The sequence below is a fragment of the Xiphophorus couchianus genome, chromosome 6 (genome assembly GCF_001444195.1).
Source record: "Xiphophorus couchianus chromosome 6, X_couchianus-1.0, whole genome shotgun sequence".
Classification (NCBI taxonomy): domain Eukaryota; kingdom Metazoa; phylum Chordata; class Actinopteri; order Cyprinodontiformes; family Poeciliidae; genus Xiphophorus; species Xiphophorus couchianus.
In genome coordinates, this window is record NC_040233.1 from 12,150,348 (window position 1) to 12,203,860 (window position 53,513).

Genomic DNA, 53,513 nt, shown 5'->3' on the forward strand with positions numbered 1-53,513 from the left:
TTAAATTTCACATTACCCTTATGTCTCTATGCATGTCACTCTCTGATGGAGAGATGATGGCTTGTCTCAAAGTGGAGAAAGTATGCAAAGCATGAAAGGTCTTTTCCCTAAATTTAGATGAGACGTCCATCATATCCTTACCTCCAGATGTAGATATGCAATTAATTCTTTAATAGTGAGGCTCATTTTTAAACAGCCTTTGCAGCTCTTTAAAATGAAATTATACTTCACAACACTCTGTGCCAAGAAACTTATTGCATATCTGAAGCCATGAATGGACAATTGTCATTTTGAGTTTAATTTACCAAATTACAAGTTTAAAGAGTTCCAAGGAATTATTATGACAGCAAATATGTTGAGCAAATTTTCCTACATGTGTATTGCTGAAGGGTATCCACAGCATGACTCTGCCACTACTATGTTTTACCATGGACCTGGTGTCTTATAGTGATTCGAGGTGTCATGTTTCTGGTAGATACATACAGGCCAGGAAGTTCAATTTTGGTTTCACAACTAATTCTTTTCCATTCAGTAGATTCTCACACATAAACTATAGATTTCAGCTGTTCTCTATGAACATCTTGCCTCATTCCCAGATTAAATATCTGCCTGTGAGATTATACAAATGGTTCTGTGTTGGTATGTTTGCAGTCATGCCATGTTCTTTTAGGTTTTAAATGACATCCAAATCTTGAGATGTAATTTTGTAATTCTACCCTTCTTTACATTAAAAACACAAAAAAAAAACAAAAAAAAAAAAAAACACGTTGGCATCTGTGGTGATTAAATGTAAAAAATGTCAAGGCATGAAAAGGCTTTTTTGCAAGACACTATGCTTGATTAGATATTAAAAGTGTATTTTTTTTACATACAAGGTTTTTTTCCTTTGAAAATTTCCAGGATATCAAAAGCATGCGATCTCTCAAAACTGAGATATTTGGGAAAAGATGCCAGCAGAGGCCATAAAAAGAGGTGGAATGTGAAGGAGAGGGTGAGTGCAGAGTAAAAAGTGTGTGTGGGGGTGTGCTTGCGTGGGTGTGTGTGTGGGCGTGTGCACGTGTCTGTGGGCGTGTGGGTGTGTGGGCGTGTTCGTATGTGTGTGTGTGTGTGTGTGCGCGTGTGTACTGTTTGACGTCAGAGCTGCATCTGTCTGAGCAGGACATCCTGTGGAACTGTTCTCACCGAGGCTCGAAGCATTTAAAGCAGCTGCTTTTGCCACCTCAGAGAAAAGCCTGGATGAGATTGGGGGAGAGGCGGAGGAAACTCTCCATCAAAATATCACAAGACCGTTGAGGTCATAACAGAAAAAAAAAAAAAAAGAGGGACCAGAGAGGGAATCTTTCATAAGTTCAGCAAATATTTAAATGACATTTAGGAATTAGATGAGATCTTCTGATGAGATGATTTCAAACCTATGCTGCTACTAGCACTTAATTGATCTTTGAAGGCAACATGAAATCTGAAGAATCAAACCCAACCCGTCTGCCCTGAACAAACATGTAAGGTAAGATATGGGAGGGTGGTGACGCAGGCGAGAAAGCCGGAGTGTTGCTGCTGCAGCTATTTTTGGCTGCGAGGAACCATAAATCAGCTCCATTTCTCTGCCCTCACTCACTTCCTACGTCACGTTTTACTCCAAGCTCTTCTCTCTGCTCTGCATCATATGACCTCACTGCTGAAAATGTGAGAGACTGCAGAATACTAAGTGCTTTCTGTGTACATCTCCTGCCAACGACTGAGCCATGAAACTGGGCAAGACTCAGATATGCAGCTAAAATCTGCACTATGCTTTTCTGTGCACAATACCAGCCGGACAATGTATGCAAATCTGGAATTTTCATGGCAATTGATAAATTAAAAGGGTAACTTCTCAATGTACCCCCACAATATGACAGTTTTTTTTTGTTATGGCTTTATTGCAAAGTTTCACTTTACCAAAATAATACACAAAGTGGTACACTTGTTAAAAAGAAAAACCTTCACAAAAGAGTGGTACAGTTGCTAAACATGATGAAAGCCGTAGTTACAGCTCCATATCTAAACTTCTCAATGTTGCAGTGAAATGGAAGAACCTCATTCCCTTAACTCTTTCTCTCATTAAATTCCTGATAGAGTCAAAAGAAAACAAAAAAAGAACAAAAACTGCTTTACACGAGCAAAAGAGCATTTACTGAGAGCTTCCAAAAGACCTAAAATAACTTTTCACATAAAAGTAATAAGTAATGGACTTAACTTCAGTGGTCCCTATACACACACTCTCTGCACAAGACTCCACTGCTGAAGAAAAAGTATGTTGAAGCCTGTTTAAAGTTTGCAACAGAACATCTAGATAAACCAGCAAAATACTACGGGAATATAATCTACCATATTTAGATTCTATTTAGAGTCTATTTAGATTAGGCCAGTGCTGAGCTATTTTGATTTCACCATTTTTGGAGGACAAATTGTTCCACACATCCCTGAAAACTCCCGGCAAAAAGTGAAATTTGTAGACGGGAGCATTATGGTTTGGGTTACCTTCATATGGTTCTGGCAGGTTCATCTAACTAAAGGAATGATGAAGAAACACACCAACTTTTTGTCACATTTAAAACACAAAGTTCGGGACATATTATTAGGATTTTTGTAAGTCTTTGGAGGTAAGCCTCTACTTTTCCAGGACTTCTCTGGGTTCTCATTCATCTTCCCTTCAACTTCAGCTTCTCTGGTCCTGTTGAAGAACAGCAATCCCATGGCATGAGGCTGCCACCACCATGTTTCAAAATGGGACGTACTGTTCCCACCAAATAAAACCTTTTGTGAGTATACAGGCCACAACAAATTCAATTTATGTCTCATCTGATACAAGCATCCTCCTCGAGGTTTTTGTGTCTCACTACATTGCTGCAATCTTTAAGTTGAACTTCTTGTGGCTTACTTTCATCCGTATTCTGGCTATTCTTCCATAAAGTCCAGATTTGTGAAATGCCTGGGTAATTGTTGTATTTTTCAGAAGATTCTCCTACCTAAGCTGTGCATCTCTGCAGCTCCTCTAGAGTTGGCACGGACCTCTTGACTGCATCTCTGTTTAAAATGCTGCCCTATCCAGCCAGTTTGTTTAGATTTTGCAGTTGTATCATACATCAGCATTTTCTGATGATAGATTGAAAACGAACATTGGCCCATGAGATGTTGAAAGCTTGGGATATTATTTTAGAGCCTATCTCAGCTTTTTTAACTTTTTAAAGACTATATCCATGACCTGCCTTGTGTGTCCTTTGGTCTATTTCTTGGTCTATAACAAACCTCTGAGATCTCCACAAACATTTATGACATTTGATTACACACACCTGGCGGTTACAGGCAGACTTTGTTTACCAATTCGGTGGTCTATGAAGGCAGTTGATCGCACCAGATTTTATTTAGGGGTATCAGAGCAAAGGAAACATAAACACAAGTACACAATGCTTTTCTTAAATTTTGAAAATTTAAAACGTTTTCTGCCATAAAAAAAAACATTGAGGTTTATCGTCGTATATTGTGACAAAAGTTCAACAAGTATGGTGTGCCACAAAATAAATTTTTTAGTTGTTCAACAGGTACAAGCGGAAAGATGTGCAGTGTCAGCGAGAGACTTTACTCATTATATACAAAACAACAACAAACTCAAACGTACAAATTGTAAACTGTGGAGGTGATCTAGCTAACTGCGGAGGTTATTAGTAATTTCTGTTTTATAAAAATAATAACTATTTCAATTTTTTCCTTGTGAACTGCAGACAATCCCTAGATATTTAAAGTATGTTTTATGAGAAAAACGGACATTTCCACATAGTGACATCCTGTACGAACCTGATTATGTTGCATCATTTATGAATGGTGAGGAAAGAACAAACATGGGTGGAGCAGTGTGGACACAACGGTATCGGATTGGACAAACTGCTTCCTCAGTAGTGTTGCAGCGCTCACTGATTGGATGCTGGTTCCAGTGGGCGGGGCTTATTCCTAACAAGGATACGTTTTACTCTTAGCTTAAATCGGCTCTGTCACACTCAGAAAAAGCAGCTGTCACACCGTGTGCTGCAGTTAAATCGCTTGTTTTTGGAGTTTTAGAACATGTCTAACCACGGATGAAGTAGTCTGGCGATTCAAATCGATTGCAGCTGCTTGTTTTCACCAGGGTTTAATTTTTAAAGACCGACTAAAGCAGTGACTCTGCATGGAGCAGCCGAAGACGCAGCGTCGGGGCTTCCCTACTCCACAGCCTGCAGGCGGGGAGCCACCGATGCGTTTGACCATCACTTCAACAACCGGCTGCCCGGTGGAGCTCAGTGTCCAGCGGGGAGAGACTGCGGAGGGGCTGAGGAAGCTCATCTCCCAGAAACTGGGGCTGCAGACAGACAGAATCATAGTGGTGCATAAAGACAGGTAGGTTAGCTCTGACTGTGTGTCTATGTGTGAAACCAGTGGGATGCTGGCTTGAGACACTTTACCCGCTTCCACTGCTGCTGGTGGTCGTGAATGGGTGAATGAATGTAGTGTGAAGTATATATGTACAGGTCACTTACCATAAACTTGTACCCTTTTTGTGTTATAAAGCCACCTGACTGCAGGGACACTGATGGAGCAGGGTGTGACAGATGGCAGCAGACTGACTCTGGTCCCAGTTATTGAAACTGGTTCAGTAGTAAGTTTGTCTCCCACGTTCTCTTTTTACAAACGTAGCAAAATTATATGCAGCCATGAACAAAAACTGAGCTATTTGGGGGATTGCGGTTATTTATTGCAGAGTTCAACTAGAGAGAAGACGGTGATGGACACGTTGGAGAGTTTGACAGAATCCCAGGTGAGAACCTGCATTAGGCGCTAAGTGGACGTTGTTTTATATATAATGAAAAAAATTATTTTCTTGTAAAATATTCTATCATTTTTATTTATAACTGAAACCTGAGCTGAACTGCATGCAGGTGATCTTAATTTGTAATTTAATCTTCGTCTTGCACCAAAATTAGCACCACAAGGCTCAGTGTTTGGTACAGTCCAGTTTACTGAATATGCCCATGCTTCGGTTGAGAAAATTTATATGATCCATAAATTATAAATCTATAATCATTTAATCAGATTAAAAGCTGGTTCTACAAACTTGTTGACCTAATGCAGAAAATATATATATATATGTCTTTGGGCTACAAATTCCTAAGAACAAACTACTTTTTCACTTTGTTATTAAATAAATGAATGTCTGGATGGCATTCATTTGGCTTCAAGTACTAAAATAAAGAAACTTATTATCTCTGACTATATTTTTGACTGGTGTAATATTGTCTGGTCAAATACTTTGGCATTTTAATTGATTTAAAGTCTGTGACTTCAATCATTTGGGCTTACTTTTTAGCATTTAACTGAGTTGTTTCATAACAGATTTGTTGATTTATACGAGTTTTAATCAGAATGTTTATATGATTGGATTGTGTTGAATTTATACAAATTCAATGGATTTGAATATATAAACTTTACACAAAAAGTGACGAACTGTGTGGTATTTTTTTTTATCTCTCTTAAATTGTACTGCATTTGTAAGGAAAACACAGAAGTGTTGTACCCAAGAAAACTTGACAAACATCTTTGCCAATGCCAAACAGTTTATGGTGGCGGCACTATGATGGTGTGGCACAATACTAATAATGAATGCCATCTGTGTCACCGGAAAAAACAATGATCGTCATCACTGGAGGTAGTCTAGGTTCAGGGGAATGTCAAGATTATAATAATTTGAATTATTATGCCCTTTATGTCTTGGGGCAAAAGGCAAAAACAAAACTAGCAATTCCAATGGATAAAAAATAATTAAGTAAATGAATAAATAAGAGATTAAAACCAATATCTAAGGAAATAAACCAAAAATGTTGCTAAAAATAAATGTCTTGATGCCTTTTTTAAACAGTCAGTGGATTGTGAAGATTCACAGAGTGTCACGCGTGTCATAGACGGCAGTAGAGAAGGCCCTATCTCAGTTTGGTTTTGGGTATAAGGAGTGGAGGGAGCGTGTTGTTGTGTTAAGCAGTTCTTTGACCAAGGTGGGGCCCTTTCCATAGATGCATTGGTGTGTGAGGAGAGAAATCTTGAATTCAATCCTGGTGGAAATGGGAAGCCGTGAGATTCTTTTTGACATCGGGACCATTATAAACGAAATAAACAGGGTTTCTAACACAACGCAAATTTTCTTTATCTTGTAAATTGCAGCTATAATAATTGATTTATTATGTTTACTATTGTCATCAAGACAAACTCATGTTTGCTATTTATTATTTCTTTAAACAGAGTTTTGTCCTTCTTTGTCCTCAGATTTTCTCTGAGCAGTTCTTAACTCACTTTCATTGTCAACAAAACAATGGTTTTCTTATCAGCAACTTTTCTATCAAATTCGGGATGAAAATCTTGAAGATTTCTTTTTCCCTGATTATTTTGCAGATAGAGGACTTCCTTTTGGGGCGCCTGCCTCTGACCCTCAGCCTTGGAGCCGGGGCCCACACGATGTATGTGCAGCTCCAGCTGTCGCAGGAGGTCAGGGAGCTCCAGGGGAACATGGACTCAGTGGTTCAGACCAGATGCAAACCTCAAATTGCACAGGCGAACAATGGGGATCTCCTGGAGGCATCCTCTGCAGGGTCCTCCTTAGGATTCACCAGCTCACAGACTTCCTCTCCGCCCTTGCCCTCGGCTCGCTCAGCATCCTCCCTCCAATGTAGCACTCAGAAACCCAGAACTTCCTTTATCTCGTCCACAAGCGTAGCACGTGAACACTGCATCGATCCTCCATTAGTGCGGCACTCGCAGTCTGACTGCAAACCTGCTTTGCCTTTGGACTCTACACATCCTCCAAATCTACCTCCTGCAGCTACACCAGTCTGTTCATCCAGACCCACCAGTTCTGAACCAGGCCCAGCTTCAGCCTTCATAGAGGTCTGTGATGATACCTGTTTTCCTCTCCCAATGACTGTAGTTAACAGAAAACATCCAAAATTCACTTTTAGTTTTTTATAGACATTATTGACTTATTTTTTTTAACAGGGAGATGTTCCTGCACATAAGCCACAGCCTCCAGGGGCGGTCATTGACAGCGTCGTGAATCACTCTCCAGGCGTCTTCTCTGGAACGTTTTCTGGTAGGTCTTTGTAGAAACAGCAGTCTGTAAATACATACAGTAGATCCTTCCAAAAGTTATTTTCACATTTCAGGTTAGAAAAGCAAACTTTAACTAAATGTGTTGGGGGGGTTTTATGTGATACACCAACATAAAGTAACATATGTGAAGGGGAAATAGTTTTTTTTACTAACTTAAATCTGAAAAATATGGCACAGTTATGGATTCTGTTCCGTTTATTCTAATACTTAATAAAATTTGACACAACACCTCTGGAAGTCATTTACTTAATAAACAGAATCCTGTGTGTGTAGTTTAATCATGATACAGATCCATGATTCATGCTGTGGAGCTGTTCAGTAAAGGCTTCAGAGTTCATTAGTGAACAAACATGAAGACCAAAGAGTGCAGCAAGCAGATCAGGGAGAAAGCCTAGGAGAAATCTGAACCAAGTTTGTGTTTAGAACATCTTAAAGAACACTATCCAGTCTATCTACTGAAATTACTGTAGAGTAGAGAGATTTTGGCATTTTAATTGCCAAAACAAACCCACCAAGACATGGCTGTCACGTAAACTAGGAGAGGAAAGGAGAGCACATAGCGAGGCCACCAAGAGGCCCAAGAGGCCCATCCTCTAGAGGAGCTGCAGAAACCCACAGCTCAGGAGTCAGAATCTGTCATCAGGAGACCTATTGTTCATGCACTTTATGATCCTTGCCTTTAGGAATGAGCAGCAAGAAGAAATCCAGATTCAACATGCAATGCAAAAGATTATATCTGGCAGGAAACTAGAACTGCATATCACCCTGAAAACGCTGCGTAATGTGGTGGCAGCATCATGCTGTGGAGATGATTTTCCTCAGTGAAAACAGGAAAGATCGTCAGGATGATGAAGCACATTTTTCAGACTTTATTATTAAAAATGTTGATCATTTTCCATCCTCTGTGTTGCAATATGATGTATCACATAAAATCACAATAAATGACATTGATTTGTGTGGTTATAATATGATATAAACACGTAAACTTCAATGGGCACTTTAAAAATGTGCCAGACGTTTTTCTTTTTAATGTAATCAAAATGAATAAATAAACATTGTAACAAGTTTACCAAGAAGGTGAAAGTTTACACAAACTGTTACCAAAGACCTAGCTCCACAGCTTTTACTATTTTATCTGTATATCGATCATTAATATTTCTAATAATTTCCAATCCTATCAGGGACTCTGGCCCCGTGCGGTCATGGAGGCATCACTCATCCTCGTCGCGGCATCGCCATCATTCTCCAAATCCTCAACGACTTGCTCAGAGCTGCCTGTCACCACCAGGGGGCGCTGCTGCCTCCTTTATGTAACGAGTGCACTGCCTCAAACCTTCCAGGCAGCCATCTCACCGCAGAGGATCCCTGCATGGGAAGAAACAGACAAACACCAACCCAAAGCACAGCGCGCAGCGGTAAACTAATATTTGATGCACAATTCAGTATGCTGATCCACTGTTTTATTGTTGTCAAATTATAACAAATGTCATCTGAAAGCATTTTATTTTAGACAAACTGGTCCAGTTTAGACTCAATGTCAATTTGTATTAATTAATTTTATTCCAAAACTATCCAATCATCTACGTAATTGCATGTTTAAATACATTATTTCGAATATTATTATAAGATTTTCAGCTAAAGTGTTCAATTAGTCCATTTTCCAACAGAAATGTGTAAACAAATTCAAAATTTTGAATGCTATATATAGATATATAGATATATATATATAAACGTGCAATTTCACTCTTTGCAAATTAATTCTATAAAACCTATTTGTTTTCACACACATGCATTGAGTATAACACAGTTTTTTTCTTCTCTCTCCAGGAGGGGATGCGAGTCAGACGCTTCACTCTTCTGAAGAGAATAAGACGATGCACTGCAAGATGGAGCGCCTGCAGCTTCTGATGCATCAGAGGCGTCGCCATAGGCGGATTCGTAGGTGTTCTCTCCTCCATGGATTCGCTCAACCAAACCAGCACCGGCTCCACCGTTCCTAGTGTACGCAAACAGCTCACTGTGATTTCTTCTTGTAGCTATTTGAACAGAAGGAAACATGTTCATAATATGCAGTACATAAAACCAGAGCAGGTTTTTTCTGTTTATAGTGACGTATATTAGACATACAAAAATGTATAAGGTTTATACAGCTCTTTTCCTGCGTCCGTTTACTGAGCATGATGGGGGATAGCTCTTTATGTAGTATAACATTACAGAAAGTTCTTTTTTGTTTGTTTGTTTCTCTGTTCTACATTTTTTAGAGTTTAGTTACTGTGAGCAGAATACATAAGTACTTCTGATAAAGAGGGTTTCTGTCAGCTCTGTGGGCCTTGGGAGCTTGTTATTCTCTGAACACAAAACAAATAGCAAATCAACCTTGAAAATGATGCAGGACTATGTCGTTTTTAACTCATGCGTTGTGCCTTACAACAACATGCAGTATTTACAGATGGTCCTTCTAGTTTTCCTCCTTCACCAGTAATACTATCCTTAGCTCATGAAATATACATTATGTTTTCCTCCTCATCCTTAAAGGGATATTTTAGGATTTTTAAATTTAGGGTCTTTTAAGGTTTTACTATCTCAACTGAAGTTAATAACCCTTCTTATTTAGTAGAATCTTTGCAAACATGTTTTCAAATAACGCCAGGATTATGTGTGCAGGTTAGAATTTAAAACAATTAGTGTTCTAGAGCCTTACTGAAATCCCTCAAAAAAAGGGATTAATCAACAAAATTGATTAATATTAAAATATTCTTATATTCCTAACAAGCCTCAATGGTCATTGTTACTGTAGGACATGATATTTTCACAATCAAAAATGACGACAGAAAATATTCTGCCTTGAAACAAAACATTCAACTTGTTTAATTTCTAAATCTTTGGTGGAAATAACCTTGAAAATGATCATTGGGGATGTGTTTGTGGCTAAAATAAGCTGATTTTTAGTTTCTAGCTCATTGAAAATACATTATTTTTTTTAAAAGTCGTTTATGTTCTGTAATCAGAACATGCTTCAGGAGGATCATTGGTGGCGCACCGCCTCCAGCCTACGCTGCTCGTGTACATCAGCTTCTTTGTAAATAACCACTTGATGGCTTGACAATTCATATGAGCATTTGCATAAACTTCTACCACGTTTATGAGACTTGAGTACTTTTAAGCTAGAAGTGTACTTATGTCGTGGCTCCTCTCGGGCCAGCATTAGGTTCAGCCTCCAGGTCTGTCTAATCTGATTATTGAACGGATACTAGAAGGGTTGTATTATATATTTATAATATATTAGCAGCTCAAAATCTTTGACGGCAACTTTAGTTTTAAAATCTTGAATTATCCCTTAAAATATGCATTGATATGTCTGTGTTGGTTTCTGGTTTACCTCCACGCTGTAATTCCTGTAATGTGAACGACACAGTCCAAACACTGTGACTTGTCTTCTTTGACATACTGTTCTGTAAATTTTATGTAAATATTCTACTTGGTGATGTAGTCTGAGTTCATTTTAACTTCAAAAAGTTGAGATTTATCTGTGACTAGATGAGATCAATGTATTTGATCAGGTGACTTACCTCTTTCATGTTTATTAAAGAGTGTGCCTCTTACAACTGACCACAACTCTAAGCAATATATTGCCTTATCGTGAATGTTAAGAGTCTGTGTCATCTTTGGAGAATATTCCCTTTAAAAATGAAGAAGAGCATATACACAATAATGAAAGCAGAGACTTAATAAAACCTTGAAAAGACTTTATTAGTTCATTCGACTGTTCTATGTGGAGTTCACCCTTTCATGTTGAGACATTTATTGGAAGAATCAACTGGTTTTTGTGATATTTGTTGACTGAAGGAGTGTCCTCTACGTGTTATTCTGTCTTTTTCCTCTACCTCTTTTATCTGCTTACACGCACATTATTCCACGCTTACATAACCATAATATAAGACTGGCGTCAGTCACACATAGCATTAGATAAAACTGATAAGGATTGTCAACACTTTTTGGCGAGGGTGGGGAACAAGGAATAGATCAAATCAAAACTGGCTCTTCATCCTTTATGTCATTCAGTGTCATCTTAAAGGTGTGCTGAGTGGTGGACTGTGACTGTATCGCTGTTCCAAAATGAGTTTGTGTTATACACTGCATCATTTGACATTAAATCTTTTTATATATAGTTAGCAAGATCCTCATTTCTTTACGTTGAAAGACAAATCTCTGGTCTGGAAAAAGATCTCCAGGTGAAAATTCTTTTTAAAAGTATTTAAAGGAATATTCAACTGAATGAATATTCTTACCATAAAAGCAAAGAATGCATATTTGTATATTCTCTGTCTCACTGACAGTGTGTTTATTGCTTTGCTTCCTGTGTGTTCACGCATGTGAAACGCACAGGAGATTTTTCTGCTGGGTTTTAGTGTGTTGGAAAGAAAGACATCCATTTTCTCCTACACTCTCCTTCATACTCCTCCTCCTTTTAACACTGCAGAGAGAAGCTCCCCTCCCCCACACCTTTTGTCACAATCCCTGCCCTGTGGTGAAAAGACAAATCTCATTTGTAGTGTGACATGCAAATACCAAGTCTGAGCCAGACTATTCTTCATTAGCATTCAAAGTGTGGATTTTGTTCTTTTTCGAGGAGAACCTCCCAGATCTCCTTCAGTCCCAGGATATATTTTTAGCTCTCGGCAGTGTGGCTATTAGGCTAACGCTAGCAACATACATACTTTGCTTAAATAAAGAGAAACACAGGTTTGTCTAAATCCTGCCATTCATAGCTGTTCATAAAACTCTCCTGTTTCACTACTGGGGTGGATCAAAAGTGATGAACACCAAGCGTTCAGAACAGCATCGAGAATACAGGTGGCGTCGTAGGTGGAGCTCTGCTTATAGAGACAAATCAGTTGCACTGAGAGGAGCTGCAGCAGCCGGGGGTGTGCTGATAACTGATAAAACACATGAGCATGAATGAAAATACTGTCTGGGCTTTGTACCCAGTGTTAGAGTGGCGACATTATGCTCTGTAAAATGAAGACTATGTGTCACAGAGACCCTAAAAACAAGAAATGCATTGGGTAAATCCAAAGCAGGGCTGGTTTCAGGTTAAAGGACCGTCGCTCAGAGGACTACAGCTTTTGGAGAGGAGAGAGGCTGATTTCTGTGCAAACCTGAACAGCCAGTTTTCAACCAGCGGCTCTGTTTGAATGTTGAGAGACCTGAAAGGCCTTTTCAAATGCAACTACACCTCTGCAGGATAGCAACAACTGGCTGATGACCCTCTGGTTTATTGTTAGGCTTCTCACCCCCACGTCCTGTCTTTTTTTTTTTTTTACAGAGACAGCTGCAGAGAGACAGAGCTGAAACTCCTGGGGGTGGTTTTACATACTGAAGCACTGAGAAAGAGCAGTGAGACTGTAACCAAAATTAGTCAAAACAAGGTAAAATGGGATGCTTGTGACAAGGTCATCTGATATGCAACACATTTGATTCCCCAATCTACACTGTCTTGAAAAAGTATAAATGTACATTTTTATTTTGTCAAACTTCTGCATCACTCTACTCCCAAGTATTTTATTTATTTTGATAGACAACATTCTGAAAATTGTTTAGGGCTAAGAAAATGATTCATGCTTTACATTGATTTTTAAACAAAAATAAAGAACAACTTGTAATTCACCCTGGTTAGACACAACTAAATAAAACCAGAACCTCTCCTGCTTGGTGAATAGAGTTCACATATGTCCTAACTAATCCATAGTTAGCTGTTGTTTCCTCCTGCTGCTTGGGAGACATACTGTCTCTCCAGTGTTTAATACTTTTTGCCCTTGGTATAAAACTGTTATGTGGTCTGCCTGCTGATGGAGATTTAATCTGACCTGTTCACTGGTTTCTGATCTTGTGGCTCTCATATCATGTGCATGGTATAAAATAAACAGTGCTTGGCAATATTTTTTGTATTTTAAGTAGTAACCACAGTTTTTCAATTTTACACTAAATGCCAAAACAACCTGCTCCAAATCTCAATTGCCATTTTAGTTCCTAATATTTGGTGGCCATTGTAGCTTTTTAATGTTATGGATGCTTTTAGAGATTCGTTTACTTCACACACTGCCACGTTGGTTATTGGTCTTCATGAAAATTTACAAATTGATCAGGTCTTGCTGCTTGAGTTCACATAATCTAACCAAAAGAAAAGGAAACAAACAGACAAACAAAAAAAATAACAATTCTAAGAGGGGAACCCTTAAATTCGTATTTTTAGTTAATGTAGGGAAATGCCAGTTTGTGTAGCATACACATAATATCTAAGAGATTTGTTTTCTTTTTCATATTAAATATGACACAGATGAAGATAACAGTGAAGTTTCCAATCCTCATTTCACAGGCAAGTGGATTATAACAAAGTTCATGACTGACACCACCCAAGAGAAAGAAGGAAAAACACGTACAAATGCTGTATATTATTATCAAATAGACTATATGTAAGAGAGAGAAGAAACACGAGATATCTCAACATGTTTTATATATACTGTATATATATATACATAAAAGACACTGCGTAAAATAGGCAGACAATGGAAAACAAAATGCTAACACTTTCATACACAAACACATTTGTCGCGGTGACAAAATGACAAATGGGTATTCCAAAATGGGACTTTTGTGTTTTTTGGACAATAAAGAAGTTGGATCAATGAGGTTTGCAAAATGGAGGGAACATGAGGGCGAGAAGCCACGAAAAAAAAACCCACCGCCCCTATAATTACCACCCAGAGATTCGAAATGATAAATGTAATTATGCTATAATATGGTTTGCACACAACAAATATGGTGGACACTATGAAGAACAGTTGAGGTTTGAGTGCGAAAAGTGGAAAGACTTCTCGTTCCGTAATCGAAACGAAGTGTTTTCAGCATGCCGACAAGTTGTTTTTCAGCCTGGATTAGTAGTTGTTCAATGCGCTGAACGGGAGATGGCAGTAGAGTTACCATACTGTTCGACAGCAGAAGAAGTGTTCTGCACCCAAGCTATAAAAGGGGGCGCCTCCCCTTTCCCGGTCTCACTCGTCTCTTATCGGCACCACTTTACGTTCTCCTGTTCTCCACATAAGGACAAAAGGTATTCGCGCCGTTCGCATTTACTGTAATTCTGATATTTACGTAGGGGGAGGTCGACCGTTCTTCATTTATCATTGTATTTTGATGTAAGGTATTAGTGTGTTTGAAAGATGTTATATTTTTAGTAAACGTTAAAGATTAAAATTCTAAAATTCGTTGTATTCTTCGTACAGAACATATGAGAAAACTAGACCAGGCAATTCTTAGCCGGATTTGGTTGTTTTGAATACTTGTGTAACCCTAAAAGTAGGGCAGCGTGCTGCACTTGAGTAGGTCACTAAGACAAAGACCAGCCCGGTTACACAAAATGGCGACGAGGAAAAACCCGGCTAATGGCTAAGTCAAACAAAGGCATCCCTTATTATGAAATCGAAACGATGTTGGGTTTTAATGAGGATAATTAGGTTTACACCGTTTATTTCCCACATTTTATTAGCTAAAAAGGCATTTGTATTACTTCGAAAAAACGCGGTGAGCGTCTGACCAAAAAGTGCGCAACTGCCAGGCGCCATTTTGTAACTGACCTACTTTCTGCTAAAGCTGCGTCATGGTGCCTGCTGTTTACTCGACGAGGCTGGAATGCGACTTGTGGGATTTTCTTTAACACTCTTAATATTTTTTTTAAACCTCTTTCAGTTACTTTGTGAAAATGTCGGATGAGGGTAAGCTGTTCATCGGAGGGCTGAGCTTCGAGACCAACGAAGATTCTTTGGCTGCAGCTTTCGGCAAATATGGAACCATCGAAAAAGGTAGCCTATTTAGATTGATTTATGTAACCGTATTCTATTCTGGAGAAGGGTTTCATTATATATTAAATGTAAGTTTAAAACTTAAAAAAAAATTTTTATTTTTTTTTTAGTTGATGTAATCAGAGACAAAGAGACCGGAAGATCTCGTGGCTTTGGCTTTGTGAAATACGACAATGTTGAGGATGCTAAAGATGCTCTGGATGCCATGAACGGAAAGGTAATTTTTATGCCTTCATATACCACCCTAGCCGTCTGCAAATGAATATTTTAAGACATAAAAGCTTATTTTCGTATCATTTAATGCCCTCCAGACACTTGATGGACGGGCAATTCGAGTTGATGAGGCAGGAAAGGGTGGCCGCTCCAGAGGAGGCTTTAGCTCTGGCCCACGTGGAGGCAGGTTCAACTCTGGTGGCCGTGGGGGGAGGGGACGTGGCTTCTCCAGTCGCGGTGAGTATTACAACCAAACTAATTCACTTTTTTTTTCTCTCTCCTTTGTATGTAATATTTGCTCTGTGCATTTAGGTGGCAGCTACGGTGACAGAAGCTACGGTGACAGAAGCTATGGCGACAGAAGCTTTGGTGGTGGAGACAGAAGCTTTGGTGGCGGTGGATACAGAAGTGGAGGATATTCCTCAGGTGGTTACAGGGACAACAGGTAAGTCTGCTAACCAGCCTTTAAATGGCAATGTCTACAAATGATAAAGAGTAAAACATACTTTGTCATCTTTTAGGGGACAGGGTGGATATGGAGACCGCTCTGGATCCTATCGTGACAGCTATGACAGCTATGGTAAGCATCTTTTATGATACTTAAATGTAGCTATTTTTGTGGGCTGTCAAACCTTAAGTGATACCATATGTTGTAGTGCTGTACTAAAGATGTTGACAACTTGCCATAGCACAAATTTGGAGGATTTTAAAAAAAAGTTCTATCAAACTGCCATATTTAAGTAGTATTAAGGATACCTTTTGTAGCCCTAATATTTAAGACTCATGTGTGCCCCTCAGTTCTGTACCTGAGCCCAAGATCAAGCCTCATTGCATACAGTTGCCTGTCTTTGCTGTCCCGTTCCACACTGAAAGAGGCTGGCGGAGACATTTAAGCTCTAAGGCAGATGACAATGCCACCTTCAAAAGTCGCTCACTTCTCAACTGATGGAGCCCTTTGAGCAAAAAAAGAAAAAAAAAAAAAAGGGAGGGTTGTAGCACTAGCTCTAGTGGGTTGAATGGATATTGTGAAACACCAGTGTCAACATTCAGTGTCTTTACCTGTGCCCACTTCTTATCCTCCAGCGACACACGAGTAAACCTCCCTGATTCAAGATTCATCACTTGGCTGGCCGTATTTGAAAGCTGTGCTCCTCAAGGAAAAAAAACATGTCCACGTGTATTATGTAGTTCTGTTGTAGAAGCTTGGCATCTGACTTAAATGTAGCCATGAGTTTTGGTTATTTCTCAACCATGTTACAAATTATAATTTACTAGTCTTGCTCAATTGACCACTCCCATCGTTCAAAACATCTGTATGATCTCACTACTGTACGGTCCCCTTCTTTTATTACGTGGGGATAAAGCAGCTATCCACATTGCTTTCTGTCGATCAGTTAATCAGCTAATTTCTTTTGTCCAGCACTTTAAAGTGTTTTGTTTTTTTATAAGATCTTAATGGGGCTTTTTTGTTATCCTTGTTGATAAACTGACCTACCTCCTACCAAATCTTTAAACTGAGGAAAGAACTAGCATACTCAGATTAACCTTTGGGGGATTTTATTGTTAAATTTCTTAAACTATTGAGAACCTTAGCTTACCCAAGGCTCATTTTGTGTTCAATCTCCCAAAAGAGTGAATTCCTGGTGAACTACACATCCGAAGTGGCCGGCTGTTCATGAAGTTGCAAAATGCAGCATGCTACAGTCTGCCCAAGGTATCTTCTGTGCTCTGCTCAACATCTGCATCTTAACTGTGCTGTAAATGGACTCTTGTTTAAAGTGATCAGAAAATGTAACTTCGTTACCAGAGTAAACTGAACGGGAACAGTTTTTTTGTACTTTATGTTCTTTGTATGATCCAAGATTTTTTTTTTCTTTGTCAGTTTGGCTTCATGGAGCCTATTAAAACAATGTGAAATGATCCTGATTCCGTTGCCTCTTCAAAATGATCACATGGGAAATGTTAAGGTGGTGGCTAACTCGTTGCTGCGTGGGAACACTGTTTTATTCCCAACATCACTTAAAATGGATGTTGTGGAAGGGCACTAAAATTTGGCTTTCTTCCATCAAAGATTAACTTGTGCAGCTGCTTAATTTCTATCATGTAAGGTTAGGCAAATTTTCTTTTGATCAAGTGCCTCTTGTACATTTGTTAAGGGAATTTGATTTAAATTCTATCAAGTGAGTTCAAACTTCCAGTGAAATTACAATTGAAAGTGACACGAGTTTTCAAGCCATCAGCTGGTGTCCTGTCAATGCTTCAGTATGTTCCAAGACCTCAGCTCCTTCAAAAACCTACAAGTCCTTGGAGAGAAGTGTTGCGCCTGCCAACAAGTGCTCAAAGATGAAAAGCTGCTCTTGCCTATATCATAAATGAAGAAAGTAGGCCAGTGCACGTGAGGTAAAAATCTCCTTTTGCTTTGCTCACATCCTTGAAACGCAGTTCTCATTGTTTCCATGAATACCTACAATTGTGTAAAGTCCTGTGCTTCAGATGTCTCCTGCAACCATGCCATGGCCTCTTCCCCGAATCAGATAATGCCATAATGAGGGAATGTTTTAAGGAAGCTTCCGGATTGTAGCGCTCTAAAAGTCCGCAAACATTTGCCTCTAAATCACGGATAGAATTGTGCTCGGTCAAGTTCTGTTCACCCCCCCATTGCTCCTCAAAATTTCCTCCAGTAATAACTTTCCAAGTCACCCATATTACTGCAACCACACTACTGAAATGTCTGTTCTCCTATGGCAAGTTTAAGTGTTGCATGCAGAATCTCGTGCTGCCTGTGTGTTTTTAGGCCTAATTGATGTCTTTCTCTAGGTTGAACTGACCAGCTGAGACTTGACTGGATCTCATCACAGCGTGGTCTGATGGCTACAGCTGGCACAGTGCCTAATGCAGACTCACCTTAGCAGGTAAAACAAAAAACACCACATATAGACCTGTGCAGGTGAAACTACTTAACATTTTGAGTAAACTTGGCATGTTGATGTGTTGCAGGTCGCTATGAAGGAGTGGGTTTGGTGCAGTCGGCACCGAAAAGTACTGAAGGTCCTTTTGGATGGCTTGTCAGAAACGAATGTGTAAAATCTAAGCAACTGTGAAATGTTTGACATCAAAGACGATTGAGACATTCTGCAGCTAATGCTCCCTTTTATTTTTGTAAAATAAAGCTAAGACTAAATCACTTGGTCTTGTTTTCACTTTAAGTATTTATTTTTGTGATACTTGGGGGTTGGAAAAATTAAAAGCCCAAATATGTTTAAGTTTGATGGCCTTCTCATTTGGGAAAACTATTTCCCTTTGATGGGTACCTGGCAAATTAACGGATGTTACTATAGTCCAAGAGCATCCCCTCATTGGTTGCTAAGGCAATTGTCCATAGCAACAGATGACTCGATGCTTTGACGTAATCTGTTACTAAGGGTGTTGACCAATAGGTGGAATGTTTGCACAAGTGCAATAATAGGTGGAGGATTTACAACTTTGCAAGTGAGCATCTCATTAGTCTGCAGTGTTTATACCAGATGGGCAGTTTATTTGTAAGACGGGCAGAAGCCAGTTGACAGGCTGGGTGCTTTCAAAATCTCAATTTATCCTGTTGCACTCGACTGGATTTAGTGGCATCACCATCAAGTTTTGTAATTCTAAGCACTTGAATCTTTACAGATTTGTAAAATTTTGACACCTGTCATGCTTTTCAAAAAGCTCAAGTCTACTGCATTGAAAAGTGTTTTCCTTTTTTAATCAGCTGTTCTGGAGCAGAAAACATGCAGGATGGTGATCCTCGAGCACCAGATTTGAAAAACTGATCCAACATCCATCCCACAAACTGACAGCTGCTATATTTAAAGCTGCCCCAGTGCAAATATCTGCCAAAAATGACTATTTTACAATGAAGAAATTAAGAACTCCAGAATAATTTCTTTGAGAAGTGTACTAAATTAAAATAATTTTTTTTACACCTAAATCAAAGTTAAAAAAAAAAACAACAGATAAGGGTAAAGAAAGAAACTTTATTGAACATTTACAAGCTGAAGTGAGCGAGGGCTCAGGTCCACATGGGCGCTGATGGAGTCTGGGATGATCTTCATCACAGCTGGAATCACACATACCACAGGAAGCCAAAGCGCTTGTGCAAGTACTGCTCACGTGGCCGGAGGCTGAACATCTCGTCTGACAGAGGGGGAACCCAGCGATCAGTGTGGAAGACCCTCTCACCCACCTGCAGGAAACATTACAGCGGCAGATTTTACTGGGACTTGAATTTGAAGTCAGATAAGATTGGAAAACATTGGAGTCCGAATTTTGATGAGATTTTACTGAAAAGGACATATAATGGTCGTCTGGTCAATTTGATCTCTTTTCACTCATTTTCTGATGAATTTATGGCGTTCATGAAAGTATTATCATTTTTCCAACCAGAATATTCATGGGTTTAATTCTACCTGGCAAACAATTTACTAAGTGCTGCAGTGGAGTAGAAAATTAATATACTTATTGATCACCATGTTTACTCAGCTCAATTCTGTGTGATTGAGTCTTCAATTTAAAACGTTTTCAAAATATTGTGGCGTTCAAGTAGGTCATTTATTACAAGAGTAAATAATAAAGATAGTAAAGTACGAATATTAATGTTCCCTCTACCTCACTTCCTGTAGTTTGATCTTAGATATTGGAATAGAAGGTGCAGCATTGTAAACTTGTGTATGAAAATAAAAGCTAATGCAAGAATTTAGAAGTTTATGCATGAAAAGTGCATGTGATGCCTCAGAATATTATATATGAAAAACATGATATATATTATAAGTATAATTTTGTGGATATGTATTCTCTACCTTCCAGCCTGGCACATCTTTCATGATGATTGACTCCTCTTCCAAGTTTTCCCTCAGCATCCTTAAAGTTCTGTGGGAACGAGAAACACATTTTGTTACACGATGATCAGATCCCACTTCTGAACGTCGCCACGCGAGTCCTTGTCCTCACCTTCGGTCGTGCTCTGCCTGAATAAGCGGCATCAGTGCTATCCTCGCCTCCAGCTCCTCGATCAGCAGGCGCCTGTGACACAAGCATCACAACCCCGCTGTGGCCATCGCAGACAATCTGACAGAGGATCCAACACGAGAGCCGTGCCTTACCTCCTCTCTCTGTTCCAGCTAAACATCCGCCAGTAGCCGAACGCCATGATGCCGATCCCGATTCCAAACATACTATACCCTTGTAATTAGAAAAATAAGTCACGCGTTTACCTCTTGACTCTCCTCACATTCATTTCAGCTGTTGGAATTCACAAATATAAAATGGATTACTTTGCATTTAATTTAATTTCCCTTTGGGATCAATGAAGTATTTTTTTTTTTAATTGAACTGAATTCCACAAGTTTATATATGAGCAAATACAATGAAAGATCATTTTTCTTTAAGTAACACTGATGCATTGTGTGTTAATAATGTAGATTAGATTTGACTACTCTTATCAAGCAACACCCCTCTTGTCAACTACAGCATCAAAACGGCCTTATTGTTTGTAAAAACAGAGTAAAGGCTTCAAAGACTTTTAAAGAATCTCTAATCAATCTAGAATATTTCAGTCCCATTTTAAATTGTCTTAAATATTGGACTTTACACACTTGATCTGATCTATGGACTCAACGTGATGATGATGTCTGCCTGGAAAGCAGTAGTAAACAGTAATGTCATACAAAGATAACATAACTACACCAGCAGTTTTTAATGAAGATTTTAAGTATTATGAAGAAAAGTTCATTCAAACTGAGATACACTTAACAGGCAAGGGTGTGGTTAGTTTATTAAACTAAAGAGAAAAAAAAAGCTCATATCAGATAATTTATAGTCTACCAACCGGCATAATACAGAGATTTTTTTGATGTAGTTCCCTCTTAATAAGCGCATCATTATTAGAGACTGCGTGTTGCGTTAAATCCTGGTTATCTTTGCCTGATATTAAAAGTTGTTTGATCCATTAAACTATTGTTCTGTCTTACAATAGACACATTTGGTAGTCGAGATTCATTCAAAGCAGTAATAAAACCGAAGTTTTCCAGGAATTTCCTACTGCAATTGAAGTAACCCTCGCTCAGCTGCAGATATGCGTTAAACGAATCAGATCATCACAGTTTTTCACCCCAAACGAAGCTGCATCCTTGAAAGCGACCGAAGTAAACAAAGCAAACATGCTAGCAGTTTAGCAAATCCCATCGCTTAAAGTGTTTTCTTAGAAATGTATACCTTTAATTCACTAATACACAGCACCGGTGCAAATCATTATACTGTTCCTTTACGGGAGAAGCACAGCTACATAAAAAAAAAGTACCAACAGCGAGTCTTTCATTTCAGATTGTCTCTATATGAGCTTTATACACCGATCAGTTAGCATGGGCTAATGTTGGGACACTGCAACCTCTCCAGTCGGACTGGAGTTTCTCTGTTTTCCCGGATATAAGAAGGTTTATATGCGGTGTACGTACCCGATAATCCTCGTTTCGGAAGATTTCTCTTGTAATCAAAAGCAGGGTATCCTCCCGAAGGAGGCATGTCCTGCTTCACCTTGGACCCCGCCATCTTGCCCAGGCCTCCTCCTTCACAGACAGGGAGAGTCTTCTTCTTTAATGTACAGAGAACGGACTGCAGATGCGCTCCACATCGCCCCCACGTGTTCGATCAAGAAAAACAATTTTAATGCACGCCAAAGACTAGTGACAAAATTATGTAGATATATATATTGTAGAGGTGAGCAGAGTAACTCAGAGTCTTACTTGAATATTATGTTAAAATTATAATGACGTGGAAACAAAAAAAAAGCAATCCAAGTAAAAGAAAAACAATAGTATTGGGCAAAGACATAAACTCAGACTTGATTATAATCAGACTCTCAATTACCTGCAACATGTCCATTAAATCCAATAAGATGGTAACAAGTCAGACAAACCAGGCATGTCTGAAGACTTTATACATCCAGCTAGACATTAACAGATTTAGCAATAGCTGCAGAGCTGAGATGACAGCCAGATGTTCTTTCAGCAACAAATCCATGTTTGTACTGGAAAATAATTCACTTCCTTGTTTGCTCAACAAAGACACATTGGTGCACAAATGGCTGCTTAGAAATTGTTAATAGAATGCCCTTGAATGACAGAACCAGTGCACTAATAAAATGTCCAAAGATTAGTTGTTTGTTGTAAAACCTACTCCCCCCGCCCCCCACACACAAAAGAAATGACAGGAGCCATTTAAAATGTATATTTTTTTATTTCTTTAGGAGCTAGGAAAAGGTAAACCAAATAAACTTTAACATAATTCCGAACAATGCAATAAAGATTTTGGAAAGCAGAGACATTTACCCATGATGGTGAGGAATTCTGGATGTTCTTGTGCAGTCCCAAGTCTTGGTAGCTGGGAGGTGTAAGAAAAAACGTCTACCCAGCTTCTTGGATTCTGAATTATTGGAGGCAGGAGCTCTGGCTCCAGTGCAGAAAATTCAGCTCCGTCAAGAGTTTGCAGTGATGACATATTCAAAGTCTTACAATGTTGACAATAATATAAAATAAGTAGATGGTAATTACAGATGAGTTAAGCAATGACACCGCGCTTCTTCTGCTAAGGTGCAAAACAGGCGTAAGGATAGGCATGCTGTTAAACAGGGGAAAAAAACCAACAAAAAACAAACAAAACAAAGCTAGAATAAACTCAGTAGAAAACACTTTCATACTGAGCGATTTTTAACATCAGTCAAAAGCAAAATAACTTACTGTAAATACAACGTAAATTCAAACCTTTAACTACACAGAGAGGATGTAATGAAAATTTTACAACTTGGTGATTTTACCTAAAATAAATGTATTTTGTTTAATGTGAACTCCTGGGTTACAACTAGAACCATTCAAGTGTCAAAAATTAGGGTTCATCTGACCGCCACAATGGCTGATAACCCTAAATCTCAATACTTTTCTCTTTAACAGCAGATGTTAAGCTCTTCTCACACCATTTCCCTGCTCAGTCTGAAAGACAGAGCTCAGGGAAAGCCCTTCAAGTATCGTTTATTTTTATTATTTTTTTTATTTTTTGACCCACTCAAATAAAAATGGTTTGTCCATAATTACCAAAACAACAGCGTGAACTTCAAAATAAAAACAACAAGAATAATGAAAACTAAAACATAAAATCTTACAAAGAGATTTCAGGAACGTTTCTTCACTTTGAGAGATTGTAATTGCTTAACAGTCCTGTGGGGGCGCTGCGGACCAGGTTATCGGGAGATGAGGAGCTTGGACACAATTTCTGAACAGCAGGGCACCATTTATGCAGTTATTTCCACGTGTTTGCAGTCTGCGAGATGGGAGAGCGAGAGGGGATCATGTCCAGCAGGTACTCTCTCTGACGGGCATCCACAGTGGCCGAGGTCTTGTGACCGGTCAGGCTCGGGTTCACGTAGGCCATGGTCACTCCTGCGAACAAGCAGCGGTCAGTCTGTGGAGCTCGTTGTGGAGAAATCGGTGGAGTAGTACGACTACTTGAATACGAAGCCACCCAAGGTCCCCACGATGCGCAGGCAAACACAGGTGCAGTCAGAAGTTTACATACACTCGTTTTTTTTTTGTAATTAATTTGAAAAAGGCCTGGGTCCAAGAGTTTCTTTTTTTTTTAAACGTACAGGCTCAAATCTGATAAATATTTATACACATATAAATGATGTAATGTTACCAAATGTTCATTTGCGAATGGCACCTCGATCAGATGCTTTCTAGCTTGTGGCATAATATTTATGCCTGAATACTTGACCACTCTTCCTGCCAGAGCCAGAGTTTACTTACGTTTATTGACTCTTTGGGAACTGACCTGCTATTTATTTAAATGTCCCAACGTTTTAAGCAGAGTTGAAGTAAATTCATCCAACATCTTTTCCACATTGCGGACTAATCGTTTGTCTCCTTTGATCATAAAAGCCCTCCAAAGAAGGCATATTTCTGTCCTGATTGAGGATGTCAGTTGTGGAAGCAATGCCCTCTTAGCCCGTGTTGATCTCACCTCCCTTTGGAAATTGGCACTACTCTGCCAAAGGTTTCTAGTTCATGTCAGACTTGGGCCTTGGTGGTTCCTGGGTTGCTCCTGAATAATCTGAGGAAACCCCTTTCATCTGAGGGTCACAGTTTGGGTCAAAACTGTGACTGTGAGTTGTGTCCAACACCCAGTTGTGTTGTGGATCATTGTCTCAACAGGACAATGATCCAATCAAAACTGGCTTTGGAATAAATTTAGCAGGCTAGCAGTAAGCCTTCAGAAAGTCCACAACTATAAGACAAAAGTATTTTATAGTTAAAGGCCAGCATTGTTCAAGAACACAAACTAGTTCAAAATATCGTTACCTAATTGGGCCTCCTTTAGCTTTGACTGTCGAATGCATTCACTGTGGTATTGTTTTGATGATGTCTGAAATGTCTGAAGATTCACTTCAGCACATCCCAAGGCTTCTCAATGGGGTTAAGGTCTGAAATTGACGGTCGTCGACGTATGTGTGAAAATCATATTACATGCTCCCTGAATCACTCGTTCACAATTTGAGCCTGATGAGTTGTCCATTGTCCTCTTGGAATGTGAACACGCCATCAGGGAAGGAATAATTAACTGATGGAAAAACCTGATCATTCAGTATTTGGGTAGTCAGCTGACTTCATTATGTTGCTGAAGCTGGACCTGGCAAACTGCAGCAACCCCAGATCACAGCGCTGCCCCCACAAGCTGCTACAGAACACTCTCCGCACTTCTTGCCCTGATGCGCCTTTCCTTCTGGGTAAATCTGGACTCAGACCACATGACCTCCCTCCGTCGCTCATGTTTATGATTCCCTGCAAATTGGAGCTTTTTTCTCCAGTTAGCCTAATGTGTTGGTAGTTTTCTTATGGATGCGTAGCTGTTTGGTGCTTTTATACTATTAAAAATATGAGTGAGTTCTGGCGGTCTTTTTCTTCAATTTGATTTCAAACATTTAAATAATTACTGATTATTCAGGATTCCTTTCTGACTGCATTTCCTTCTCAAAGACGATGGTTTCCCACTTCCAGTTTCTATTGATGCGTTTGACGGTTTGCAACCCAATTTTTGTAGCTTCTTCAATCTCGTCAGAAGTTTTCTCTGCTTCATACCGATGATTTGACCCCTCTAAAACACACCTTAACACCTCTTCCAGGACCACAGGACGATACGTGAAATAAGAAGCTACTCGTTGCATCACTTGGGGTTAAATAACTTGTCACCTTGTATAAATTAGAATTGGTTTTCTTTTTCTAACTTTTGGTGTAGTCGTATTCCTCACTGAAAATAGAAAAAGTAAAATAAATAATTGAACCATGTAGTAAACTTCCGACTGCGGCTGTGTTGGAAAAACTGAAAGATTTTCTACTCTAACACACTTTACAGCAGACACCCAGGAAAAACATGAGCTCACCAAAACCAGGGGACTAAAGTAGGAAAAATGGGATCAATTCCAGGAAGGGAACTCCAGAGTGGGTTTGCCTTGTCCGAAAACATTTCCTCCCGTGTCATTTTGTCTTTCTGATCTCAGCTAATGTTTTTCACTTAATGCGTTTCTAGGCACTACTAGAATTTGGACGAAACGTGCTCAAGGATTGCTTTTGGACCAGACAGGAGTTGAAAGAGAGGAGATGTCAGGCGCCAGAGTTGGGCTGGCTTTAATGCGGGTCTACCTGCGTTACTGCTGCTCTGCTTCTTCCATGCAGCTGATGAGGCACTACCTCCGCTGACATTCCTGCCGCCGCTGATCCCACTGCTGCTCACCTTTGAACTCTGGACAGAGCGGTGGGAAACGTGGGCATGCTTACCTGGCCGGCTAACCAAAGCTGCGGCCGCCACCGCACTCTGCAGCTGCGAGGAGGAGGAGAACGAGTGGGGGACACCCCTCATCCCCAAAGAGGAGACGCCGTGGGACAGGTGGCCCTGTGAGCTCTAAGGCGGACACAAATGGACAGCTTGACTTGCACCGACATTTGCTAAACAAACTCTTCTCTTAGATGAAAATAAAAGCATTGCCCCCCCCACCTGCTTAATGGAGTGATGATGGAGGATGTTGGCTCCCCTGTTGGCCTGGTGGTGGTGCTGGAGGGAGGAAACTCTGGCCTGAACCTGCTTCAGCTGCTGAGACACCAGCTGCTCTGCCTTCAGTGACGAGGCGGCAGATGAGGCGGATGACGAGGTACTGTGGGAGACCGGGGAGGACACCTGCTGGATAATGCGCTGATCTATCTCTTGCTCCTGCTGCAGCGCTTTGACGAACGCAGCTTTCAGCCGATTGGTGTGCTCAGCTTTCAAAGCCTTTTTCTGATTGGACGACATGCAGTCTTCGCAGAGCACAACCCCGCCTTTAGCCTTATCCTGCCTCCAGCGGCAGGTAAAGTCAGTATTGCACTGGGTGCAGATGAAAGGGTCTCGGATGACTTGCTTAGAGAGTGGCACACCTGTTTTTCCTGGGTAGGAAAGGAGGGGAAATTCTTTAGGACTGACGGAAAAACAAAATCTTGGACTAGAATGGTTTGCGATAATAAAAAACTTTCCTCTGTCTAGCCAACACACCTCTGTGGATGGTATCAAGCAGGTTCTGCACCACTTCCTCCAGTCCCACCAGGTAGATGAACTCATTGTTGGCTGCAGAGGGCAGGAAGTTAAACTCTGGCGCAGGTGGCTTGGGTGGGGGGATCTCCAGCAGGGTCTTCTCCAGTTGTTTCCGCAGGGCTAGCTTAGCCGCAGCCTGGCGGCTAGCTGGAGAGTCGTTGACACCGACCACAGAAATACCACCGCTTCCCAAGGAGGAGGCCTTCAGACCGGATGCAGACGCCTTCGTAAACAAGCAGAGGCAGGAAGGAGCTAATCATCAGGAACAGCTTTGATTACTGTGAGCTTTGACAGTTATGAAATGGTTCTTTGTTTCACAACGCAAAAATAATGACACTCCACAGATCAGCAGAGGCCTGTTTAAAACCTAAACTGATTGACAGTTTTACCGCCATCATTGGCATAACTGTATTTTAAGATTTCAACTGAAAAAGGATCATTTCTAGACATCAAAAGTCGCTTTAGTGTAAACTTTCAATGCACTTCTAGTGAAAAGATTTGATTATCATATTGTGAAAATTTTATGCATAATAGTGCCACTTGATTAATTTTAGAATGTAGATTACTGTTTTAGTTTGAAATTGAGCCGCAAAATATACTGGATCACAATTTTAATTGCAATAGACTGCTTGGATGCAATTGTTTGTATACATTACATATAAATATACATATAAATAAAGCATCATTCATTCAATCTCTGTATGCAAAGACCTTCTTTGGCTGGTTGGAGGGACTAACTCCCCTTTATGCTCACATCAAGTGTGAATTTTTAGTGGCCAAGATGCCAAACCTCGTGTAAAATGATTTAGCTATCACAACGCTGGTAAACACCTAAACAAGCAAACCGTGGACTGGCTTATATTGAAATGACGCAAGATTCCAAGTAGAGATTAATAATACTAGAAAATCATGCAACTGCAATATTACTGATGAATACGTTGATGAAGATGCTGACTGTGATTTACCCAAATTCTCAGTCCTTTCTGGGCGCTTTAACATCTTGGTCACCAAAATCATTAGCAGGCAGTGAAACACTTGCTAAAAAAATATTAGCAGGAGATACGATTACTCGAGCAATCGTAAAAATATTCTATAGAGTACTCGATTACTAAAATATTCTTTTCCAACAGCCCTAGCACAAATGATGGAAAAAAGTAGATAAATTCTGAAATTTATAGCGTAGGAATATCACGTCTGAAAAAATATATATGAAATAAAAAAAGGGGAAAACAAATGCATGACTGAAAAATAAGACTTTTTTTTTTTAGATTACCAGTTCCATACTGACGGTAGTTTTACTACTTTTTACTGAAATCACATTATTATGAAGTATTGCTACTATTATTTGAGCAAAATTTCTGGATATTTTATCCAATCCAAGTAGCTTAACAGAATGAAGAACAAGTTTGTTTTAACCATCCATTGATAGTTATCCTACTACATGTATTCATTTTAGTATATTATTGAAAAATGGCTGGGAAAAGCGTTTCTTCTGCCCGAATGTATTAGTTTTTTTTTTGTTTCCCATACTTTTTTCATTTTAGTTTTTAAAGTGCCACCATTTGCATGTAACTTCATATTTTTAGATGAAATCAGATCAGATCATCAGTTACTCTATTGCCTTTTTACTTTTACATGAGTATTTTTCTTTACATTTACATTTTACCTTTACTTGAGTAAAAATATGTTGAACAACAGAGAAAAAAACAGGTTCTCAACCAATGGCCCACTTAAAGACTGTAGGCCATTGGTAGTGATTTATTGGATGTCTGACATTCTAGGGATGTAAAACAAGTGACTTAAAACCTGTTTTCTTTTCCATTTCTAAAACCTCTCCTTCAGTTTAAAGAAACTCCTCTTGATCTTTTATTTCCTAAATTACAAATCTGAGCCCCTGATAGATACGAACCAGCGTGTTTGCACTGTTGCCGACCCGGATCAGGCCCGACTGGACCATGCCTCTTTGTCCCTGGGCCGTGGTGGCCGAGTTCCTGGTGCCCAGTAGCAGAGGAGGGGGGCCTGATCCTGAACCTCCGGTTGCTGCCAGCTGCTGCTGCTGCTGCTGCTGCTGCTGCTGGCGGAGAGCGTGGATCTGCTGTGGAGACACGGAGATGGGCTAACCAGGACAATGAGCGGGAGGACACGGAGTCACGTCATGGATGAGGGAAGCGGAGGACAAGGGAGGGGACATAAAAAGCACCAAAGCAAAGAGAACGTACACAAAGAGACAGAGGTGCAAAGAGAGATAAGTTCTAGTTACCATAATTACTTTGCAATTGGTCACTTGTGACCCAACTGCGAGCAGTAAGACTGAATATTTAGACTGTGTATATCCAACAAACCTAACTGTGTAAAGACAGACAGATTAACACAGTACCAGTGAGATTATTGTTACTTTCGTGGCTTACCTGTGCCCCTCTAACCAGAGGAGGCATTATAATCTGGGAGCCATGTTTGGACGACACTTGCTGTCCTCCTCTGACCAGAGGGGGAGGGATGACGGTCCCTGAACTTCTTCCTGTCAAAATCTGGTCAGAGATAAATGACACCAATGTTAGATGAACAATGACTGTCCTTTAAACATCAATGACCAGCCTGAAAGCATGTGAGGAAAATAAAACATTAACCTGCTGAGAGCCTTTATTGCTTGAAATGGTTCCTCGAATTAGAGGAGGAGGAGCAGAGGAACCGGATAAACCTGAGGGCTGAAAAATTACAGAAAACATTAATCAAAAAAAAAAAAGAAAAAAAAGAGTGCTCATCAAGTATTTGGTGCTTTTACAAAAATCCAACATGCAGATTTTGTAACTGCTGAACAACTCAAAAAGGTTTCCTCCATCAGATTTTTATTGCTTTTGAGGAAGGAGTCATAAACATGGGCGGTATCACACTTTATGTTTTATTATTTAATAAATCAACTAAATACATGACCATGAAATGTTTAGATGCTCCTCCAGTGACTCATTATGTTTGGCTCCACACTGACCTGCAGTGAATGACTAATCATGACTCTCCCCTCCAACTCCTCTGATCTTATAGTGGCACATTTGACATGACCTCAGCCTCATTCAGGTTCACTAGAAACGGACAATCTCACAGGACGCCTTAGCTACCATCTTTGTCATCCCAACACAAGTGGAGACACTATGAACCTGTGCTCCAGACTTCATCAGAAGAGCAGCCAAACCTCTATTCAGGTATCGGTCACTTGCACAACCGTAAGTGCAAGATACGGTGGCTGTTGGTGAAACGTATCGTTTACCTTTTGCAGAGTGTCCCTCTGAATTTGGCTCTGTCGAAGTTTCTTCAGCAGCACCAACTTGGCCTCCTCTAGTCTCAGCTCCTCTTTCAGCTGCTTGATGATCCGTTCTCTTTCTGCTGGGCTGCTCTTCTGCACACAACAGTAAAATCAGAAAGTCACTCATTTTGAATGCAAGATAAAAAATGTTTTTTTAAAAACTGTAAATATGTCATACTATGATCAATTGTTCACTGAACGAACATTGCATTATTATTATTATTGCATTATTTTTTTGAACAATAAAATGTTTAGTTTCTTATTTAATAAAATGCAGTGAATTATCTGTTTGTTTACACCATCTAATGTATTTCTACAAAAAACGTGCCAAATTATACAATCCAATTAATCACCACAATAACGGCCACAATTGTTAAAATAATTTTAGGATTTATTTTAATTACTAAAATAAGCTAAAATTGTAGCAAAATGCAGTCTAAACACATGAATACACATTTTTCTCATTTTGTTATGTTATTGTTTCACAAGCTTCAGTGTATTGTATTGTATTAAACTTTATGCGATTGGCCTACACAAAGTCGTGCAGGAAAATTATACATGGTTTTCAACATTTCTTTTTTTACTAAAAATAATCTTGGATTCAGCTCCCTTTACTCTGACACCCCCTCAATAAAATCCAAGTGTTTCATTAATACCTGTGCAAAGAATTGTAAATGTGCAACTTATAAACATTGTGTGTTTTTGTCCAACCATGAGCAGGTCCGTGTCCAGCTCCTTGAAGTGGCTCAGGCCGTTCATCGGTGGACTCGGGGAGTCGTTGTCAGACAAGATGATGACGTCGTCGTCTTCTGGGGACGGGGGACGCTTCTCCCTTTTTATACTGCGAGTCAAAAAAGAAGGCAGCAACATTCAGCATTATGTTTGAATACAAACTCAAAGGAAGAAGTGAAAGAGACTCGTTAAAATGTTTTTCAAGAACGTCATGAAAAACTTCGAAGAGAAGCTTTTAATCCTGCATGAATACGCTGAGAGATCCCGCTTTCATTTTTATTATTTAAAAAAAGGCTTCAGGATTAATATAATTCAAATAGTGTCCCGCCATTTTCCTTCAAGGAGGTCTGCAATACTGCAGCAATTATACTTTATGACCACAGGTTTATCTGCTCCACTGTAATCTAACAAGTCTAGTCATGTCTATGCTATTCCAACTAGAGGAAAATACACCTAAATGCCAAGGAGGGGCAACGTAGTCCCTTAAAGCTCCAGAAAATGTCTTAAAGTCACAATGAAACGGCTGTTTTAGAGGGAACCCATTTACTTCTGAAATGGGACAGGAGCAGGGTTTTAGAAAAAACAAAAAACAGGCGTCTAAGGCATTTGGGAGTGACCCATACAGGGGCTAAATACGTCACACAAAGAATGCAAAGAAAACGAAAGCAAATGGAGATCCAGAAGAGAGTATGAATCTACCCATGGCAATCAGCCTTCGCTCTGCTAAACCACACTGTTACACATATTTTATTCAACCCGTCCGCTGTATCCTCTAATGCAAAGTAACAGGTTCCGCTGCAGGGTTTTAATCGCTTTTATTTGCTCAAAAACCAAACCGGTGTAGAAATGTTTCCAGAAACCAAGCAATGATTGCAGACATTAAACATTCCTACAAGGCATAAACATTTTCTTGACAATATGAGGCCTGCCTCCACTAGCTGTCCTCCTTGTGTGTGTGAGTGTGTGTGTGTGTGCGCGCAATAATCTCTCCTCAGGGGCTTAGCGCCATCATCATCACTTCCTGTGGATTAATCACGACTCTTCCAAAGAAGTCACATGACCTCAAAGTCAGAGTCACGTGACACATTAACTCCCCCCTGTTCCTTCCACGGTGGAAACCATGGCAACAGCCGGCTGGAACCAGTTTGTGACACACGGCTTCATTTTGTGTGAGGGGAGTTTTTAGGGTTCAGGTGGAGAGTGGAGGGAAAATGGAGGTAGACTAAAAGATGCGCCCCCACGCTTAGCCTCCCATCAAAACAGAGTCAGAAGCAACACAAGGGTTACTGAAGTGTCCCAATACAGCCCTATATGTTCACATAATTAAAGCTTCAAAAAGTGAGGTGTAAAGAAATATAAAGTAGACACCAAAGTAGCTGGCAGTCTTCCAGTGAACAAAATAACTTTTGAAGCTGAAACAACTGATCATTCATGTGATCAGACACACGAGTTAAACCTCGGTGGCATCAGGATCTACAGCTGGGAAAAGCCAGCGTTGAACACATCAAAGTTTTTCCTCAGTAAATGTGTATTTCTATTACAGCTGTTGACATGAAATTCACAGCACATGTTGGGAACAAGCCATGTGACTTGCGTAAAAGAAATCAACACAAATTAGTCCATAACCTATGAGTAAAGAAGCAACGCATAAGGCAGAAGTATTAAAAGGATGAAGAAAAGCTGCAAAAAAGACCCAGAAAGCCAAGAGAATAGTCTGAATCTGTCAGTACTTAGAAAGGAATCCTGCTTCTTATCCATAATGGTTAATATTCATTGGTTTTGTGCAAACTAATGGCCTATAAAAAGGTTTCTCATTACTAAGGTATCCCACAAGCACCACGTAATGATGGGTAAAAGCAAACAGTTCTTATAAAACCTTCCTAACCCTGAAGTTGCAAAACGCAGTGATGCAACGGTTTTAAAGGCATATTTCTGAACTTTTGGAAATTCCAGTGAGCACCATTAGGGCAAAAATTCAGAAGTGGAAAGAACATTATTTCATCATAAACCCGCCACAATCACATGCTTCTCCCAAGATTACCAAAGGAAGAGTCAAGCAATTATCACAAGAGGCTCCAAGAGCCAATGACCTTCTGGGGCGACCTTTAGAAAGACCTGGAATTAGCAGTTTTTCCCTGATCACATAAAAGGTACAGTGCCCACTATGAATGCTCACTGCACAAAACTTCACTCCTGAAGAAAAGGCTAATTTAAAAGTTTGCTGTAGAAAAATTGGACAACGGCAGGAAATGCTGAGAAATCATCATCCAATCACATGGCACTTTCTCTATAATTGGGCAAAATTAAAATTCTCACTTTACTCCCATTAAATTTCTGTTATACCCAACATAGAAAATGAATTGACACATTTAGTTCAAACCTCTTTTAACCTGTGAGTTGGTTCGATCCAACTCACCCTGTGCACTACGGTCTAAAGATGAAGTAAAAAGCCTGTTCATCTTGATGCGATCTGTCCAGTGATGCAGCTCTGAGGAGGAACGGTAAAGGAATCTGGATCTCAGTTAGCTTTATGAGGGTTATAACAGTGCTGAAAACCTGGCACAGCTTGCACTGTTCAGGAGGAGGCTGCTCAGACCTACCAGTCTGCAGCATCACCATGTGAACACACACAGCCATCTTGCATTCTCTGACTCCAAACACCCCGGCATTTGTAGAAACAGAATCCGATTGACTATTTTCTGACCAAACCTAGCTGTGATCTCTTTATATAGTTTAAGGCATGCCAGAGATCAAACTCAACATCTCCCACACATTAGTAGAGTTCAGTTACGCTGAAGCATCTTTTGTGTCAAAGTGGATATCCAAAGAGCACATATCCACACATAAAAAAAAATAGAATAACTTCTTTTTTTGTGATTTTCTTTTCAACCCACAAACCACCACGTCAACAGTAAAGTTAGAAGGCCACTGGGGGACCATCATGGTGTTTCAGTATATTGTATTTTCCCATTCATGTAGCTGAAGGAGGAATGTCACAAGGATATTTTTGATAGGAATCTGGAGAAAAACTAAACATGGATTTTTCAGAAAAAAAATTCCTAATCATACAACCAAAGGAACTCATTTGGTTTTCGAAAAAAATAAAATATATGAAGATGAAAAAATGCCCCAGTCACTCACCTGACCTGAATCCAATTAAACATCTATGGAAAGATCTAAAGATCAGAGTCATGGATGGAGCCCCAACAACCTTCAATATTTGGTTGTTTGGAAGGATGGGTCGGAAACACACAATTCATGTGACTAGTTTCTCCATTTAGGAGACATCTTGAAGTTCTCACTACGGGAAAGAGGATTTTCTCCTAATTATTGGGAAAAAATCTGTTTATGTGTTAAATGCTTAATCTACCACTGCCCTTTATTATACATAACTTTTAAATTGATCTGTTTTCATTATTTTTCTATGAGGATTACTTGTTTTGCTACAGACATCTGGTGTGAATAGCCCCAATATAAATAGATTCACTAAGAAAAAATAGAAAACTACCATATTTGGAAGTGTATGGACTGCATAAGTCTTAAACAAAGCACGGCAAAACTATCAAAGGTTTCCTTTAAGTTTGAAATGCCTTCTACTGTTTGGTTGTAACAAAATAATCTAAAATGTCGATAAAGAAACTTGGAGAGCGTCATTGCTTTGTTTTGTGTCTCACCCTTTAGTGGTGCTCATGTCCACAGGCTGCTCTGTCTGCACTTCCACTTTAATGGTTGCCTTCACCTCGCCTGCAGCAAGTATTCCACCTGAGGCCTTCGGCTCCGTCTGCCGGAGCCGGCTCTTTTGGTCCGTAGTCGGCTCCGTCCTTGCTCTGTCATTGCAGTGAATTCGATTGTCTGAACCGGACTCAGCCGTCTGGTGTCTCTGTGTCCGATCCCGATCGTCCTTCACCGACTGGGAAGTTGGGGGTGACACTAATGGTAACGGCAAGCGGCTCTGCTCCGGCTCCGTTTCAGGATCTGATCCGGGTCTAGTCCGGCTCGCAGCGTCCTGTGCCAGTAAAAGATCAGGCTTGGGTTTAGTTTGTGCCTCTGACGCAGGGTCAGAAGGGTCCAGTTTGGGTTTTTTGCTTTCATTGTCGACATTGGAGAGGTCCACAGACTGTGGGGCAGCCTCCCTCTCCAGCGCCCTCTTCTGGCTGCGAGTCTGGCGGACAGCCTCCTCAGACATCCCCTGCAGAGAAGAAAAAACATTAACTGAGCTGCTCCATTTTCACACAAACCAAGGTTGTATAATAACTTGGAGTTATATAAGAATTAAAACTTAGACTATTAATTTGAGCTCAACTTAAAAGTAATGGCAAACATTTAAATCATATCAGGTCTATAGAAAAGGTTGATTTTACACAATTAATCTGTGAAAAATCCAGTTTAATCACTTTACATCAGTTTGACAGTTCCAGTAAGAACAGGCAAAACATAATTACACACAGGATAACTCAGAGTAAAGAGGGAATATTAATTTATGAATATTTTTACACTTCCATTCAATACTTTCTGATTTTTTTTTTTCCTTTTCACAGCCATCTATTTTTCTTAAATTGGGTCTGTTTTACATATGGCTATTTTAAAGGTATTTTCTATCCCGGAAGACAAAAGTTGGACTTTTTGGACTTCAAAAAGTCCAAAAGAAACAAAAGTTGGACATGGACATGCTGGATAGGAAATACTGGCAAGCTATTGGAAAGAGTTAACATTTGGGTCTACAAAAATACACATGGCGCAGAGTTGATCACTAATTAGATTCTAAATCAATTAACAACATAATCACATCTCATTTTAACACACATGCATAGAGTGAATAATATTTTTAAGGTAATTATTATAATGGAAAGAAAAGAATATCTTGGATGCGAGTCAAGGTTGAATTTTTAGAACCCTCATGATTTAAACTTCAGACCTACATAAGATGTGAAATATAAAGTAATCAAATTAAACAATATAAGTAATAACTATATACTCATTTAGATATAAAGGAGCCCTAAGAAACAAGAGCAGGATTTCTTAAGGGTGAGCCAAACGTACGACAGCCATTGCAATTACCCATAAACAACAACAAAAAATCTCTTTAAAATATTAAAATTAAAAAAAGAAAGTTTTGGGATTAGGTAATTAATGAACAAAAACAAATTTAAGATGCAACTAAATGCAATTTATGGCCAAAAATCTAAAATGTGAGCAACTCTGATTAATGTCTTCTGGTCATTAGAACATTAAAAATCAGCAAATCAGACTTAAAAGAGGGCGCTAATATCAGCACAATCCATGTATTTGTACTAAATACATTAATATAACAACTTCAGTCCACAATAGTGAAATCTAATCTGTCACCTCCTCCTCTTTAACTGTCATTGTGAAACCACAGACCTCCATTACTGAGGGATTACCTCCAACAATATGATTCTCTCGTTCTCCCAGCCAGCACTGTTTTGAATGCACACCTACCATTAAGCAACTGCTGGAGACAAATCTGACCTTGAATCTATAGCAGGGCACAGAGCTGCACTGACATGGCCCCAAGACAAAACAAGTTGGATTAGAAGCCCGGTCACATGACCGAGATGTTGACTCCAGCGTAATTCCAAAACATCTAATTATCCAAATTTCAGTCTGAACCAAAAACCAAAGTAAGAAAATCTGACGCAAGCATGGTACTATTTAGCAACTGTTCAACGCTACGTGCAAAAAAATAAATAAAAGAAGAAAGAAACTGAAAAAGACATCTGAGGATCATTAAAGTGCTGCAAGTTTTTTTTTTTTCCTTCTCCTAGAATGACTTTTAACAAACATGCTGGGAGTGAGACATCAGACAGCTAAAATGACAACATTATCATCACTTCAACTAAACTAAATGATGGACTATTTAAGCACAATTTCAGTAAAAAAAAAAAAACCCTCCTAATTTAAAATTTTATTTGTAGCTTGTGGGTCTCAGACCTTTTTCTCTGGGTCAGATGATCACCAGATCCATTACACGGAGCTATCCCCCCCTACTGCAGATTCTACCCAATCAGATGCTAAAACGCCACCAGGAGTTGAACCAAAGACAAAAGGCAGTTCTCTCTCTGTCACACAGATGAGCATTACAGAGAGTCCTCGCAGAAGTGCTCCAGTGCATGGCACGCAGTGTCACACATTAACCCCGACACAGACTGCTCTGAATCCCTCCTGTCATGTCGGAAATAAGAGAGAAGCAGGCAGACGGCGGACAACATCCGTCAATGCATGATGTCTGCTGCTCTGGTCGTAACGATGCCCTCCATCACCATGTCCCCAGCTCAAAACTCGCATTCCCCCAGTAGGCTGAAGACCACTTACACTTTTTTCCTTTTCAAGCAACAACCATATTAAATTTTAGTCCCACTTATTTTGGATCACAAAACAGAGCACAGTTGTGAAAATGAAAATTTAGAAACAAGAAAGAAGAAAACAATCTGAAAAGTGTGGAGTCCATCTGTTTCGTTTGCCCCCACCAAGTCAGTACTCGTGCACCTTTTGCGGAAGAAAATTTAAAACTTTGTCTTTTGACCAAAGCACATTTTTGTCCCCTACATGGCTTTATAATAATAATAAACTTTATCTAAAAAGGGACACTGTACAGCTTAAACATAAATGTCACCATGTGAAGCAATGTAAGAGATTATAGGATAAGCTAATTCACATCTACAGTCTCTTTAAACAGGACTTCTAACGTCTATCTTTCCACAATGCCTTTATTGGTGCCACTCTTCTAATAAAGGCAGATTTATGGAGTGCCCGACTCCCACACACTCGGGCGTACTTCACTCCGCGTAGGTTCACGCCTGCTCAAGGAAGATGTGAAGCAAATATCCACCGAACCTATCCGTGCTTTGTGGGAAACAATGTTCACATTGAACTGTTTTGTATGTCACACCGAGCAGATGAGGTTAAAAGTCGTCGCGACCAATCACAAGGTCCTGCATCAGCCAGACAGTCACTCTCAGTACTACACTGGCAATTCGGTGATCTGATCTGATGGCGAAAAAACGGGCTAGGCACTCAACTAGTACAAACTTGCTAGTATTGGCTTCGGATTGTGGGAAATGAAGGAATTTATCATGAGAACTGTAGGCAATTGGTAGAATTGACTATGAAATCTCAATCGTCCACAGACAGTGCGCGCCGTGTCGATGTCGTCACTATTGCGTACTATGTGCATCAACCGCTTTACATTTTTCAACTTTGTGTTGTGTTGTTAACCCGTGTGCACGTTTACATCAACATTCCACGTGTACAAATTCCACTGGTCGCTTAGCTGAAGGAAGGCAATAGACAATGAATGGAGAAGGAGCGACTTCGCTGCTTGTATGTTGAGAACCTTACTCCAAGGAAACAAGAAGGGGAGAAATAGCTCAATCCACTCTTTGTCATCCAGCATCTTTGGTAGAGAGAGAGAGACAAAAACAACCAAGCATGCAACTAGAATTATCGCCCTCATTTTAATGTATCATGTGATTAATAGATTTATTACTTATCATGACATGCCTAAGCAGCATAATTCAGACAAAGCATGTCTTAGAAGACTTGCAAGTCAGTCAACTTGCAAGTCACCTTAATAAAAAAGCACCCAACTTCATTATAACAACCATTTCTAACACTTGGATATATTGGTTTGGATCACTTTGATACACACACAAGTGGCCAGACGAAGAAAAAAAACATTATGAAGTATCACATCAATGGTGCATCAGGATGAATGTAGCCAGAAACTGGGCTTGAACCTCTGACTCATTCCTTTCTTCTTCCCTCATATTTTCTTTGTATAGTTTGTTTACACTTCATGAATGCATTCCAACAAGATGTTTGAAAGTGCCAACACATATTTTCCTACAATGTACCTACAAATTTTAGTCAAAACTTACAGCATAACCAGAACGTAAACTGAATCCACTGATATTAGATGAACAGACAATAAATCTGTCATCAGTGGTAATACAGGTATTCAGGAAAAATGTAATCAAATTGAGCAGGAGTTTCTTAAATACAGCCTAAATTTGAGCACGCAATAACAATAATCAGAGTTTGAACTGAATTTAAATATCATGAAAGTTTAAAATTTACTTTATTTTGAAAAACCAACAATGCCAGCTGTTTGTCTGTCTGACCATGAAGCTGGACATTGTGCGCTGCATTCCTCTTATGAGTGAAATGATCGGTGGAACGAATACGAGTTTGACTTTCTGAAATATAACATTTTATCATGATATTCCGATTTTTAAAAATCAACTTGAATCAAATAATAAATACTCATGTCTAACGCAGAACCACTATGCGATTTTGCATGCAGATACCTTGGATCGACTTTAGCCATTAATAGATGTGTTGTCCAGCCTCACATGATGCAATAAGAAAGGGTCCGCTCAAAGGTCACTAAATGTCGAACAGGAACAGCAGGTAAGACTCAAACACATCTCAGCAGTCACTGGGTGATCCCAAGTTGCTAAAGCTGCACAGCTATGATTCAAATCATAAAAAAAGGACCCAGCCCTTCATATTTGTTGAGGCATGCCTGGAGTCATTCTACAGGAAACTATTGTTTCTTTTGAAAGTGGGGTAACAAATGAGCACAACCAACCCCAACAACCTGGCTGCCCAGACCTTCTATCCCCTCCCCTTTCTCTGCTCCAAGTTGTTACAGTGGTGAGCATCCAGTCCAGTTGGCATATTCAAAGCATACCTATACAGGACATACACACAGTGCCACAGCACAGTGTGCAAAGCAACCATCTGATAACCTAGAGCTGATGAAGTTTTTTTTAATACTCTGACATCACTGAGACACACATGACATGACCCTTCCCAGGATTCAGTGGGACACACAAAGCACTTTTCCTGGGAACCGGTTTAAACCGGTTGTCTGGTGTGTGTGTGTGTGTGTGTGTGTGTGTGTGTACATATATGAGTGTGTATGACGGAGAGAGGCTGAGGCTTTTGTTAACCCTTCAGGTGCTGGAGTGAGAGTGGAGCTTGTACACAGTCATTATAAAGTGTGTGTGTGCGTGTTGATTTGCTGTTATGATTCTGATAGATTCAGAGGTTTGGGGTAGGTGGTGGGGGTGGGGGGAGTCTGTGGCAGGGGGATTGACGCTGCTAGAAGAAGTTTGGACACAGGACATGCCAGTACAACCGCCTCAACCTTACACGGACACCAGACCTATCTTTGTAATGGGGGACGTGAATGGCTGACAGGTCTCGCATTTCATCTCCGTGGCAGTTTACACATAATTCCTTGTACCTCACGCACACACACACGCGCACGCACGCCCACACACCCCAACCAGCCCAAGAAACTGACCTCACAGACGCCCTAAAAAGAAAAAAAAAAGCCCCTAGAAGCCACTCCCAACAAAACATAACTTCACCATGTAGCCAGAGTTCAGATCAAACGGCCTTTGTCAACAAATGCACCAGGAACCCCAGCAAAATAGTCCATTTCACGATTATGCAGTCTTTGAAATCAGGAAGTGCAATTCTCAAAGTGTCACAGCACAGTTATCTGTCCTGTCTAGCATACATTACCCTGATAATTATTCAAAAAAGATGAAAATACTCTAACAGCTTTCAGGAACAATGAAAGCCACCGCTGACTACTAACGAGGATGCATATTATTCAGATTATTAACATGCAGTTGAGGCAAATTTCTCGATATGGGATAAAGAAACACCTTGCAAACTCTGTTTCTCTTCCAAGCAGAATATACAGCTTTTACAATGGATAGATAAGTAAGATGGATGCGACACCTGGATTAAAAATTGCTTTAAGGTTGTACCATGTGTCCAAAATAGTGTTTCTCTTTAAGAAGACATGTCAGCGAAGAATACTCAGACGTGCTGCTAACCTGTTTAGAATGAGAACCGCACAAAATATCAAATCACAAATGCCATGGTAATAATCAATATCTGCAACAACGCAACCAGAAAGGACTAAAAATGCAGCAAAGAATAATCATGGACTGTAATTGTACAATTTTCAGTTTTAACCTTTTAGGAAGGAAGCTTCAAAAGCTGATCTTGAGAAAAATACTTTTTATTCAAGTTTGGCAAAAAACTAAAAATAACAAAACAAAAAACACTTCCGACCTTCGCGGGTTTTTTTTGTAGTTTTTCCTTTGAATCATTTTGATAAAAACTAGAACAGAATTTGAGCTAAATGTCTAAAGGCATCTATAAAATACTTCAATAACATTAAAATGACATAAAAACAAAAAAAAAAAAAACAAGGCAAATCTGTGTGCATTTACAAAAAATATAATTTGAAAGCAAGTCAAAAAAAATTTTTTCAGGCAGAGTTGAGTTGAAATTTCATGAGGAACTCTGAAACTAAAGTATGAGTATCACCATGCTCGTATTGATCAGACAATGATTTTGAATTTGGTATCAATTTTTGCGATATTTTGGATCGAGTTGTCCACTTCTGATAACTACTAAAAGATCTCTGACAACACATTTCGGTGTTGATGCAGCTTAAAAGATAGACATTTTAAGTATAGGTGAGGTATTTAAAAGGTCAAAGGATGTTTATAATATGTAGCCAGCTATTTGAAAGGTAACCATTTTACACAACATACTGAGTTCATTCAATATGATAAAGATAATCATTTGCTTCCAGATATCCAATAAGAATGTAGCTGTCTATATATTTTCAGCTCCATAAAGTTAAAAGTCTCCAAACTTAAAAGAAAAACTTTGACAAGGTAAAACCTCTTTGTCACTTTGCTAAACTCCTTTTTGAGGGGATAAAGAGACACATGAATAGTAGCTTCAAACAAACATGTGGACAACATCTGCACATCAGCTGGTGTTGCAGTTTCTGCAAATCGTAGTCGTCAAAGTTATCGTCAAGAATAGAGGCACACTGCCATTTTCCAATTCTTCCCCATGCCTCACTTGCCGACTTTGGTTCTTTAATATCCCAAATTTTTTAAAAATAAAAGTAAACTGAAAAATCTGTGCTTTAAGTGTTGCGACCTGTTGAGTAAACTAACCCAGTTTGCACACAGAGGCCAGTGTCATACATCCAGCACAAAGCAGGGCTTGTTTAGATGAAAGTTGGGCTGCAGTTTCTCTTACTGCAATTGGACAGAGGAAATTTTAATGTCCAACGACAATTAGCATGCAAGTAATTAATATGGACGCTAAGTAGAGATAATGCTCTGAGCTAATCTGTTCCGGTTTTCAGGACAGAATTATGCAAAAACATTTCAACAAATTGTGAGATTAATGACAGAAATATTTATAGCGTGGATCAGGCAGTGATATTACTGACTGTGTCACTCTGTGTGATGTAAACTGCAGCGTGGGTGGTGTATAAATCATCTATGTGGTCAGGTAACATCCGAAAATTACCAGTCATTCACCAAACAGGTCAAGTAACAGCCACTTAGCGACTCTGGTCAGTCTATGTAATTAACCAACAAGCATGGCCCAGTTCCAGGTATCAAAGTACACCAAGCTTTCTTTTTATTTTTAAGGATCGCTTCAGTCTTCCATAGCACCACTGCTGGTGTTTTAAGGTCCTAGTCTTTGGAGTACAGGTGCACCGATTGCTGTTTTGTGGCGGATTACCAATTTTTTAAAAGCCTGCCTATGATGATTTTTATTTTTTTTTTAGAAATATAGCAACATTTCACTAAGTTGGCAACAGCAGGTTGACTATTGTTAACTGTGCACATGAAGACGTGTCCTGCTGGTAATCTGTCGGTCAGCCCTAGCTCAAAAGAGGACACTGGGTGATTTTCAGACCTTTGAAGAGGCCTGAAAGGAGAGGCCAATAAGATCGGTTTCTCATGTAAGTGTCAGCCGACCTCCGGATCTCCCAAAATTAAAAAAAAATCAGAATCGATTTATTGGTGCACCCCTAGTTTGGAGCATAGAGCAAGACAGTGCTGCTCCACCCCAACTTGTTGCCTCACACTGACATTCTTGGGAATGTGTGTGGGTGCAAAAACTAAACATAGTTAATGCAAGCAACAAAGATAGCTTATTAAATATAAGAATATTCATTGTAGTTACAGAGTAGCTCAGCCATAAAAAATGGCACAGAACTCATTAAACAAGTTTTAATTGAAGGTTACCACTAAATTTGTGGCTTAATATTCAATATTCTTGCTGTGAAGAAAAGTATTAACATGTAACAAATATTAAAACTGTAATCAATAAGTCATGCTATTTTACCAGCAGCTGTATTGATTATCCCTTCCTAAATAAATAAAAACAGTTACAATAAAGTAATATATCAAGATATTTCTCCTAATATTCTCAATATTAGCCTTTTCGAGGGACTTTATGAAATACACTTTTCTACAGTGTCATTGCTAACTAATGCTCATGATTAAAAACGATATTTTTTATGTTAGTTCCCTATAATTCAACGGCAGTGAAGGAAACTGCATGGTGGTTGCTTTGCTCTAGTCACTTCATTGAAAAGGCTGAGTGCAGAGATACACAAAAGAGACAAAAAGATCGCAGTTCTGCTGCAGCCCTCGCTTCTATGTGTATTCATTGCTCAAGGTACAGTAGCATCATAAACACAGGGCTTACTCTGTGGAAAACATCAGCTCCGCCACGTCCCTCCTCATTACACCAGTAATACGAAACATTATCATGTTTAGATATGTTTTAGAAATCATACTGCAACCTATATCGCAGGTTGATGCTTAACACGTTATTCGTCCCCGTTATTTGGGGTGATGGTGAATTTAACCCATCATCTCACTAATATCTGCTGTGTAATGAAGTTGCAGTTTTCACCAGCAGATTTCAACATTCCAACATACACAACCTTTCGCCTGGCCGCTATCGTGGCACATTTCATCTGATTTCTTGCTTGGAGGTGAGTGTTTATACTGTTGCTCTCAGATCCTCAGTCGAACCTACAGCATGTGCTCAGCATGCTATTTACACACAGACAGACCTCTAGCCTGTGAAAACCAACGACTGGATCACACAAAGATTTCAAAAAGAGAGCAAGTATGCAGCCACACCACCTCGTCATACTGCGGCGCCTGCAAAAAAAAAAAAAAAAGAAAAAAAACTTTCTGAGAACCTTTTTGACCCGGCTCTGTCTATACAATGAATTATATTGAACATACTTTCCATAACTGACCGTAGAGCCAACCTGTGACCCCGAGTTGTGCTGTGCAGCAACTTAAAATATGGCCAGCAGATGACCCTTTACAAAAGCATGGATGATTACACAACAGCACTAGACCTGAATCATGTGTGATCGCTGGAATGGTGCTTTCTGGGAAGGTCATAACTTATGAGAAGTTTCTGACTCACATTTTTAATGTTCATACAACGATAAAACCAGCACTCCTGGGTGGACAGTACTTCTACGGCACCAAATTTCCACTTAACCGCTGTAGTGGAGAGGTAGTCCAATACAGCAGGCCCAGGGTCAAAGCAAGGCCTTTTCTAACAGCTGGCATATTGTTAACATGTAAACAAAACTTTACATGGCCTTTGTTCAGATAAACAACTGATGGTTTATTCTGGATCCTGACGGAAAAAAAGGCTGATTGTGTTTTGGAGCAATCTGGTTATAGTACTAAGTATCCAATAATGACTGATAAAAAAGACTAAACATTGTCTGACTGATTACTCAGCAGAACTGATAGCTAAGTTTTATAATTCTTCCCACAAGAGAGTTAGAAACATGATGGAAAATTTTGAGCTGTTGCTTTAAATTAAAAAAAAAGCCCCAAAACTATTCAATTGTAAAATTTCAAAGCTACATTATTCATGATTTAAACTTAGTAGTGGCACACCTACAATTCTACCAAATAATGGTTGTTCACAACACCAATGGAAACTTTGGAAGAGCTGCAGAGATCTACAGCTCAGGCTAACATAAAAACTATTAGTTGTGCACAACAATGGAAGAAAAGCCATAGTTTAAAGAAAGCAATAAGACGCCCTATTTACAACATACCATGTAGTACTTGGTCGCAGACGTAACTGTCTGAGCTACGTGCAGAATATTATATGTGGATAAAATCAACACTTCATATCACACCAAATATTTTTTTTTAGCAGGACTAGACATGGAAAGACAATGAGAGGATGGATGGCAATAATCACAAAGCAGGCCTACAACTACTTTTGAATATGTGGCAGGACTTAGAAATTGCTATTTGGAGATGTTATCTATTAAATCTGGTTGAGTTTGAGGTACTTTGCGAGGATGAATGGGAAAATGGTTTCAGTTTATAGATGTGCAAAGATGGTGGCAATACACCCACAAGACCCACAGCTGTAACAGAAGAGAACGGTGGGTCTACATAGTGTTAACTTATTACATCAACACACTTTTCAGATTCTCCCTAAACCACATTTAAGCACTCCTTTGTGTTTGTCTGTTACATTAAATCCAAATAAAATACAATAAAAAATGCCAAAATACTACCACAAACAGCTGTTACATGATATAACTTTGTAAATTAAGGACAGTATTTACCATGAATGCAAATAAAAAAGTTGTTATAACTTAATGTAAGAGCAGCAGACACCAGAGTCTGCATGGCGTGTTGCTGGATGCTGAACGTGGTTCCCGCCGGCTTCAGTCATATTCAATCATCAATTATTAAATGTTATAAATCCACCTTGGCGCGTCATCATAAGCTTAGAGATCAACTTCTTAACATAAACCGGTTCGATGGCAAAGAAAGCCCTGAGATACAGCTTTGTCCTGAAGCGCTGGAAACTCGTGTGGAGAAATGTGTGTGTGTGTGTGTGTGTGTGTGTGTGTGGCTGTCTGGCTGAGAGAAAGAAGCAGAGTGGGAGTGTGTGCGTCGTGTGTCACCGAGCGAGTGTGAGTGCGTGTGTGTGTGTGTGTGTGTTCAGCTTTAAGAGGAGGAAGACTACGGTTGTCACAGAGAGAAGTAGGAAGATTAGCTATCAGATAGCAGAACCAACGGTGGTGCCACGGGGCTTAAAAGCGGGCAGCCGCGTCCACCATTACCGTTTCAGCAGCCTCCACACCGTCCAACACCACAGTCAGCCCTTTAAAAACTAAACCCAGCCCACAGTACATGTGCAACTAGCCGGCTTTTTATTACTGACACCGCCTCGGAGGAGGTGTTATTAGTTAGCGAGCTAACGTTAGCTAGGTCGCACAAACAAAAACACTAAGACCCTTTAGCTTCGGATAAAACACGGTCAATGTCCGAGCAGCATCAGCTGACAGACACTTTGACTCCAACTAGTAAAAGTCCTTCATCCCAGCTCCCGTTCGACACTGCGACCCGAACCACCAGAACCGAGCCCGAATCGCTGACCTGGCTGCACCCCGATGCGGGACAGCTCGAAAGGAGGCACAAACTTTCACCGTAAAGCCCTGAAAGTGGGATTTGCTCGACTCTGGCTGGGACTGTTTACCTGTTTGCCTCCTCCCGAGGTGAAATCTCCCACTCGGAACTCATAAATTTCACCCACCGGGCCCACGGACTGAGCTTGCCGCCGACGAGCCGCCGGCAGTGCGACGTCGTAATCCTCACCTCATTTAGCGACTTCTAACGCACGGAGCCAACTCCGGCTGTCACATTTACACACCGGCGAGCCTGAGGAAGGGTAAAATAAAGCTAAATTTCGGCTGAGCGAGCCCCCCCTCTGCCTGCCCAGCGCTCAACCTTTGGCTCTGCGGAGAAGTGTTACTTTTCAACAGCCCATCAGCTTCTTTATCGTCACAGATAGGTGGAGGAAAACCTGGCTCCTCTCGTCGAGTCCGAATAAAAGGCTCCCCTCGATCCACTCACTAAAAAAACTTAAGCTTCGCATAAGTCAACTTACTTTGAAGCTTTGTCGCCCGTTCTTCGCCGATGGTCGAAGAGGGAATGTTTAATCTGCAGTTAACCTCGATAAATCGTTGCTTTTTTTGAAATCCAGGGGATATCCTCTTTTTTTCGGCCCTCCCCGCTGCCGCGTCTGTTGCCAAATAATGCGCCTCAACACACATGGAGCCGCTGCGTCCTCTTAGTGGGCATGCGCACCTCGGCATACCAGGGCGACCAGAGAACATCATGTAAGCCGGTGGCCACCAAGGGCCAAAGAGGGGCCAAGGTGTCAGGGTCTTTGGGGTGACCCGTAGAAGGACCAGCGAATTAAAAGCACATGCTCACACTCAGGATGTCACAGTGAGGGAATAATCATCTGAGTACAACTAAAGATTTCCCCTCCAAATACTTATGTTTTTGTCGTAAAAATGCAACCTCAAGTCAAGATGTGGGACTTAAGCTCTACTGGGAGAGGACTACACTTTAGTGGCAGAGGCCATTGGGGCGCCACCTGAAATAACCTACTAGTTCAAACTTAAAGATGCTTCAGAAAGCTTTAGAAGAAAAAGAGGTCAACTCCACAGGTTCTCTTCCATACTTCTGTGTAAGTTGCTTCAATGAAACATACTTGTTAGAGAAAGTTCTGTTACCCACCAAGGCAATCACCAATTAAGCTAAAAAAATATATCTAAGATAAGACATGCCACAAATCGATCATAGAATTGCATGAAAGTCTGCAAATTAAGTTGGGTGAAGCTGCCTTAATTTGGCCATCTGTTTTTGATCAATGTCCTGATTAAAGACTCATTGACAACCTACTATCATTTTCTTTCTTTTAATAGGCTACCTGTTTTTTATTTGAAATTTCCTCATACCAACATCTTGGTACTAACATTCCTACAGCTTTTTAGAGAGAAGCACACCCTCAGCATAATGGGTCCTCCACCCAACCTAATAGCTGGTTTGAAGTCCTTTTCCACATTATTCATCCTCGCTGTAAGGTGAGGTCCAACCAAACTGGAGTATTCTTTACAGATCATATAATTCCTTATTCTTAAGCTGCCTCTTGTCCTTCATTAATCACCAATAAAACAGAGCTTGTAAAAAGGGGAAAGAATAAATCCACTAAACTGCCAAAATGTTTTTATTCCAACAGATCCCTGAAAGAGTTATATCCACTCAAATTTTGATGAATTTAATATACAGATATCAGAAACAGATAACTGTCCAGTGGAAGCAGTTCCACTTAGACTTTATTTATGTGGTTATATTTATTGGGCTCGACAAATGCAAGAAAATTTAATCTAAGAGATTCTCTGTGTGGTACTGATACAACAATAAAGCTTTGACTATGCAGTAATCAGGCATAACATTATGACCAGCAAGGACACTCTGACATGTCTGCATACACAACAATGTGTAATGTGCTTTGTGTTCTGACAGAACCAACCTCAACTTATCCAGGTATTTGAAACACAGATTGTCTGTTGTATCAGACCACACAGCCAGCCTTCACTTCCCTATGTGCATCAGGGGCCATGGCTGCCCATGACCCTGCCAGAGGTCACTGCTGTTCCTTCCTTAGACCCTCTTTTACTAGATAGTGGGAGCTGTAGTTTTGGGAATACTCTGACCTAATAGAATACAATGTGGTTCTTGTCAACCTCACGCAAATCCTTATGCTTTCCCATTTTTCTTATTTCTAATCCACCTTGAAGACAAAATGTTAATTTGCGGACTAATATATCCCACATGAAGAGACCATTAGTGGTATTCTCTTCACCTGCTGGGGATGAGTAGGTGATGTCTGATTGGTGGAGACTTTAAAACACCCGGAAGATGGAGGTGTAGAAGTAGTCAATCCAAATCCTTCCTCTGAAACCGAAGCCACAACGTAAATTTCTGTAAAGAGCACATGCTGCATTCCTGTGGAAACATAATACATTTGTGTTTCCCCCTTCTCAAAAGGTTTATGAACTATAGCACCCAGTTATCCACTGAAGTCATGGGTTCACCATAACAACCCAATTTGTCCCTGTGACCTCAGATTAAGATCTAAATCACCTCACACGAGAAACCATTCAGTTTTCTTCTCATTCAAAACCTCTATTACGTAACTACAAATAAGGGTCAATGAGCTACGGTCATGTCTCACTTTTGAGTTGTCTTCAGAAGAGTTTTGCTTTTATAAAGGTACATCCTGGTCCAAACGTGCAACTCCAGAGCGTTTGTAGCAGGGTTACTCCATTAACAACATGGTCGTCTCTGTAAAGACTCCAGTTGGCATCAACTCTCCTGATGACAACTCTGTCCACTTAAAGCATCCCTCTCTGAACCAAACTAATCCTCACTTTATCCACAAGCAGGCACGGAAAGACACACATACTGTACGATATATGAAATGCTGCGATCTAAGTAAAAGCCTAAAGTGGGGAAGCTATTCTCCAGCCCCGCAGAGTGGGGGGCATGAAGTGCTTTGTCAGCCTCACCCCTTCGTTCTTTAAATGACAAAAAATAGCTCTTTCTAGATGTTGCTGTGTCATCAGGTCTAGTTGTTTGTGTCCTCATCCTAACACTCCAGTCTCCTGAGGTTGGACAGTATGTAGAAAAGCAATCAATGCTGCAGCAAAGGTCTTATTTTAGTATAACTGTAACATTGTACGTTAGAAAATACTCTTAGCTAGTACATTTGTTCATGTGGATCCAGAGACACGCAAAACCTACCGGCCAGAATGAGCTCCACAAAAAACAAACTGTCTGGTAACATTAATTATAAAGATAAGGTTAGTCTTTTTAGATTATTGTCATATACATGCTTTTTTATATGTTTCTTTCAGAGATTTTGGCAGTTTTTTTATGACTCAGGGAGAATTAAAATAATTGAATTGTCATAGTTTGGTGAGGTTTAGCATAAACTCAGGGACTCAGCATGGGGCTACCCTCAGATATAGTGAGAAACTGGATAAGTGACTAGTTTACCTTCAGCCGTTGATCCATAAATTATTAGACAATGCTGTGAAACCCGTTCTCTGAGGGGTGAGAATGTCTGTGAAACAAGTTCTTTAGATCAGTTTCACATGTTGTTGTTTCACTGAGTGGTTTCAGTGCAGATTTAAATGATCAGAATTTTAAGGACTTATTGTGCAATAAGTCAATATTTACCCACCAGAATGGCTTTGTTCAGAGCACGGAAGAAATGAAATCCACATATGATAAGGATTTTGGTGTCTGGTTCATGTTCTTATAGGTGAGTGGTCCAACTCTTACATGACAAGGTTATTTGTTGTTTAAATGAAAAAAGAGCAATAGCTGACAACAATTAGCGGCTTACAATAAAGTTTATTCCACGTGGGTTATAATTCCTTTAAACATTTAGAAAAGGTTACAGGCAGTGGTGTATGTTTAAACAACCCTGAAAAACAAAGTTTGCGTATTCAGTAGGCATAGCCCATATAAATCTTTAATTATTTTTAACAAAATCGCAAGCAACATACTCCTCCAGTGGTCAGAGGAGCTGAAAAAACTACCCTTAGCTGAAGTCCAGTTATCCAGTCTGTTCTGTCTTGACACACTTCTGCATTGCCTGTCAAATGTGTGTTTATGGCAAGAAATGATGCGTATGTGTGTGGCATGTAGTTGTTTCGTTGTGTTTGTGGCACAAATTCCCTAGCCAGCTGGTCACACATTTGTCTTTTTTACATCACATTTTCTTGTCACGAAGCCAGAATGGACCGTTATGAGACTGTCAGTTCGTACCTCTGACGTTGTGTGAAAGACTATTCATACGCCACAAAAACAAAGAAAAGTTTATTTTCCTCAAAGTGGTAAGAATAACAACACATTTGTTTTTGGTCAAGGTTAAATCAAGTTAAGATTCAAGTACAGAAATATTCACACAATTATGCTTACAATGTCAAAGACGGCTTTTTCCAGGCCTGCTTTCTTGAAAAACTGTTTGGCATATGGACTTTTAATGAATGTTATGGGAAGATGGACACCCAAAGTTTTGCAGCATTTCTCTAGTGAGCGGTGGAGAAACCTTACCCTGCTTTACCTCTCAGTGCATGAAGACTGGTGCATGATTGCAAGATAAAAATACATGTTGTCACTCAACCTTGTATGTCGTGGTTGTTTCGTTAATTATGGCTCTGACTGTACTTGTGGGGTAGTTTAGGTGGGTCCAAATTTTCCTGAAGTCATTTCCTGCCTTACAAAGGTCGCATCACATCTCTCTTACTCGAATGACATGTTCTATTGTCTTTCTTATGTTTAATAGGATTAAGAGCAGAAATGAAATTGACTTATGTCATGCTATTCATACCCCAGTAAAACGGATATGTGTGTATTACTAGAAAGTCCTAGACTATATCATTAAATAATAAAAACATGCATTAAAAATTATCTATCTATCTATCTATCTATCTATCTATCTATCTATCTATCTATCTATCTATCTATCTATCTATCTATCTATCTATCTATCTATCTAACTAACTAACTAACTAACTAACTAACTAACTAACCAGACTGTGACTAACACTTGCGGTGATGGGGGTAATTTTCAGCTTGCAGATAAGACTTGAATTTTTCAGAAATATAAGATCAAGATATAAATGGGCACATGTATTAAATTAAGCACATCTGTATTTGTTAACAGAACACAGTTAGTGAGCTGGTCCTGTGCAGGTATCAAACCCTAATGAGATCATCAAGCCTCCACGGAGATCCTCCGTCTCTTGCCCTCCGTGCGGAGCACCATGACAGCTTCAACTTAATCCTCATTAAGCACTGTAACAATGCAGGAAGTAGCTGCTGCAGTCACGATTATATGGGCTCACTATTTGGCAGGAAATGGCTTCTTTCAGCTACTGCGTCCAAGACACTTAGAGCGTCCAGAAACTTTTCTCTTCTCGGAGTCGCAACCTCTCTCCTCTCTGCGGGGGGAGGTCTGCCGTGGGGGCCGTGGGGCACGAAGACATACAAAAGCGCAGAAGGAAATATGTTTAGTGAAATCAGGGCAGTTTATGAAGATAGATATGTTGATCTTTGTAGTTGATTTTTACACAAGACAAGAGCGCAGGCTGCATTTCATCCCTAATTAAAATAAAGCCAAAAGGAACGCATATTTAAGTTAGTCGACTTAAATTTGCTTATTTGATTCAGACTAGTTGCACATAGATGCATTGTAACAATAGAAAAAAAATAATTTATTAATCAGAAATTGAATGCTTACAACATTTTTCACTCTGATTTTAAATGATTTATTTGCGTAGCGAATTAATAAATTCATTACACTTTAACATTTAAAGTCTAAAACTGATTTATTCTGTCTGTCCCCAGCTGGGCCCTTGGTTGCATTTACTTATAACAATAGCATCAAAGGCAGAAAATTGGCCAACACATATTTTAGCTGGTTCTGCTTAATACATTTCTTCATCTGTAATCTAAACTGAAACTAGTCCGAGTTCAGTTTTAGTTCTGCAGGAAGAGAATTACACGTTAACTTTCCTTAAGAGGAACCAAAAGGTGTCTGTGCTCCCAGTAACCCTTGCGCTTAAAAGTGAATGTAAGATTTGATATCTTCATAAAATTTTCAAAATTAATCAAATACAATTTTTGGACCACATGGCAGTGATGTGCACTTCCTGGCTTCTTGTCCAAAGTCTTTGTTGCTTGATTATTAATCATCTTTAGTAGTTGTTTGGGCAGCTTATAACCGCAGGCCTTTAAACAGTAACTTAAATGTAAAAAAAAAAAAAAACCACTGAGTGCATAAAAACATTCAGAATGAAATGACTGACTTAATCAGTCTGATATAAGTTGGCTTTCACAATTCTGCTCACCTTCTTCACTTGCTTGTTAAATTTCAAATGAGAATCCAGCATAATGGCAAGAAATTTTATTTCTGAAGCACTCCATATTAATCTTTAGATTAAGCAAATCAAAACAGTTGAATCAGCTTTTAACATAAACTTTAAAACTAAACACTCTGACAGGTGCATGGAAACAATTACAGCACCAGTACTGGCTCTATGTTGTCACCACTGGAATATAAATATGGTAAATTAAGTACTCTGCATCCACAAAGTATTCACAGCATTTCACTTTTTCCACATTTTATTATTTTACAGCTTTATTCGAAATTGTATTAAGTGAATCTCTTTCCTCAAAATTTCGCAGTGAATATTCCACTGTGAAAATGTGGATAAAGGCTTTTGAAATTTTTGCACCAAGAAATCATAATTAAGTAAGTAAGTAATGGTAAATGGACTGAACTTATATAGCGCTTTTCCAGTCATTTTTGACCACTCAAAGCACTTTACACTAGAGTCACATTCACCCAGTCACACTGACAAACACGCACACATTTATAACACCGATACGCAGTAGGCAATTTGGGGTTAAGTGCCTTGCCCAGAGGCACATCGACATGTGGCAGGAGGAAGCTGGAATCGAACCTACAACCTTCTGATCGCAAGACGACTACTCTACCAAAGAGCCACAGTCGCCCCATATTCACGTCTTTGCCACTCAAAATTGAGCTGTTTCAACTCATGATCCTTTAGTTGTTTCTGAGGCTTAAATGCAGTCCATTGTTGGTAAATTCAATTAATTGAAATTGGTTTGACAGAGAAAATTGACACACCTGTCAGGAGAACCTTCCAGAAGAACATCCATCTCTGCCGCAATCCATCAAACAGGCATATATGGTAGAATAGTTCAGACTAAAGCCACTCTTTAACAAAATGGTCACTGATCAGGAGTTTGCCAAAGGACAAAGCAAGGACTCTCAGA

General features: G+C 39.7%; 4 protein-coding genes across 17 annotated transcripts; 2 read left to right on the top strand and 2 right to left on the bottom strand.

Annotated features, from left to right (window-relative positions):
• The first annotated feature begins 3,844 nt into the window (after positions 1-3,844).
• Positions 3,845-10,910, top strand: LOC114146753 (midnolin). Its single transcript, XM_028021076.1, has 7 exons — positions 3,845-4,407; positions 4,579-4,666; positions 4,769-4,825; positions 6,451-6,942; positions 7,051-7,144; positions 8,346-8,579; positions 8,992-10,910. The coding sequence occupies exons 1-7, from the start codon at positions 4,199-4,201 to the stop codon at positions 9,162-9,164; spliced, it is 1,347 nt and encodes a 448-aa protein (XP_027876877.1). The 5' UTR covers positions 3,845-4,198; the 3' UTR covers positions 9,165-10,910.
• Positions 10,911-14,114: 3,204 nt separating this feature from the next.
• cirbpa (cold inducible RNA binding protein a) lies at positions 14,115-18,420 on the top strand. 7 transcript variants are annotated; one of them, XR_003595978.1, is made up of 7 exons: positions 14,115-14,275; positions 14,911-15,023; positions 15,134-15,240; positions 15,335-15,681; positions 15,758-15,816; positions 18,054-18,148; positions 18,234-18,420. XR_003595978.1 is itself a non-coding variant. In XM_028021321.1 (7 exons), the coding sequence occupies exons 1-7, from the start codon at positions 14,130-14,132 to the stop codon at positions 16,870-16,872; spliced, it is 702 nt and encodes a 233-aa protein (XP_027877122.1). In that variant the 5' UTR covers positions 14,115-14,129; the 3' UTR covers positions 16,873-17,156. The 7 variants fall into 7 exon arrangements, 6 of the variants coding, with proteins under 6 accessions (XP_027877122.1, XP_027877123.1, XP_027877120.1 ...); XM_028021321.1 differs by lacking the exons at positions 18,054-18,148; positions 18,234-18,420 and adding an exon at positions 16,868-17,156 and having other exon boundaries at positions 15,335-15,473; positions 15,549-15,681; XM_028021322.1 differs by lacking the exons at positions 18,054-18,148; positions 18,234-18,420 and adding an exon at positions 16,320-17,156 and having other exon boundaries at positions 15,335-15,419; positions 15,549-15,681.
• An 809-nt stretch (positions 18,421-19,229) lies between these two features.
• On the bottom strand, positions 19,230-21,880 carry ndufa13 (NADH:ubiquinone oxidoreductase subunit A13). Its single transcript, XM_028021323.1, has 5 exons — positions 21,725-21,880; positions 20,375-20,453; positions 20,223-20,294; positions 20,072-20,141; positions 19,230-19,458 (listed from the first exon to the last, which is right to left on the bottom strand). Exons 1-5 carry the CDS (start codon positions 21,816-21,818, stop codon positions 19,339-19,341), a joined length of 435 nt encoding a protein of 144 aa, XP_027877124.1. The 5' UTR covers positions 21,819-21,880; the 3' UTR covers positions 19,230-19,338.
• A 605-nt stretch (positions 21,881-22,485) lies between these two features.
• LOC114146888 (transcriptional repressor p66 alpha) lies at positions 22,486-46,897 on the bottom strand. 8 transcript variants are annotated; one of them, XM_028021311.1, is made up of 11 exons: positions 46,735-46,897; positions 34,584-35,098; positions 30,889-31,018; positions 30,142-30,270; positions 29,507-29,584; positions 29,288-29,407; positions 28,789-28,995; positions 26,841-27,102; positions 26,310-26,734; positions 25,958-26,216; positions 22,486-23,701 (listed from the first exon to the last, which is right to left on the bottom strand). In XM_028021311.1, exons 2-11 carry the CDS (start codon positions 35,093-35,095, stop codon positions 23,562-23,564), a joined length of 2,262 nt encoding a protein of 753 aa, XP_027877112.1. In that variant the 5' UTR covers positions 35,096-35,098; positions 46,735-46,897; the 3' UTR covers positions 22,486-23,561. The 8 variants fall into 8 exon arrangements, with proteins under 8 accessions (XP_027877112.1, XP_027877115.1, XP_027877113.1 ...); XM_028021314.1 differs by lacking the exon at positions 46,735-46,897 and adding an exon at positions 46,443-46,621; XM_028021312.1 differs by lacking the exon at positions 46,735-46,897 and adding an exon at positions 46,324-46,620.
• Positions 46,898-53,513: the final 6,616 nt, after the last annotated feature.

Bases quoted from the DNA above. Each gene is read 5' to 3' on its own strand.
- LOC114146888 (XM_028021309.1), bottom strand. The intron at 29,408-29,506 runs GTTAATGTTTTA...ATCTCTGACCAG, and splicing joins GCAATAAAGGCTCTCAGCAG to ATTTTGACAGGAAGAAGTTC. The intron at 26,217-26,309 runs GTGGGGGGGGCA...TGTCCGCCTTAG, and splicing joins ATCATCACTCCATTAAGCAG to AGCTCACAGGGCCACCTGTC.
- ndufa13 (XM_028021323.1), bottom strand. From the start codon at position 21,818: ATGGCGGGGTCCAAGGTGAAGCAGGACATGCCTCCTTCGGGAGGATAC. The intron at 20,454-21,724 runs GTACGTACACCG...TCTAATTACAAG, and splicing joins TCCGAAACGAGGATTATCGG to GGTATAGTATGTTTGGAATC. The intron at 20,295-20,374 runs GTAAGGCACGGC...CTTGTGTCACAG, and splicing joins AGCTGGAACAGAGAGAGGAG to GCGCCTGCTGATCGAGGAGC.
- cirbpa (XM_028021316.1), top strand. From the start codon at position 14,130: ATGGCAGTAGAGTTACCATACTGTTCGACAGCAGAAGAAGTGTTCTGC. The intron at 15,241-15,334 runs GTAATTTTTATG...AATGCCCTCCAG, and splicing joins TGGATGCCATGAACGGAAAG to ACACTTGATGGACGGGCAAT. The intron at 15,682-15,757 runs GTAAGTCTGCTA...GTCATCTTTTAG, and splicing joins GGTGGTTACAGGGACAACAG to GGGACAGGGTGGATATGGAG.
- LOC114146753 (XM_028021076.1), top strand. From the start codon at position 4,199: ATGGAGCAGCCGAAGACGCAGCGTCGGGGCTTCCCTACTCCACAGCCT. The intron at 4,408-4,578 runs GTAGGTTAGCTC...TGTGTTATAAAG, and splicing joins ATAGTGGTGCATAAAGACAG to CCACCTGACTGCAGGGACAC. The intron at 4,826-6,450 runs GTGAGAACCTGC...ATTATTTTGCAG, and splicing joins AGAGTTTGACAGAATCCCAG to ATAGAGGACTTCCTTTTGGG.